Source organism: Rhipicephalus microplus, chromosome 5 (assembly GCF_043290135.1).
Source record: "Rhipicephalus microplus isolate Deutch F79 chromosome 5, USDA_Rmic, whole genome shotgun sequence".
Classification (NCBI taxonomy): domain Eukaryota; kingdom Metazoa; phylum Arthropoda; class Arachnida; order Ixodida; family Ixodidae; genus Rhipicephalus; species Rhipicephalus microplus.
Genome location: NC_134704.1, coordinates 94,954,020 through 95,026,108, shown reverse-complemented (window position 1 = coordinate 95,026,108; position 72,089 = coordinate 94,954,020). Strand labels below are relative to the sequence as shown.

Here is a 72,089-nt window from a genome sequence, read left to right as displayed (position 1 = left end):
CGAGGGCTCCGCAAGTTTCGATGCTATTGGTTCTCTAAGGTGCACGTAGTAGATTTAAGCACACATGCCTCGAGCATTTTCGCCTCCATCGAAAATTCAGCAACCGTGTCCCCTATCCGATGCCGCGACCTGCGGCTCAACAGCCGAGTGCCTTAGCCGCTAGACCACTGTGGGGGATCGTTCATAGACTGGTGCACAACTGTGGCGCCGCATCTAAGTTTCCACCTGTAGGTGGTTTGGAGGGGTACTGACACACTATTTTTTGGTGGTGTGTACACCGTCATACAACTCTCTGGTATTACTGACCGACACTTTTTTTGGAGGCGAGTTTACTATGCCATACAAATCTCCTGTATACAGAGTCGGCTCTGAGGAAGTGTGATGCTCAACTAATGCTTGTAAAATATATTATATCAAAATTGAAGTCAATTTTCCCGTGGCACACCTACCGACATCGACACCAGCTTAAAGTCGGGCTACAGTATACGAATTTTGGTGACTTTACGCAGTAGTCTGGCTAGTTGTGATGACGTCAGGCACCAGGACTTCCGAAATGGCCGCTTGTGTGTGTCACGAAGACATTCGAAATGGTAGTTTGTGCGTCACCGATGTAGCCATGGTATACCCAGCAGTCGTGGAAACATCACGATATCTTTCACAAGCAGTTGACGAGAAGCTTACTGCGTGTTGTGACATCAGGGTAGAGGAGGAGCCGGAATTAGTTTTTAAGAAGACACTCTAAGTAGTTTTTCAGGCTGCACTCACAATTAGCAGCACCATTTCTAGGCACTTGAGGGTCTGGTCTTTCATTTGCCGCAAAAATAAAATAGACACGGCATTTGAAATTTGTGTATTAGTTCCCCTTCACGGGCCCTTTTAGAGAGGCTTGTATTCTCTTTGGAGATGATCATATACTCTCGTCGGTCAGCCGTCAGACCGAAAAAGAGAGGTACCGAGGCATTTTCAACAACAGATCTGGAGCACGTATCAGACCTGAAGTCACTGAGAAAGATAGCGCAATTTCTGATAATTCGGTAGTTGGCGACCATAAAAGAACAACATGGAGGCGTCAGTTACGGGAGGTAGGAAGGGTGTATTCGCCCGACTCCTACGTATCCATAGCAGCCTTAATTAGGGGCTTCATTGTGTTGTGGAAGTACGCTACTTTAATGATGCACGCGTGACCATCTTTTACACGTGGACGTCTAAAATGACGAGTTCATTGGGTGTGGCTCGTTCGGGTGCGTATTTCAGTCCCTCCAGTGGCCGTTACCAGCTCTCCCCATAAACTCAGGCCTACTGACAGGAAAATTTCCATTTTTTTGCGTTAACTGAAAGTACAAGCCCTTAGTAGCCTACAGAAGTGTACTTGTTAGCGTTATTGCGTCATTCAGTAATGATTACATCATCATGTAAGTTTCTTTTCTGAGTGCAGGCTGACATCACAACATGTGATGGTCGTCGCTAAGGGGACGCTGGAGAGTTTCAACACCCCCCCCCCCCCCACCGAAAGTCTTATATTTTGCTTGCCTGTATACATACGCACGAACATACAATATAATTGCCACCCCCCCTCATTGCGCAATATATTGTGGCATTTTTACGGCTGCTCCGCTCCGTGGGCCACGCGTAAGCGGTCTTTTTGTGTGTTTTGGTACCTGACTGCACTGTAATAGATTTCTGGACAAGTCACCAGAATTGACACTGAGGCGTGACGTCAAGCTAGTGTCGTTGGCAGCACGTGCGAGGTCTAAAAAATTACTTTTATATCAGAACAAAATATCTGTTTGATCGACCTATACTGAGATCAGGGTCGTCCTTTGTGGTTATTTTGCGTCAAACCGGCTACTTGGCGACGAAAAATTCTGGTTGGTGCCTTGCCTACTTTCAGGCTACTTTTAATTTCTATTTTGGCACATCGAGCCATTGGAGACAAACTATGCAGGTGGTCTGTAAATAGAAACTTACGTACCGGTAGCTTGGAGACTAAGCAAGAGGATCGGGTTCATTATACTTCGTTTTTGCTTATTCAATGTCGTGTTACTGTTTAGTACTTACAAATCTATACATATTATCATTTTTTTCTATTAGGCTGCAAACTTGGTGCTGAAATGAAACCAAAAGGCTCCTTCTGTCATTTTCAGCTTGCGTGTGACTCCTTTTCAAATATATACCCAATAGCGACCTTGACGCAGATTCACACTTGCTAGGAGCCGTCTCGTATACACAGCCCAACTCACGGAACAGGCTGCAGCGTATGCTGCCCAACTCTCAGATTCAAATTGGATAGCCCGCTGCGACGCCGTAGCTCGCCAGATGAGCTCGAAGGGGACATGGGGTCTCTTTCGCAGTCTCATAGACCCCTCTCAAACGAGAGGGGAGGCGCAGAAGCAGCTCCGGCGAGCTCTGCAAGGGTACCAAGGCACTCCGGCACAGCTTGCGGATGTCTGTGCGATAGGTATCTCTGTCGTACGGAGGACCCGCCTGGGCCGGCGTACACGTACTCTGGTAAGCCTAACCACCAACTCGATGCCCGTTTTGAGTTGCATGACCTTAAAGCGGCTTTAGCTAAAATGCGCAGGGGTACGGCTCCGGGGCTGGACCGCATAACAGTAAAGCTGTTGGCAAACCTCTCTGGCACAGCCTACCTCCATTTATTGGAATACATGAACGAGATCTGGGACGGCCGTGCGCTCCCTTCCGAATGGAAAACGTCACTCGTGACTTTTATCCCCAAAGCAGGCAAGGCCGTGAATACGGAAAATCTGAGGCCATTATCACTGACTTCGTGCGCGGGCAAGCTTATGGAGACGATGGTACGGGATCGCCTCTCCCCATACCTTGAGGGCAAGGGCTTCTTTGCAGACACCATGTTTGGGTTTCGCCCACACATGTCTGCACAGGACGTCCTTCTCCAGCTCCATAGGGCCGTCATACAGCCCATAAGTATGCAACACAATGATAAAGCCATCCTCGCCCTTGATCTGAAGGGGGCTTTCGACAATGTTAAACACAGCATCATCCTGGCTAACTTGAGCTCCACCGATCGCGGGGCTAAGGCCTTTGCATATGTCAGAGATTTTCTCTCTAAACGCCAGGCACATAATCGGATCGAGGACGAGGAATATGGCCCGTACATTATCGGAACACGGGGTACCCCACAGGGAGCAGTGTTATCACCACTCCTTTTCAACATTGCTATGATGCACCTTCCAAGCGAATTGGCCAGGGTGGAAGGCACACAACACGCAGTATATGCTGACGATATTACAATCTGGACCACTGAAGGGAGCCTTGGTGAAATGCAGGAACGCCTTCAGCAGGCCGCATCCATGGTCGAGGCGTATGCCAACGATTGTGGACTCCAATGTGTTCCGAACAAATCAGAGCTTCTGCACGTTAGAGCGAAGCCAAGAGATAAGTCAGCCATACACATCTCCCTGTCTGGGGTTCCCATCAGAGAGGTGGAGGAGCTCCGGATTCTGGGCCTGTTCATTCACCACAGACTCAGACCGGACTCCACTATAGCGAAACTCAAGAGAATAGGCGAACAGGTAGGGTGCATGATCCACCGCATTTCCAACAAGCGGGGTGGTCTGCGGGGCAGGGACGCGCTTCAGCTCGCCCATGCCTTCGTGACTAGCCGAATCCTCTACGCCGTCCCATACCTTCGCACTAACAAGCAAAAAGACGAAAGAATAGATGCCATCATTCGTAAGGCTACTAAACGAGCTCTGGATCTCCCGGTGGCCACTTCCAACGCCAAACTGAGGGCGTTAGGTGTGCTCAACTCCTACCAGGCGTTGCGGGAGGCCCACCTTATGACTCAATATACGAGGCTCGTGCAGACGGCTCCTGGGCGCCGCCTGCTAAACTGTTTACATATACAGCACACTTGCACTGCAGAGTAGGCGGAGCGTATTCCGGAACTGTGGCGGCATATGCTCTCGGTCTCTCCACTCCCCAGTAACATGGATAAGCACACGCACGAAAGCAGGAGACAGGCGCGGGCTCGGACGCTTGAGAGGCAACACGGCTCCCGACCTGGTGTATTCTACGTAGATATAGCAGGGCCTTCGCCCACGGGATTTCACCGGGAAAAGCATGTCAATGGGCTCTCGTTCCGAGCACAAAATCCAGAACGCGCTGATGAAGTCGCGATAGCGCCTGCTGCTGCGGACCCCAACTCGAAAGTTATCATCACGGACTCCCGGAAAGCATGTGCTCATTACTTGGTAGGAGAGATATCCCCCCTAGCCAGCCAAATTCTAAAACGGGCTCTCGCTGATCCAGCCCCGAAACGCATCGTATGGGCTCCTGGCCATCAGGGCTTACGAGGTAATGAGGCCGCTGACGCGGCCGCCCGAGCGCTTATACACCGGGCACCTCACCTTGGCTCTTATGACTCGGAGGCCAATACACCGCTGCTGCGGTTCAAAGAAATTCTGACCTATTATCGCGACACTCACCGCCTTTACCCGGCTCCTGCAAAGGGGATGAGTAAGGCGGAAGAGCGAACTCTAAGGCGCCTGCAGACAGGTACTCTACTCTGTCCTGCAATCCTAAAACATTTCGATGCGAACACAGATGGGCGGTGCCCACACTGTGGGGAGACGTGTGATATCTTCCACATGGTATGGGCATGTCCGAAAAATCCCCACCTACCCCTTCCCCTACCGCTTCCCGAGAGGCATGGGAGACTGCCCTCCTCAACTGCTCATCACTAGAGTCTCAACGGGCTCTGGTGAGACGGGCGCGAGTAGGGGCCTCGTCATGCGGTGTCCCGGACTAAGGACGCCGACCATGTAGCGGGGTCATGCTTTGGCCCCATACCTCTCTCGTTTATAATAAATGTTTTTCATTATCATCATCTCGTATACAGGATCGAGATATGTATCACCGAGTAAGCTCAGTTTCGAAAATGATTTGTCTGTACCATTTTTGTCAGGGCCATTGCCATAGTTATGTTTTAAAGTGGGGGGGAGGAGGAGGTAAGTGTTCAAATGTACTTTATGCGCGTTCGCGCGTGCGTTTGTGCGCGTGCCTGTGTATGCGCATGTAAGACTGGAAATCGTCGGTAGAAAACATTTTTGACACCCGCCCCCCTCCACGTCACCCTGGCCGTACGCCAGTGCCTTAACAAAACTACGGTATTTACTCCTCTGGAACACAGGTAAAACGATGGCTCATATAGCACCCCGCCGAACGCGCCATGTGTGTCGTGTTGTTGCTAAGCCTTTTTCGCGCGTGTTTTTATGGCTCGACAGATTTCCTTCGTCGAACATACTTCTTTCTCTGTGGTGTTGACGCTCTCCCTTGACGAATGTGCGCAGCTTCGAGAAGTCCTCGAGGCAGAACTGGCGGCAGCAGCAGCAACACCAAGGCTCGCAGCGCGTCGACCTCCTTAACGACAGGATGTGGCTGGGGCCCGATGAGCAGCCTGATCCGATAGACGTAGAAAAGGAGATAGACCGGGTGCTGGTACGTATATATAAGGGTTAGATCGGCGTTACTTGCACGCTCTGCATCGGGTACACTCATACATCGCTATAACAAATTTACATCTCACATAAAAATAGGTTTGTTATGTCCGAAAGAATTTGTTATAAAGGTTTATTATGAGCACTAAATCTATTGCACAACTATTCTCATTCACTTCATTAAAACCGATATTTCAATTGTACAAAGACCCGTAGTCCGCTTTTTGTTAACAGGGGGGCCAGGGAACTGTTGTGCAGCGCTAGCGGTCAGTTTTTTCAATAATAATAATAATAATAATAATTATATTAATAATAATAATAATAATAATAATAATAATAATAATAATAATAATAATAATAATAATAATAATAATAATAATAATAATAATAATAATCATAATAATAATAATAATAATAATAATAATAAAACTCGCTAGCATACGCTTCCTCCGTCGATGTTACGAGGCGACAACAGGGGAACGGAGAAGAGAAACGGGGAGGGGATGGGAGTGCGCGGTGGCACGGCCAAGGGAAGGAATGCCTAGAGGAAAGGAGGGAGTGAGCATATGTTGGCAGGCGAGAAGGGGGAGAGTAGAAGTGAAAAAGCTGCGCTTGCGTAGTGGGAGGTGGACGTCGCCGCCGCGGGACATTGACCCTGGCGAGAGATGCTTCCCATCTATACTTCATTTCATACATTAAGCGCAACGCTGTGGAAGCTATGCAAATAGTTTGACCAGCAAAACGTATAACTTCGCGCGTTTCGTGGTAACACGCGTGACGTTGGAGTAGTGCCAATGCACCCTCGCGTTTCTTTGTGGTCCTCTTTGGCATGACTCGCGAACAAAAAAAAAGCGGGCTGAGCACAAAAGAACGCGGGCACTGAACGACCCTGAGGTGTCCTATCCTGCACTGACACTGAATGGCCAGGTGGCCGCCACTGTGTTATACCCAGAGTAGCGAGACTGTATGTGACGTCACATGAAAACCAAGCTATACAGCCGCATAATAACAGACGTTCAATGGCGTTTTCGTTTGTAAGGCACACAATGTCTTCAATTACTTCTCGCCGTAGTAACAATAGTAAAACTTAATTATTGGTGGTAAGAACGTGGAACTACTTTTTTTTTGAACACATCGACTGCAAGAAGTCTTGCTAGCTTCTTGCCTCATTGAACGCATTGACGGCAAGAAGTCTCGCTAGCTAACCGAACGATGCTGTGCCCTCCTCTGCACTGACATTAACTACAGGCTTGACCACAAGTACGCGTAGGAGCGTGTCAGCACGTGGCCTTTTGGCTGCCTTATTGACACGGCGCCTCGCACTCTCAGTATGGAAAGGGAGGGAGCGCAACTTCTAGTAGTTGTACCCTGTCTCTCCATAAAGAGATCGAGTGGCGCCCCTTCAAAAAGACATGCTTTGACACGCTGCAACGCGTTTGTGTGGTTTGGCCTTAAAAAAGATAAAATATCATGGTGGCCGCCATATTAGAGCCCCCAGTGCAGAAAACCTGTCTGTGACGTCTCATGAAAACTTTGTATAATTTTGTGCGTACAGAGGTTCTGTATTAAGTGGGACTTCTCATGTTACTGAAGATGGCAAAAGCAGCCGTAGGTAAAAAGAAAATTTCCTCACTATTGTTAGAAGCCACCGAGCCGTTGGTGATTCACCCTGATTACGTGACTGCCAGTCAGCGAGACATATTGAGAAGCCCTGCAACGGCTTTCCATGTTTTTTTATTTATGTACACTATACTACATACCTCCGTGGTCAAAGCTAGGATGGGCAGAAACTAAATACAAAAACAGTAATATAGTTATTTGTCAATAACATCTAAACAAAGCATTTTCACATCGTAGTTTCGAATCCAATTGCTTCACTATCGGTGTTTATTGCCTGACCAATCGATTTTCCCAATTCTTCTTTTCTTCCTCTCTTCTTTAGTCTCGATGAGCATGCCGTGACCTGTAGACATATTCCGCGTTTGCAAACAGTGGTAGGCCCCGTCGACATACTGAAGCGCTTTTAGCAATGAGGTAACACATAAGGTCCGCCCAGCTCGAATCTCACCACCGCCCTGACAACTCTGACAACTAGCACGGCAACTGCAAAGCTGCCTTTGAGTACAGTGGATCGGGGAGCTCCCCATGTGTTCAAGCGGGAGTCTTCCCGATGCGCTCTGCTGTGAGACAGGTTTGCAGCTGCTTCGCCAGTTCTCACATGATCTTTGAGGATGGCAGCGATCTTTGGGCTGGGTGAACACCACGCGTCGTGACGTCGCTACAAGTGCCTCAGTATGTCGACGGTGCGTACCGCTATTTACCAACATAAAATACATCTATACTGCTTAGCTCGATAGTATGGTAAGTTGGGTGAGTTGGGGTATTGTTACTTGAAAGACATGGTCCAAGTTTAGAATTGAGAAGAGACATAAAAAAGCCAACTCACAGCTTTCAGTTGGCATTCCTTTTTTCTCTACTTCTTTATGCTCGTGTCTAACCTTTCGCCACATCCTTGAACTTACAGTTTCGCAAACATGTTTGTAGGAGCCTTACGATTGACTGTTCAACGGAGGAGTTCCAGCGCCGCCATAGAGGGCGGTTAACCTGTCTGTTTTGCATTTTTATAACTAAACAGAAAATGTTTCGATTGACGCCTACGCATGCAAATGGTTGGGTTGGTGCATACAATATTTCATGGCATTATGTATTAGTTGACATCCCAACATGCATAAATAAGAAAGCATTGGATTAACAGCCCATAAAAACAGCATTCATATGTAGTTGGTAAGACAGTCTATAACCAGTTGGAAGCATTTTCCGACCATTTTCAAAAAGTGTTGCAAGGTTTCTGTAAGGTGAATTGGTGCATAAGGTGGACAACCTGCGTGACGCATGCAGTGCAAAAGAAGCAAACCCATTTGTTACATTTAGCTGTGCTTATTTCCTCGTAAAGCCTAGTGCCCATGAAGAGTGCGCTGCTGGACCAGATACCTGAAGAGCCACACATTTTCGACCCTTGGAGCATAATTCTCTCCATCCAGCTGCCAGAGCCGTCAGGAAGACTTTTGCAGCGAAGGTTCCTGCTAAGCCACTCGCTCAAGGTGTGTGTTGTTTTTGCAAACGTGGTGGTAGGAGCAAAATACGCATTTTTTTTTCCGCACTGCCCAAAGAAAATTGTATAGTTTTAACATAAAGAACTCGTTTTTTTACTTTGTTCGTCACTTGTGCTTTGCTAATAGCACAAACATGCCAGAAGTATGTGATTTGAATTCGACTAATGTGTGCACCAGCTCGTCTCACCTACTAATCTAACATGAATTTCATTAACTATTCTTTTTTTTCTTTCTGCAAAAGCAGTCAGAGTAAAATATACATTCATTTTCTACTCTTGCATACTGCTGGGTTCATAGAATTGCGCTGAACAAAAAATCATGCCCCAATGCTTCCCGGTCTTACATATTCCTGCCTGCAAAAGGCACCTGACGCGAACCAAGATCTCATTTTTGAGGCTATAATTGCATGTTCTTGACATTAGGTACAGTAGACTGCGTTTAACGAAACTCTCTTAAGTGAAATTGCTGCTTCAACTTCCCCTATTATATGAGTTTTCCTATTTGAACATTGTACCCCCGTTTATCTCTCAATAAACGAAACTCCTCTTGAAGGAAACAAATTTTTCTGGTACCTTGAGGTTTCGTTTAAAAGGAGTCTATGGTAGGTGTATGTTAATTTTTTTTTTGCACAGCGCGTTTAAAGGGACTTATTCCCACTTGCACTTCCTTGGTACTTTCCAGCTTTTTTTTTATGTGACGCTACGTTCAGATCACTGTTTCAGTTTCCTTGGCTCAACATAAATATTTACTGTTTAAGGCAGAAAATCTTAGATGCCTCATCAAACAAGAAAAGTGACAGTTGACGAGACGTCACTAGACCGTGAAACAAGAAAAAGAGAATTAGTACAGGCACTCTTTTTGTCCTTGTCTCTTCTTCTGTAGCTACATCATAACTACTGATAGTCTTGCACTGTGCAAATATGTTGATTCCCAATCACCAACTAGCCCAAGCATCTGTCTTATCACGGTACAATTTGACATCATTATAACATCACCGAGGATTAAAATTGGTGGCATCATTGTGACGTCACAACATGGTGTGGTATGATGACCCCATCGCATCGTCGCTTGCTTGGTTAAAGGTGGACTAGTCGCCAATTCTATCCAAAACCATGTTAGAGGGGTACTGATGGCAATTTTCGAAGGTGTTTTCACATGACCATACAAATCTCCTGTATACAGAGACAGCTCTGAGCAAGGGTGAAGCTCGGCAGACGCTGATGAGGTATTTTATTTTGCTGATAAAATCAATTTTCCCGTAGCGCACCTGTCAGCGCCGACACTAGTCTGATGCCAGGCCAGAGTGCTAATTTTGGCCACTTCACGCCTCAGTCTCGCAAGTTGTGACGACGTCAGGCACCGAAAATTCCAAAATGTCTGCTTGTGCGTCATATCGAAACAGTCAAAATGGCCCATCGTGCATCACCAACGGAGCCATGGTGTCAAGGGGCGTTGGAAACATTACTACATCTTGTATGAGCATGCAACGAGAAGTTCATAATGCGTAATGACGTCAAGAAACTAAAGCTACCTTTAAAAAACACACAATAATAACTTTTTCAGAGTGCACTCATGCTTCGCAGTTCATGATTTAAATTCTTTAGGATATAGCCTTTCATTTGACGCAAAAAAAAGAAAAAAAGGAGCTGGAAATTTTCGTGTTAGTACCCCTAAGTGCAGGAAGCTTTATTTGAGAGGAAAGGGGGAAGGGAGGGAGGTCAGAAGAAATAGATGAACATGATTTCCACCGTCGAGTCCTGTTCGGTGCCTGCTTAAAGGACCGTTAGAATTCTGTATAATATCTGTAATGATGTGATACCAAATTGCTCTCAATGATTCAGCTATGAATTTCGACCTCTAATGTAACTAATGGGAGCCTGTTCAATTTTCTAGGTACATCTGTGCTGTGTGGTACAGTACTACTAGCATTATACAAAATGTCTATTTATTTGAAAGACAGGTATAATTTTTACAGCAGCGTTACCTTCACATTGCTTTAACATTTGTTCTTTTATTTTCTTTCTCCCGGTGCTCAATCGGCGCAGTATCTACACTACTATGTTCTGATTCAACAAGACGCGCCCACCAACTTCAACATCTTCATAAAAGACACGGAGCTACGGGTGCCCTGTCAGCCCACGCGCGAGGACCCCGACCCACCGACTTTTGGGGAATTCGGCCTGTGGAACGGAGCTGAACTGGTTGTTTACGATTCGGACTACGGCGAACAATAGTGCCGCAACTGAACTTTATCTTTAGGTGATTTAGTGACCCTTAAAACTTTGCTTCTTTACCCGATGGCTTCTTCGTAACAAGACCAATGGTTGGCACAAGTGGCGTTTGGTACAGGCGAGTGTGCATGCAAAACAGTGAGGCTGCTGTATTCGACACTTTGGGAAAATTTAAGATCTTCAATATAACCTACTCTCTCCTGTCAAACATCAACACGCCATCTTTCGGACGAACGTGCCTCGTAGAATCAAACTTTCAATTGTTGTAATCATTGATATGTACGACTGGTAAAGTTGAAAAATATACAGAAGTTAAACTGCGTAAAAAAATTGTGTGAAGAAAGTTACGTGCACCCGCTTAAAAATTTCAGCTCTTCATCTTCAAGGCACGCTCCAAATTTTTCCAAACAGCTCGAGAAACATTGCAATGAGAAATCTCTGGCATAAAGTCTTGTGCCTGTAAGTCTGTGTACATATAATTGCCTTTTCCGTTTCTTCTAACATCATTGAGTGGAATTCATTCACAAATATAGCCCCGTCCTGTCACTAAGCATTGTAATACCTAAGTGCGCCACTCCCATAAATGCCGTTCTGTTGTAATACTTGCGATGGACTTCTAGAATGGGGAACCACATTACCATCATGAATTATTGCCTCCTTTTTAAATTAGCATTTTCTCCTTTTCATTTATGTAGCTGGATCCATGCGACGTTGGTGGCATGATCCAACAACAAGCCTTCTGTCTATGGTCATTGCTCGGAGGTTATGCAGGAATTTTCGTGCACGTGCGATAACAGTTTGATCTTGATACACTTTGGAGGTTTCTTCTTTTTACATCTTTCTTTTTTAAAAAGCATCACAAAGTGTTGCTGAAGCCACAGCTGCGCGGCCATTGGTTTCTTTTCAGTCGTTCTAGTCTCTTACAGTTTTTCTCCGTGAGACTTGCATTTTGAGGTTCTGCATGGAAGTAGTCGCTGTTCGAACTGAATTGCTGCTGTTCATTCTGTGTTTGGGGCGAGTACAGCAATAGAGAACACTGTCATGTGTCTATATACATTGTGTAATGTGTAATTGTACAGGGTGTTGTGTACATTGTGTAATGTGCATTGTGTAATGTTTATATATACATATGGACAAGTACTTAAAAGACTCATAGGAAAGAAGACGAGCTGTGACATCTTTGTGTGAAAGTAATGCCCCACTTGTGTGTACCCAAGCTGCTCTAGTCAGAGGCCTTGCTGATGTGCCTTATCTTAGCATGAATAAATGCATTCTGTGTTTCTGCCCCACACACGCGTGCATACATGAAAGTTTTGCCGTGGTATTCCAAGCGACACTGAAGTCAATCATGTGAGCAATGCTGTCGCTGGTGTCTTGCGGTGAACGCAAGTAAAATCACAGCCGCAGAAGTGCTACATCGAGAGACTACGTGTCCCGGTAACTGCCACCGTGAATGTGTAAGCAACAGTAGGGTTACTGTACACTGTATGTAACTCTTTTTTGTTCTTAGTTTTTTCTCGGGGCATGTGCTCATGTTTGACAAGAATATGACTAGTCACCATGAAATGTCGAGGCTACGACGAAACCAAAAACTATGTCATGCAAAAATCGCCCAGTAACGAAGTATAGCGAGGAGAGAGAAACCTTTTTAGCAGGAGCGATTCTGCCGGCGTATTAAGGTTCTGTACACTGTACAGGGGAAGCACATTGAGAACAAAAAGGCCCTAGGAAGAGGACAGCAAGAAATAACAAAAACAAAATATCATACGGTTAATTGATAGAGGGAACTTGCGAGCAGTTTTGTCAATTTAGCCATTTTGGAGCTAGATCTAGTAGTTTCGAACTCTGCTAGCTGCTGAAACGTTGATTAAGCTACGAGTAGCTATTCTAGCATTTTTGTGCAAAAATTAGCTCCTAATTTAGCTATCTTATCTAACTCTAGCTGTTGTGTATGGACATTTACTTATTTACTAGTGCTTAGCAATAAAAACTTGTAGATATACATGAAACCAACACTCATTTCATTTTAGAAAAGCATAGGCAACATTGTGTTGTGAACTTTGGGTTTCGTAGAAAATCGAAGAGAATTAAGTGGAAGAAAAATAAATGAAATACCACCGAAAAAAGACGCGATTTTTTGTCTACTTTGATCTCCTTAATTTGCGACTAAACTTCATGACGTGCACATACACACACAAAAGAAAACATTTCACGAATACAGCTTTCCAAGTGAAGTGATTCAGAAATCGTAACGATAGCGTCATATTCAGCGGCAAAGGAAGGATGACGTTCTGCTAATGGCTGATATAGGCTGATAAATGTATGTACCGCAGGAGTCATGGCCATTTACTGCCACAGCTTCACACTTCTGCCCTTTCATGATTTTCGAGGAAGAGTCCCTCGTATGCTTGTTTAGGATTATGGTACGGCAGAGTACGTTTTTTGTGTTTTTGTTGTTAAATATGTACTTTATTGTAAGCCCACTTTAAGCTTTCTCATCTTTTTCACCAGCTAAGATGTGAAAGGCAAACATTTCACGAATTAAAGAGAGGAATTTCATGCAAATGATAGAGGATTGAAGACATTGGCTTCAGTGACACAGGAGTTTAAAGCAATAAGTCCTCCCCCAGGTGATAAGCAGAGCTTACTCCCATTTTACATCTTGACCTTGGTGTCACCTGAACTGCATGAATCTTGGATGCACCTTGAGGCACTTTGACATTTCACTAATTAAAACAAAGAAAGTGATCGTTGCTTTTCCAACGTGCTCCTATACTCAGGCCTCCTCCCGAGTAATGCCCATTCAAAAAATATCCGGAAAAGAAATATTTGGTTGTTGTATTGTGCGCTGTTTGATTCCTTTTTCAAAATTTTCGAATGTTCGTACACCCGTGAAGTTTTGCTCTGAAGCCTTTCCCGCTCCTCTTCGAAAGACGCGCAAGACTTGACGCTTTGCTCAAACAACGCCTGCCCTAAGTTATTGTAATCAAAGCGGAAACACTTTTCTCTTCTGTCATGCATGTTGTACGTAGTTATGTCTGAAAATGACTGAAAAAATAATTTAGCTACTCTTTCACTTCCTTGGTCAATTTTTTTCAACCATTTCTAGCTCGGTACCTTTTTCAACCCAATGTCCTTTACCGAGATCTATCGGTGCTTGTGAAATTGTGCATATTCTGATTTGAAGACAAGTACTTTCTTTCTATTCTGAAGCACCACAATTGTCAGAGTATGGCTTACCGGTGAAACTAAGATGGCACATATATTTATTGACTGTACGCTGTGTCAAGGTGAAGTCGATTAGAGAGTCTCGAGGTGACGAGGAATGTGATACAAAAGTCTGACTCTAAGTCGGGGTCTATGAAGCGGAGAAAGAGAAAAAGGGAAGAGAATCACATACACATTACCATGCATGTGAAGTAGTACCATATTAAGTTCAGATAGAATGAAGACAGTCCTGCTGTTATAATTGTGAATAGCTGACATTTGCCTATGCGCAGAATCATTTGCACGCAGCAAGGCAGAATAATCAACAAATTATGCCTGCCTTTGGCGCATACTGTGCAGATTTCCACTGTCCCACGCTTCATGTGAACAATAACATTGTCTATAATAATCCAACCATACATCCAGCGCGATGTGAGAACAAGCCCACATGCACGCTGGCGACTGCCGCATATTGACGCTAGCAAAAGTCATGATACAACACTTTGAAGTCTACAACGCGTTTCATTTTTGTTCGTTTATATGCATGTTTGATATGTACAAAAGGTGACCTAGTTCGCAGCATTAGCTGCACCAATCGAGTGGCGTAGGTGTTCGCTTACGCTGCGCTTGGCGACAGTTGCGAAGGTCACTTTTTAACTGAAGCTTCGACAGGTTTTCTGTCTTGAGCAATTCCCATGAGTTTTTCGAGCTCCATAGCTGATGCCTTAATCTGTAAAGAAAAATGAACACGGAAAGCTGGCACGACACAGGATATATTCTAGGTCAGGTGTCACAGACATTCTTTAGTATTGGGTACAACTAAAGTACGAGACATTTTCTCCTCAGAGGCAGATGCCCACATGCCTGCACCAATGCATGTGCACCTCATAGTGATATCATGATCCGCGCTGCATATACCGCCCTAGCAGCGATGCCAGCTGCGGAACGATTTCGGGACACTGTTTTGAGGGGCTCAACTGTTTAGCAGGAGCCATAGCACGTACATGATGAACTGACTCTCCACACGTCTGTGAAGGTAAAAATGTTCGTGCGCAAGCACAGAACCAAGCATTAGCTTAACTGAGGCTCAAAAGAACGAATGATGACCACGTAATTGAAACATGGAAGGCCAAGCTCGTCCTCATGGAACAGTATCACCAGGGACAACTCGTCGCCAGGGCCAAGAGGGCAGTCGAAGGGAGAAGTTTCCTGGACTAGGGACCCCTGCCATCTTAGGGTGATACTAGATATCATTCGAAACACTGTTTTGAAATAAACATTTATTTATCTCTCTCTCTCTCTCTCTCTCTCTCTCTCTCAGACCGAAGTATTTTAGATGTACTAGAGGATGCCTCTGTTCTGTGGTATCATTGCAGTCACTGGAGTGGTATGCAGTATACTAGCAAGAGAAATGAAATGTGAGAATGAAGGAGTTTAACGTTGGCAATAGAAAGATAAATGTTAAGTGAACGGCATGAAATAGAGATTTATTAAGCGATACTGATGTGACAAGTTAAATGCAAGAGCATACATGTGTATATCAGAGCCTAACTTCCTGTACTCTAATCGTTGTCCTCAGATGATCCGCAGCAGAGTATGTCACATATCTGTAAAGTTCTGAGGGCCAGGTAAATTTGTTTTCTGGCGAGAAATACTAATAGATTTTCTTGTACACTCGTGCATTAACCGAGTGATTTTTTTTCTTTATTGATACTCCCTCGACCTTGTGGACTTGGAACAAGGGTATCAATGCAGGCTAGTTGGTAGTATTTGCTATGGGGCAGTGTTATCGGTAACCTTAAGTCGGTGAAGTCGCTCATGAGTCGATTCACTCGGACTCACTGAGACTGAGATTAAGCCATGGGTCATAGGTTGAGTGAGTTCTGGTGTTTCGTTGAGTTTGAGTCCAAGTAAGTCCAATTGAAGAAAAGTTTCTTAAGTGAGTCCAAGTGAGTTTGGCTCAGGAATATTTTAGTAAGTTTTAGTCCAAGTGAGTTCTTTCTGTCTTTATTTATTGAATACTGCTGACTTTATACAGGTATAAGCAGGCTGACGAAAAAAAAGGTAAAGCAATCGCAACTCGCAATGATCCCAATGTGATCAAAGGCGATAAAAATCATTTAAGTCTGTTATGGTGCGTGGGAAAAAAGAAAATTGGAATAAAACTGTTTTCCTAAAATATCGTGTCAAAGAATTACAATGATGGTGACAAGTATGTCTTGATGTTAAAGATGAGAGATAAGGTGAAGGGTTCATTCCTAGTTTCCCATTCCATAGCAGGTAAAGAAATTGTAAATGTGCAGCTTTATGCCTTAATGTCAAGGCATGGAATGCTGTTAGGCTGCATTAGTTCAGCGGTAGAGTCATACGGAGAAAATTTTGAATAAATGAACATGACAGCTTTTTTTTTGCACATTTTCGAGGACGGTGATGTTTGTTTTAGTAAAAATGTCAAAAACAACACATGCATATTGAAGTCTTGGCCTAATTAGGGTGTTATAAACAAGTAGTTTTACAGCTACAGGAGACTGTTTGAGCTCATGTCTTTTATATAGTACAATTCGCGGTATGCAGAAGACCAACTATCTATATTTATATTCCACGGTAAAGTATTTGTGAGAGTGACACCTAAGTGCTTGTATAGCGTTTCCTCGTGCAGTGGTAATGAGCCTAGCCTGTACGTAAAGGCAAGGGGAGCTTTTCGGTGAGAGAAACCATGATAGACTGTCTTATTTATATTAAGTTTCATATCCTATGTGTTACACCATGCCGAAATGTTAGCAAGAGCAGAGTTATAGTGGTGCTAAACATCACAAGCAGTATACTGTTTTGCCGACCTGTGTCGGTAACGAGTGGTATTTTCATGGTTTTGTATTTGAAATGGACGCAAAGTAAAGGTTAATGCACCTCTTTGTTGCCACCTTATTTCAGAACAATTTCGTTCGTGGCGCTACACCCATATACAAAAGTGTTTGGAAACTTAGACATGCTTTCCCTGACTTCGCGTGCCGGAAAAAAAAAACGGAAAAAATATGTTCCTCATTTTTTTCCGGCCTTGGATCTTGTTTCTTAGGATGCTGTTGTTATCACTCACAATCATTTATAATTTTGAAAGTGCTAAATGTTGCCTCGATCGCTTGCTGAAGACACTGATGATTCATTGTCCATATACCCTCGCACAACGGAATTCATAGCACTGGCGTAGCCAGAATTTTTTTCTTCGTTGTTTAGCCATTCTTTGCATTCATGCGTGTGTCTGTATGTGTACGCCTGCTTGCAAGCTTAAAATTTTTCAAGAGCAACCCCAAATCTAATGCGGGAAGCGAAATTCTTGGCGGCTGAATGCAGTTGAAGTTGATGGTTAGGCTTGTTAGGGATAGGGTTGATGCTGTGATCCTCGTGAAGTACTGGGTTGCAATATTTCGCGGCTCATCTGTTATTATCGCTTCCGGCCATCCCCAAAGAAAACGGGGGGACGAAGCCTACTAATGCTTTGTTGGGCATTCACCATTTTCTTTTCTCTTTTTCTCTGTTGGTGATCTGTGGGCTTTCCTGGTACTGACGAGGTGCGACCTCACTTTAAAAGGAATCTTCAATCGCTTATCGGCTGCTTATGAACGCAGGCAGAGGTGTGAAAAATTCGAGTTCTGCAGACAACCGAATTTGCGCGGCTATGGTGGCTGGCAGGATTGTCAAGTCAAAAACACTTCAATATCACCACAGAAGCCTTCACAACCAGCTCGAAACCGCTAAAATCAATATTTGTGCCCGACATGAATAAAATTCGATAAAAAGTATAATAGAACAAAGAGAGAAATGCTTTCTTGACGCGAAGCAATTACGCCTAATATAACCGATAATTTTTTTAAAAATGTGGCTCTGGCTGCCTGTTTGCGTGCAGTCCTTCCCTCTTTCATGTAATCTGCGTGTAATGCAGACTGCCCTTCTGCGACAGCTTGTGGAAAGCTTATTTCATGTATTTGATCACGTTTACTTCAGCAAGGTCATGCGGGCAAAGATGATTCTTATCCTTTGAGAAAAAATCGTCCACGGGTAAATTAACTAGCGAGGCTGCAGGTCACTAAAACAATTTTGTCTGCTAAACATATTAGGACGCAGCAAAGTTTTTGCGGGAAAACCGGTTGATTGGCAACACTGGTTAATAACGCGATGTAGCCGCGCTGTTAAGTGGCGGATGTGCACAAGCCTGCATTAATGGACGTGTATTCTAGATCTGACGTCATGAGGCTGATGTAACCGTAACTCCGCCTGCGGAAAACATTGCCAAGTGCTTGAGCGGGACTATTTCTTTCGGCGCAGAGTCGATAGGGTGTGCTCCGGTCGTCTGGGCGGCGCAAGCAGAGTGCACCTCGGGAAGGTGCCTTATCAGTCGTCCTCCATCTCTCGCACCACTACGACCTTGTGCCGTTATATGGAATAGAGTGTAACTCACAACAGCACTAGAGTGTAATTTCGAACTGCTCCTGGGTGTCTCTGCTGACCGCGAACCATTATCGCTATCACTATAATCACCTTATCTAACCTGAAATCACTAGTTATCAGAAACGTCCCTAGTTCTGGGAGGCATCTGACTGAGCGCGGCAAGTTTGTTTCAAAAATCTGATGGCGTCCAGAAGAGCGCTGGCGACGGAAGAGAAACGGACCAGTAGGTAAGTGTCGAACTTTCATTTTGATTTTATTTTAAATGTTCGTTCGATTTGCGTGAACAGCCTGAACTATTTCGCGTGGTGCTGCCGTAGCCGAATATGCTTTGCCAAGATTCCAGCGCTTCACGTTTGCCGCCTTTCAAAGTTGGGTGAACGGCGTAAATATAAACTGAACAAAAATAAGGACTGCACCATCTCGCGCACCCCCCCCCCCCCCTTTTTTTTTTGTGGCACCGCGTCCGCATCATTGAACTCGCGCTGCACGATTTCTGAACTCGTGCACCACCGTGCAATGGTTCTGATTGTCGCAGGTGAATCGAACGAAGGTTTGACGTTAGTCATGTTCTAGCTGCGTCGCACAAATTGACATTTGGCTTTGCCCATTCGGGCTATTAAAAATAAAGATGGCTAAGCACGTCGTCTTTACTTTGGCGTCGTAATATTTGATTTGTGTAGTTTGGTATCTCCGGGCTGTTTTTTTTTCTTCTAAAACTTTTGTCCGGGAATCCCGTGAAACCTTTTAAACTTTAGTGCCAGAAATACGCACTGTTTGCTTGTGGCCTCGGCCGCCGGGTCGCAGCGTATATACAACTTCAATTAAATAAAAAGACGCCGACCGCAAGAGGATAAATATGTAATAAGACGTTTCGGCACCCAGAACGGAAGTAAGGTTTACAATTCTGTGGTCGCCATCTTGATGAACCAGCTGGTTGAGTTGCCACGTGAACGCTTGCTCGAATGCGCGAAGCAAGAAACTGCGACAATAGATTAGTGCCCTCTCCTGCCCTTTGTGTTCCTCCTTGGTGTGACTGGCGAACAGAAGAGAGCGGGGAGGAAATGACCCTGGTCCTTACCTACAGTGACCGTCTCTAATGCGATTAAAAGAAAAAGTCGTGGTGGCCGCCATTTTCAGATACCTAACGCAGAAAATCTGTTTGTGACGTCTCGTAAAAAGGTATTTTATGGCTAGGTGACCAGTCGTTAGCATGACCGCCAGTAGAGATGCCTTGTCCCGTCCACACTCCACATGGCTTGACGAGAGGTCAAGGTAATTTTGGCAGTTAGGGATTAATGAATGAAGCAGCGCTCATAAGACACAATCACCCATACATAAATTGACGCTTGTGTTTGTGTCATTTTATGTGCGTGTGTGGTCGTGTTCTTATCTGCGTTGCTTGTAAAGTCTCAATTTATTTCTCCATTTCTTTGGACAACCATTGTATGAAGCCAGGACCGTAAAAAAAACGGGGGGGGGGGGGGTTGATAGGGTTGCTGATACCTCCCTTCCCCTGAAGTTTCTTTTCAAGTCTTTTTTTGGCACTAATGTATTCACATACAATGGTGGTTCAACTGCGCCATTTTGCTACAATTCTTCGACTTATCGTTGTGTATGAGTATGGTGCCGGAAGTGGTCGAGCTCTAGCGATTCAAGTTTGTGATGAGTGATGCAAGGGCGTCATTACTTTCGTATGAAGTTCCTTGCCTTTCGCCGCTTTCTATAACTATAGAAAAAATTCGCTCGTTACATTTTCATTCACTATTTTACGTTATTAGGCAGACCGTATATGTAATTACCAGTACGTAATCTGACTCCCGAATGAGGGCCACTGTCTACTTCTATATCTCAACGCCAACAAAATAGCCTTAAAGGCAGCACCTGTCTGTTTTTAGCAGTTAGAAACTTTTCTCGTTTAATTTTTATGCACTCCAACTGCCCACGACGTATGCGTTTTAGGTAACAATTACATAGAAGTAGCTGAATAGTTTGGAAAACAGGTGCGCGCAACTCATCAGTTGACAGAAAACATCGAAGTAGGAGTGCGACCATTCGAAATCCGCAAAACACGGACATTGCAGACACTTTGAAATCAACAATGTCAAATTTGAGCGAGACGGGAATAAGTTGAGAAAGAATGAACGCGGGAGAAGGCGGGTCATCCAAAGCACTAAGTCTACCTTAGCTCGCAAGGTCAGAGGTCTGAAACCGCGCTGCATGTTCTTTTTTTTTAATGGACTTTCAGGCTGTTGAGAAAAGGCATTCTATACCGTCATGGAGAGGGTGGGAAGTATCACTATTAATATTAACGAAAGATACAAGATGAAGATAGTACAGGCCTATGCGCCCACATCGAGCCACGATGATCATTTGGTTGAACACTTCTATAAAGGTGTAGAGTCAGTAAGGTCACAGTACACTATTCTGATGGCCGAGTTTAATGCCAAAGTAGGGTATTGAAAGTGGCCGGAGACCATGCAATGGGGAATATGGCATCGGCTCTAGAAATGCCAGGGGAGGGGGTTATTATTAGGGTTCGCAGAACGTAATAATTTACGGATCTTCAATACCTTCTTCAGAAAACGGGCTAAACGTAAGTAGACGTGGCGAAGACCTGGTGGCAAGACTAAAGACGAAATAGATTTCATTCTGTTGGCACACTCAGGCATTGTACAAGATATATTGTAGTAAGACGATAAGTTGGGCCAGTTGGTTAGGATCCATCGTGAACTTACTTAAAGCGCAACACGAGAAAAAAATACAGGACAGGGCAGGAGTAAAAGAGAAAGAAAAGACGGCGCCGTCTTTTCTTTTTCTTTTACTCCTTTCCTGTCCTGTATTTTTTTCTGGTGTCGCGCTGAAGAGTCTTAAGAGACGACAAACCATGAAAGCCCCAAATAAAACCGACAAACTAGAGCTAGTGGAAATTTCGAAGTTAATAGACGTAAGGTCGCTGGCGTCAGAAGGTATAACATAGAAAGAATTGAGCATGTTCTAAAAAACGGCAGACGCCTAAAAGCTGCTAAGGCAAATTTTGGCATGGGCAAAAATGGAACGTACGCATTAAGGAACAAGGAAGGCAGTGTCATAACCAATATGGATAGGACAGTCGAGGTGGTGGAGGAGTTCTACAGGGAGCTGTACAGGAGCCAAAACAACCCTGCAGGATGATATTGTGAGAAACAATAACAGTCCGGAAGAATTCGATGTTTTACCAGTAACGACGGGGGAAGTAAGGAAAGCCTTAGAAGGAATGCAAACAGGCAAAGCCGCCGGTGAGGGTAAGGTAACAACGGACCTCTTGAAAAATAGCGGAGAAATTGTGTTAGAAAAACTGGCCACCTCATTCGTGAAGCGTCTCTTGACGGGAAGGGTAGCAGAATCTTGGAAGAACACCAGCATCATCTTAATCTATAAAAAAGGAGACCCCAAGAACTTGAAAAATTACAGGCCGATCAGCTTACTGTCTGCTCTCTACAAACTATTTACAAAAATAATAGCTAATAGAATTAAGGTCATATTGGGGTTCAATCAACCAAAGGACCAAGCAGGATTTCGTAAAGGCTACTGCGCATTAGAATGTATTAACCTATTAATCAGGTAATAGAGAAATGCGCGGAATATAACTAACCCCTATTCATAGCCTTCATAGATGACGAGAAGGCGTTTGATGCAGTAGAGACATCAGCAGTGATGCAGGCACTGCGGAATCAGGGCATCAAAGAACACTACATAAACATACTGGAAGAAATCTACAGTGGACCCACCGCCACCATAGTTCTCAGTAAAGAAAGGGACAGAATCCCAATAAAGAAGGGTGTAAGGCAGGGAGATACAATCTCCCCAGTGCTATTCATCACGTCTTTACAGGAAGTTTTCTGGACCCTAGATTGGGAAGAGTTAGGGATTAGAGTTAATGAAAAGGATCGCCTTGATGAGTGACTCAGGGGACGAATTAGAGTTCATGATTACTGAATTGGACACGGAAAGCAGAAAAGTAGGCCTGAAAATTAATATGCAAAAACTAAAGCGATGTGCAACAGCCTCGGCAGAAAACCGCGCTTTGCGGTAGGTGGAGCGACGCTAGAAGTTGTAAAGGAATACGTCTACGTAGGACAGATAGTAACCGTGAAGCGGAACCATGAGGGTGAAATAACTGGAAAAACAATGAGCGGATCACATTGGCAAGCATTCTCAAATCATAAATGGTAATCTGCCACTAACCCTCAAAAGAAAGGTATATAACAGCTGCAACTCACCAGTACTCACCTACGAAGCAGAAACGTGGAGGCTTCTAAGAGGGTTCAGCTTAAAATGAGGACGGCGCGCAGTGAGGGATGGAAAGGAAAATGATAGGTTAGTCTCAAGAAGAGGGCAGCGTGGGTCAGAGAACAAACCGGGGTTAAGAATATCTTAGTCAAATAAATCAAAACGAAAAAATGAACATGGGGCGGGCACGTAGCCAGGATAACCACTGGTCATTAAGGGTAACTAGACAGTTATAGTATACCGGGCGTACCGTGATACCAGAATCGAACTGCGCCTGCGCATATACGTACGTTACCCGTAGCGTTTACCGTCCGCGCGTTATTTTTCAGATATAAGGTTAGCGTGGTAGCGTAAGTGTACGCAGTGTACGTAAACATGGCGGAGCTGTCGCACGCCAGTCTCGAAGTGATGTTGGCGTAGTTGTTGAAAGATTCACCTTGTTCGCAGCAAACGACTGTTTAAAGTGACTTCGCTTGCCTTCAGTTAGCTTCGATGAGAGAGTATTACGGATAAGTTGGCGTAATTTTTGAGATAGCTGTCCATTTCGAACGCGTCAAAGCCTAACTAAACGATCAATGTAAACAAATCGGCAACATTTGTTTCGCGTTTGCTGCGTGTTTCATATTTATTTGCTTTTAATATTTGAAAAATAAATTTGTTAATGCTTCGCGTAGTGGCATAGGCAAGTATTCTCGTTTTCTTTTTCTTTTCCCTGCTTTTACCTTATTGACTATGCGATAGGTGGCGCCACCATCCCAGCTGGGTCGCGTAAACCATGTAAACGCTGTCCCGCTAAACTATAAAACGCTGTACACAACGAACGTTTGCGGCACGGTAGCACCATTCCCTTAACCTCCGCCATCACGCTAACCGTAAACTATAACTGTGTACTGACGGGATTTCCAAAGGCAAACGCATGAAGGGGAGCAGGAAGTTAGGTGGGCCGATGAGATTAAAAAGTTCGCACGTAATATGTGTCAACGGAAAACACAAGACATGCTTGATTAGCGTTGCGTAATTCGGTTGCCTGACTTTGGTATATTTGCCCCTGCTGTTTGGGCTTTCCCGTATGGTTCTTGTGTAATCCGTTGTGTCTGTGCGGCCTGTTGACACAGTCGTTTTATTTAGCGGCCTTTGAGTGTTGTAGAAGTGTGAGCCCCCTTTTTTCGCTGTACGTCCCAATATAATAATAACATATAGGACTCGATCGTGCCTCGGAAGCAGATTGGCGAGTTCCGACTCGAAGTAGGGAACGCCCGCGCAATGACGGATTTACCGGAGGAACTCAACGGCCTCGCAAAACTCGATCCGCGCACAGCGTGGGCAGCATACATCGTTGTAGCTGAAGTGTGAATACCTCCGTTGCTGTGCCTAGCTGTGCGGGGACCTAAGCCACCCCTGCTCATCACGGACTCTCGCAAAATACTGAGAACACCGAAGCGGCACGTAAATTACTGGCAACCCAGTGACACGGGCACACCAAGTACACTTGAAAAACAGCGAGAACCGAAAAGAAAACATTACAGGGAAACTTAAACTGTACAAAAAAAAAAACAACGCCGTCATACTTAGCGGCCGCCTGGCAACACTGGCCCCACTGAAGTTTGGCATTTATTTATGCAGCTCCAAACAGAATTTGCTCGCCTTTGTCCTGCAGTGGGCGTAGCCAGGCTGATTCTACAATTCTATTTGCCTGCGCATCACTGCGCCCAACGAACTGCAATTTGTGCCAAGTGCAACAAGCGCCACCTTTACCTTGAACCGTAGTTCTTGGTCTGGCAACCAGCCCCAAGCACTCTTACTTAGAGTACAGTGCCTAGAATATTTGAAGTGTGATTACCGCCAAGCGGCGCGTATGGGAACCCTTGAGGCAGCTTGGCGATGTATCCGCTAGGTGGCGCGCTCTCCCGCTTACACGTCAGGCCGCCACGAGAAGCACATGTGTGCATGCTGGACTGCGTGCGTTGTGCGTGCCTTTCGTGTTGTTTTCTTCATTTAAATGATGCCTTGAGAAGCAGTGATGAGCCGACGACAGAGTCACTGTTTTGTACCCGGTTGTAAGAGCGGGTACAAGTCGTGCAAAGAAAAAGTCTCGTTGTTCGGCGTGCCCAAAGAAGCGGACGTATTTCAACAGTGGCAGCGCAACATTCCAAGAGCAGATAAGCCGCTTGAGTCCAACGCAGCTGTCTGCGAGCTTCATTTCGACAAACAGTTTGTATCACGACACTTTGAACATATTATTGACGGGAAAACTGTACGCCTTGAGAGAACGGGACCGGCCCTTCTGCCTGGCGCCGTACCCACGATCTTTCCCAATGTGCCTGCCTACTTATCAAAGCCCGTTCCCAGGAAAAGAAATCCCAAGGAGAGGTTGTGCCCACCGCTTGATCTGCCAGAAAAGCGGCAACGGCTCAGCGAGGTGCTACAGCCACTGCTAGGTGAGGAGCCAGATGAGTCTGCGACAGTGCCTTCTGAGCCTCAAGTTCCTTTCAACCACAAGGACGTTGCCCTGCCGTCAGACAGCTGGGGAAAGCACGTGTTCGGTGGTGTGCCATTGAAGGTCGCGTACAGTGTGTGTTCACCGGGGCCAGGCATGGGTCTCCTGTGCGCTGAGAAGCTTGTGTTGTTTACTGTGACCGACGATAGTGTGGCGCATGAAGTGTTTGTGCGCGGAGTGAAACTTGATCTGGACGAGCCTGGCGGCCCAGCTTCCGTTCTCAAGGCTGTCGATGGTATGCATGTATGTTCAGGGGCAGGATTTCTTGAAGAGTTCCCGTTCGCAAGCTCTAACTCCAACTTGACAGTATGGAATGGGAGCCTGTACAACAAAAAGTGCGCAGGTACCTCACTTGAGCGGTGTGTAGCCTGCAAATATCTTCGGCGAATCCTCACCAACCAAAGGTGTCGGAGAAAAAAAACCAAGTCAAAAACAAATGTTTCTCGAAAGATGAAAACGAAAATGCAAGCTGTGCGGCGCTTGAAGGATAAAGTGAAAGCGTTAGACGAAATCATTTTGCAAATGAAAGCAGAAAATGAGAAGATTGAGGAAGAGGTACTTTTAAAAAAGATTGACAGCCTTCCCCCTAAACAAAAAGCTGCCATTCTTCAATGTTTTGCCGCTGCAAGCCGAAAATCACCTAAAGGCATGCGCTACAGTTCTGAGTGGATTCTGGAATGTGTCATAATGCGTATTAAGAGCCCAAGACTGTACGAGCACGTACGCCGAGAAAAGATTCTCATGCTTCCCAGCCGCACTTGTCTCAAGAATTTCATGAAGAAGTATGAGAGCAGCTTTGGTTTCAACTCCTCAGTTCACTCTGGAATTGCAAAAAAAAAAAAAAAAACTGAAAGAATGGATGAGTTTCAGCGTCACGGCGGTCTGATAATAGACGAGATGAAACTTGCGGAGTAAAATATTTTTGCAGCAGAGGCTTGGGTTTGGCGCACAAAAGAAGAACAACCGAATAAACACTTCAAGCAAAAAAAAAAAAAAGCATGCAAACGAAGGTGCAGCTATAACAAGAGCACATTTTAATCACTCATTCTCGAACGCCGCGTGCTCGGCAAGCACCGTCACCTTCGATTTCGGCTCTACAATCCATGGATCTTTGGATGAACCAAAAGCTTGATAGCTTCTGCGATTAAAATTTGGACTGAAATTGTTGCCGTGTCCACAAGTTATAGAAACCGCGATTAAAAAATAAAAACGCGAGATCCAAAAGCGATCTGTTTCAACAAGTCACGGCAAAAAAAAAAAAAAAACATTGCTTCCCGACATTCTTAATTCACACTGGCCCAACAATCATAGCTGGCAAATGGAGATGCAATTACATGTGCACGTAGCAGAATGAAGACAGTGGAATTTAAACGCACGGTGCTAAATAACGGCCGATTAGCTGCGCGACAAGCAGACGACTACACGGCGAGCGGACGTGTAAGCGGGTGTCAGCGTCCCCTAGAGTTCTCTTTTCGATGCATCGCGGAGCGGCCTCAGAGCCGGCGGCGTGGTCTGCACACTTTCCCTATTCTAGACACTGTACTTAGAGTTGTGCGCCGAGGCGATTTTGACCGGCGGCGGCGTGGGGGTCGTCCAGAGTCGGCGGCGGCGGCGTTGTCGGTGCACGCCAGTTTTTTCATCGGCGGCGGCGTGCGGCCAATTTTCGTCGGCGGTGGCGGCGTCGGCGGCGCAGAAACCGAAACTGAAAATTCAAAAGGCTCTTCCGCCACAGGTTACTGAATTAGTTGAAATTCGGGAATTTTAATCCAAATAGCATAAATGACACTACACAGATGTGTCGACATCCCGATGAATGCAAAGCGTTTTGTAAAACAGTTTTTATTTCGCTTTCATGAAAAAATAACGCGTATTTCAATCTATGTCCATGTTCTACGGTAAATGTGCAGCACTTTGCTTTTTTGTAAAATTTAAGATGCATCAGTTTGTTGTTGTTGTTGTTGGCAACGTCATACTTCATGAAACCTTTTTTTCATTGAACAATGAGCAAGCAGTGGCACACGTCACTCATTTCGCTTTTTCCGGATCTGATCTTACTTTTACATTGTATGCTGCACAAAAGAAGAAGCACCTGTGCTTCGAGTTTTCTTATTACGATTGCATGAAACCACTTTTTTGAGTATCTGTCATGCTTTGAATGTAACTTTCCTTCAAACGAATCAAAATACCTACTTTTCACAATGTGAGAATCTTTTATGCAGCGGTATAGGATGCGGAAGGAGACAAAAATCTGTGCACTTATTCAACTAGTTCTCAGCGCGGTGTTCAATAAATGAAGTGTAGACAAAGGCGTGGGCGAGGCGGGTGGTGCAAAAAGGACATTTGAACCCTTCAAGCTCCACCAGCACTGGCTACCCACTCTAGCTCCACCAACACGACCTACTCCCTCAGTCGTGATGCAAGTTGAAAGAAGGCTTTGCATCCCCCCAAGACAAAAACCTGTCGATGGTCATATGTGCAGATGAGAGCAAATGCAATACTTGCTCAGATACACAGCCCATACTGGTCACGAGCTGGGCGTCCGTTGACCACGCCTGCAGAGAACGTTGACTCCCCGACCCCTTGGTGTTTGGTCAGGGGAGGGGAACACCCCTTCCAAGTGGGCCCCATTAAAATTTCTCTTTAAAAACGTCACAAATAAGAATGCTTGATAAGTATGTCTAAAACATTCAACTTTTCAATGCTTTTTTGTAGCGTGTTCACGTGCTCAATACCTATCAGATGTGTAAGAAATCGAAATAGCAACTGCCACTCTCGACTTGTTCCGGAAAAGACACAATAGAACAATGCAATTACGAGTGCTGGGAACCTTTGTTCTTTTGTATACTTGATTTCTAGGCATGATTTGAATTCTTATATAAACAAAAATAAAACCTGCAACATATTAAAAAAAGGCTGCTATTGCAAGATGTGTGTTGCAAGACGTGATTTTTCTAGACTTAAGTCTCTGCAAGGCACATCTGGTGTCACAAACTTGTAAGTGTCCCCCCCCCCCCCTTTTCCCCACGACATCTCCCGATCCCCCCCCCCCCCCCCTCTAATAAAAAGGCACCAATGTAGGCCTCCGTAGGCCTCCGTGATTGCCTACTGGCGCGCGGCGGGCCATTCCGGTGGCTAGATCCAACAGTGGCGATTTCGACTTGCTTTATTGAAGGTGCTAAAGGATCAAGAAAAGGCCGATATTTGTAAATTTCTTGAGAGTTCAGTGATAGTTTCTTCATGAATACCGTGGATTATTGGACCTCAATTTGTGTATAATGCTCCAATGAAAAAAAAATGGTTTCATCCTGTGTCACTGCAGAGTCAGAAGCCATCACATGGGCAGGCGTCATTAAGCCTCTATATGACATTGCTAAGGTTCAGCACATTTGTACAAATAATTCTCGTTAATTGAACATTGATTATAATCTTTGCTTGGGTTAGTATGTGTGAAACATAAATTTGAAATTTAAAAATTCTCATTGTGGGTTTCTGCAGCAAAGACACATTGATGAAAACTGATGATTCCGGAGCTACGGCACAGGTAACATTCGTTCTGTTTTTTTTGGTTACGGTAATGGTAATGCGTTACCTTTTTTATGTGTATATATAACGTGGAGCCGTGAAACGTTCCCTTTTTTTATTAGAGTAACGAGTAACGTATTTCGTTACTTTTTACTCTAACGGATACAACCCTAAATATATAGACTTACATGAGTGATGTCGGCCCACACCGTCAGTTGCGGTCTATAGGCTGGCTGTAAACATTACATAGATATATTCCTTTCATCCAGCACGTGATAGTGAAGGTTATCTTGACCATTGATGTTCTCGACCTTTGAGAAATACACAACAGCTTCTTAATGATATGCATATCATCCCACCGAAGCGTGCACTTCGTTTCGCTAAAGTTTACAGTCAACGTCAGTGCGGTCGTCACGCGGTATGTTTTAGGTAGAAACTTAGCCTTCTCAAAATACCCAAAGACGTCGATCCACCGTGCAACGCGTGGCCACCCGATGACGGTTCTGTATGAAAATGGCATCCACAGTGAAACATGTTGCATCTGCTGAAATTTTATCTTAACATTATTATACTGCCACGCTCGCTTGTATTTTTATGTCACAGTCTTGCGCAAAGGCACTGCCGTAGTGGTTCAGTAGCTAAGGTACTCGGCTGCTGACCCGCAGGTCGCGGGATCAAGTCCCACCTGCGGCTGCTTTATTTTCGATAGAGGCGAAAATGATGTAGGCCTATGTGCTGCGATTTGGGTGCATGTTAAAGAAACCCAGGTTGTCAAAATTTCCGGAGTCCTCCACTACGGCATCTCTCATAATCATCTGGTGGTTTTGAAACATTAAACAACACATATTAATCAGTTGCCTTGCGCAAAGGACGCTTGGCTGTCTGCGAACCCTCTAGATTATTTTAGAATTTTCTGATAAGCTTGAGACACCTACGATATGGATGCTACGTGTATAAATGGTGACGTACCTTCGCGCAGATCATATTACCAACGACCAATGCTCTGATTACCGCTATCTGTGTAAAGCACAAATTTCAAGCACTTTGCACTTTCCTATGCACATGTTCACTCAATAAAAAGTGTCGTCTTGAGCAACCCAAGTACCATATTCTTTGCCGTCGCAACCACGCGGCAATACCGTAAGTGAAATGAGAACGCTGAAATGATTGATACAAAACAGTGAGATGGGGCGTAAGTGCAAGGCCAAGTTTTGTTTAAGATGCGTATACCCCAAGCTATTGTCTTCTATTGAACCAATATGATGCGGATTTGTTAAAATACTGTGAAGTTGAATGTCAAGAAAGGAAGAACACGAACTTAGAACGAGACAGTGGAGACGAAAAGTGATAGGTATCGACGTAAAGTTTGATCTGTCGTTCCCCGCCAAACGTCCTAAACGTTTTGTCGACTATCTCAGGTGTATTCGAAAAAAAAAGTTGGGCTGATTTACTCCATTGAAATCAGTCTGTCGCGAAAATTCTTTTGAGAGAAAAATATTTTGGGTGACCTATATGTGACCGAAATTTCAGCTATAGGCTGGGCCCTATATTGAGTCCTAAGATAAAAGCCTATTTACTGAGAGAGTCTATGTATAGGCTCTATTTATTTTGCCGACCTATGGTTTCGAATATTTAAAACTTCCCACTATGGCGTGCCTTGGTGTCGTATTGACGTTCTGGCTTGTAAAGCCGAAAATTTTATTTTTCAAATTATAAACTGTTCATATCTCCCCCCCCTCCCCTCCCCGGCACTCGTTCTAGGGTTGGTCCTTTGATAAACACCAGTCACATATCTTTAAAAAAATGCTTGGATGTCAACTATTCATAACTCTCATTTAAAGATGTGGAAATGAAATGACGTCACTAAATTACCGATGAGGTGAAATATTAACTTTAAAAGCACAGTAAACGTGACTAAAAAGCTAATTCAATGCTAAAACAGTGTAACCTTAACTAATAATGTCACCACACTTCTAAAACCTCATGCAATGTATATTGCATACCTGCAAGGTGCAGTTATTCGAGCGCTTTTTGTAGTGAAATTTGGCCATGGAGTTAATCTCGTTCATGGCAGTGTTATTTCTAAATTTGACGTTTGAATATCTAACGAGGTTTACGAGTTTCTTTCGGTGAAATCCGCGTTTTTTTTTTGGCGATGTAATTGAGCATTTTGTGCATTGTGCTGGCACGAAGTTTATTGTAGATGATGCGTTTATAGAGTACACCGTTCAACGACTGTGGTGAAATAGAAACAGCAATTTATGTTCATTCATGCTACACAACTGTCGTGATATGCTCCCAGAGAACAGAACAACGCATAACGAAGTACATTACTAACGAACGGAAGAATTAAATATTTCTCCGTCTTTTCATGTTGTTTCTGTAGTCCAATCTACAAACGTTCGTATATTAAACGAGCATGACGGTACGAAGGCATGGAATTGGGTTCTGCAGCATGTTGTGACACATGTGCCACTCCAGGTCACCTTTAATACATGAAATCGGAATCCACACTGAGCTTGATCTATGATTATGTACCTAATCAACGGAGAATAAGAACTAAGCTCTGGATTCATTATTAATGTGGCTTCAAAGACGAGAAAACAGCACGATTCGCGAGCAATCGAGCGCCCGTTCTCTCTCTCTATTTCGTTGAACTGCTTGTGCCCTGAGATGCCACTTCAATTTCTTTTTGAATAAATGTGGCGATCTGGAAAGTTGTGAGCGCCAAACAAGGCGCTAACAAGAATGAAAGAGACAGGACGGGTGCTTGTGAACGTCGCGTGGAGGCATTAGTTAGCGCTCGAAATTTTATTAAAATTAGTTTTATTAAAATGTTTATTTAATAAAACTAATTTTTATTTTTATTATTATTTAATAAAACTAATAAAGTTTTATTAAAATGTAGCGATGACACAGATCATGGGTTTTGTCATGTCATTTGTCATGTCATGTCATTTTAATGACCATAGGTATCTGCGTACATGGTTGCAGCTCCACATTTCCAAGTTGTACGACTCGTACTGCCCTGCCGATGGCCCCTATTCTCTTTCTGCTCTAGCAGCCATGACCGTCACGTTCTTCCAAACCTTCTCCTCCTACCTACTTCTAAACTATTTTCTCCACTCTCCCCTTTCCCTTCAAGGGACTGAGCCGTGGTCTCGCAAAGAAAGATAGTGTCTTTTTCTTTTTCTTCAACCACACATTCATCCATTCAGGGGAAGCTCGCATGCAGTTACTGGTTTGGAAAGCAGGTAAGGTTCGCGGAAAGTCACCTCACCTACCCTGATTTGTTCCGGGTCAACGCTCTCGAGGTGCGCCAAAAGAGGCGACAACACGAAAGTCATACTTCGAATTCTTTAGGGCTGTTGGCTCCCCACATCAAAAACTCTTTGGACACGCCTGACTGACTGAGGGCCTAGAAAGAGCTGTCGGAAATCGAGGCAGCTTGATTTGTTCGACGTGCCAAGACGTGCTGAATAATTAGCCGAGAGGTTGGGATTCGTCATCAGGTATGTTTCCCACACTCTGTGGTGCTAAGTCTTTCACTCCCCAACGCCCTAGCCTGCCTAGCGCTGCAGGCCCTACTCTGCAGGTGCGATGCAACGTTATCGCACTGTGCTGTGTTGTGCGTATTATTGCATTATGACCTACGGTGTGTTTCTCTCTCGCCGTGTGACGAACTGAACATGCATCCTTTCTATTTCCTGGAAGAAAAGAAGGCAGTGTTTGACTTTCTTTCTTTTTCTCCTTCTCGTTTTTTTTTATCTTTATTCGCTGCGCCGTGCTCCCTGCTGGGCTGCAGAAATTAGGCGCCTTCTTCTAACCACTACCCCCACCATTTGGGGGACGGAGATGAAGTCGACAATTTCTTTGCACTGCCCTGATGAGCCAAGATCTCCTAGGAGACAATACAAGACAAGACTGCCCTGCACTGAATGGACATGCAGTCTGTCCATTTACAGTGATCTGCAAGGTGGCTTTCCTGTAAGGTTTATTTTCTAGCCAAAAACTATCGTTCACAGACTGCTTTCCTCCCTCATTGTGTCTTTACCTCTTCGAATTCCAGCGAATGCACGCGAGTACAACAAAATGTCACCTCTCTAAATTCCAGCAAAGGCACGCGAGCACAAGATCTCAAAAAGGTGAATGGCAAAAACAAAATGAGCGAGAAAAGCAGTCTGTGAACGAGAGTTTATGGTTGGAAAACTAACCTTACAGAAAAGCTGCCTCGCAGATTATTGCAAACTGTCTATTGTTTTCTCCTGCAGAGAATTTTAGGATAATCGCAGCCTAAAACGCGAGCACCGAGACGCTCTGAACCACCTCTCAGAAGCTCTCATCAAGCTTCCGTGATGCTACCTTTAGTGTGTAAATAGTGAACATAAACGTTGCTCTTATCAGCCCCGGCTACTCTGCTTGACTTCTACCTGAGACTTGGCTAGCTCCTTCGAACACATCGCGAGCAAGCAAAAGGGCATGGAGTTGTAAAGATGAAAATGTGCAACATCACATCGCTTTTATTACGTGACATATTCGTTCTTCGCCGCATTCGCCCGATCGTGTCCACATATAACTTTCCCGTTTTATAGCGACGACACACCGTTGATTTCGGTCACGTCATTGAATGTCATTTAAACAGCGGTTGCATTATTTATTGGCAAATTACTTCTTCATAAAGTATGGTGAAGTAATTTATTATTTGGCCACCTGAGGAGCTTTCCAGCTTGACTTATTTTTTTATCAAGACTTGAATATAATGTTAAGTTTTATTTAGTTGACTCTGAGCATTACCTTCGCAACAGAAGTACATCTGTCAGCGACAATCATTCTTAACCTCTCCCAGTGCCAGTAGGTCCGTTCAAGTTACGCGATGAAAACCAGTTTGCTGAACTATGTCATATATGACATGTCGCTCAAATGTCGGTCTCTGCATTTTTTATGAATCCAGCCGTCTTTTGTAAATTGTCTACTGGCAAGTTTTTTTTTTAAATTTTGTTTTGTTCTTTTTAAAACTGGTGGTCTCAGGCAAGCTTATTACGCCTCTTCTCACCGCTGGATAGCCGTTGTTACGCGCGGCGCCTGGGCCAACGGGGGAGGGCCGCGTTCTTTGTTCATCAAACAAGTCACCAAAGGGCTGCCAGCCTGCTGTCCGCCGTGTACTGTCCATCTTAGCGGGGAAGTGAGGTGGCATTCCGACACCATAAGATGTTCGACGAGACGACCACAATGGTTTCTTGGTGTCACAGGTGCAGTGTGGTGGCGACGCCCCAATCAAAGACCTTGACTTGAGCGAGTGTGAGCGGCACCGTCAGAAATGGTGTGTGTGTCTCGTGATTCAACAGCGCATTCTGGACCCATTCCCTGATTAAGTCAAAACGTACACTTTATAGTTAGCCACCCAGCTCATTCGCAAGAGACCTCTCGCCCTGTCTGTACAGAATGTAATAAATACTCTGTTAAGCTTGCCATCTTACTCCTGAGTGCACATGGGTTTTCTTTTCCTTCTCTCTACACGCCCTTTCTTGCCCCTATTTCTCAACCCTCAGTGCTAGGCAGCAAGACGTATGCCAAGATATGGTTAATCCCCCAGCCTTCCTTTCTCTCTCTTGCCATCTTACTGCCTTGGCATCTTCATCCCGGGTATCCAATGTCTTAGAAAGCCGGTACAAACAGACAAGTTAAATAATAAAACAGATGGTGAATATTTTCTGCAGCATGTTCAGACGCTGCATATAAGTGGTCATCCTCGAAAATTATCAACTTTAACACCGCGGTCAGGTGCTGATATACCCTGAGTAGGTTCGAGCATGTATTATGCCTCGACGCTTTTAATCTTCATTAAACTTCTCCCTTTCGATTTCATCCTTCGGGATTTTGTGTATTTCTTCATCTAACGCCTAACCTCCATGTCCTTCCTCATTTATTCCTCCTCCTCCCTTCATCTAACGCGCTGCATTCGTGCTGCACTGCTACCACTTCATTTCTTCTTTATGTACGCCCTGTTTCGGGCACAATTATAGGCTGCCATCTTGGACAGATAATGATGCCGTTTTCCATCCGTATGAATATTCGAATTGTGCTATGGCGAACTCGCACGCATCAAAACGCTGGGCCATTACATTCAACGTCGTATCACCATAATCATAGCTAGTTACGGCACAAAAAAAAACAGATAAATTGCTTCTAAGCCTAAGATGGCAGTGTCTATGTTGTACTGTAACTGTTACATTTATTTTTTGTCAATTTGTCCAATATGTCATTTCATGCAGCGGCCGCCGAACTCGTTCCGCTGTTCATAGTGGTACTCTCGGTCTCTGAAGCTGGATGAAGATAACTAAGAAGCCTGGTTTTTACTGGCTGCATAAAATGTGAAACGAAGCTATAAATCACGATGAAAAAGAAGACTGTGACTGTGAAAAGTCAGTACTGGCGCATAAATGGCGCGCCGATTGCGCCGATGAAGAACGTCGTCGGCGGCGGCGCGCCGATCAGTTCGTGTCGGCGGCGGCGGCGCGGCGAAAATAATCGGCGGGGGCGCGCCGACCAGTCGGCGCACATCTCTACTTTCATCCATAGAGTTTTTCAAAATTAACTAGAGGGCAACCTGGCGCTGCGATCGTTAGGCGACCATGGGAATGACGGGTAGTACACACATTTGCCTAGTCTTCGTACTTGCGGGCGGCGAATCGTACTTGCGGCTTCGTTTATTGTTGTGTTTCGGTTTTGTTTTGAAATAAAGATTGAATGCTTTTGAACTTCGTGAGCCAATTTGGAAAGTAAGTCTAAAAAAGTAAAATGGTGAAGCGCAACCACTGAACATTTGCTAATACTTGTTTTGCAAGAAAACAGCTCCAAGCCACATGAACACACACGTAGCCAAAGGCAGGCCAGAAGTACGCATATTAGACAAATGTGTGTACTACCCATCATTCCCATGGTCGCTGAAGCGCCGTGCGTTGCAGCTCCCATAAACACTAGCGCCAGAGTTCCCTCTAGTATGTATTGTGGGAAACTCTAAGCTCTTATCGGCTTGCTTGCTTGTCCACTGGCTTGTTGCTTGCCTGTCAGTTTCCCGCGCATTCGTCCGGGCGCGTTGAACGAGGTGAAAGCGCCTTGGTTCGTATAGAAAGCAAGTAAGTATGGTCTCTTCATTGAGCGTTCGCAAAGTGTAAACGATCCCGTGATTGTGTTGCAGGGGCCCAAATGGGTTTTCGGTGAATTGAATCATGCTTGTAAACGTGTACTGCCGCGTTGGTAGCTAAAGAGACAACAAAGCAAATCTATTTGCCATTTCGGGCTCTGCCATATAGCTGACGTGTGTGTCGTGCTGCTCTTGGCAGCCGTAGCTTCGTGTGTCCTTCACACACTCTTAAAGAAAAGTTTGTAAATACAAAGCTTGTAACCACGAGCGAAAAGCTAGTAACAGCAGCTGTTACTAACTTTCTTTGGTCAATACCAACTTTTTACCACCATTTTACTACATACGTTAGTAGATGCTTAAAGGTTGCAACAGCTACTACCTGTTGCGCAAAGTTACTAACTTTTCGTCATGCACGTGTTTAATGAACTTAAAAAAAAACTCCGAAGTTATTACGAGCGTCTAACATATTAACTTACACGGAGATACATTCAAGCTCATTTGGCAATATACGTAAACTTGGTACCCAGTCTTAGGTCTTGTATATTAGGCCTTGTTGAGATTGCATATAATGCAAAATGTACATAACGAGTTGTTTTTGCTAATATCATTGATTAAAAGTCCTACGCCACGTTACCTCGCACACCTAAAAAATTGTACGCCGCATAAATAAAGGCGCGTAAATTCAATTATTCATTCTACAGCATAGCCTCCTACCGGCCCCAGCTGCGTTCCCCAAAGGGAGGGCTATCAATATTTCTGGAATCGCTTGGACTCAGTACATGTCGCGTGGACTTGTGTTTTTTTTGCTCTCCCTCGGTAGTGGTGCTTTCCTGATTGTACATGCACCCTTTGTAGTCGTGAAGCTTGATGTTTTTGTCATGTACTTTATCCTTGGTTGGAAGTCAATAAACTTCTCCTTGCTGCTCTCCCTTAGTAGAGTACCGAGTACTCTAAATCGTTAACCACTTATTTTAAACACTTACTTTTTCACGTCATACAATAGTAATACTGTGCATAAACAGTACATACATATGTAATTGGTTAATTGCAAAAGAAAAAAAAACATTATTTATGGTGTTGAAGCCGTTTCCATTGTAAACAAGACAGTAATAATCCTAAAATATTTGCTCAACAAAGAGCCATCCAGTTATGTGCGAGCCTTGACAGAAAGGAAAGACCCTTAGGCGCGTGCGTCTGCTAGCCAATTACCGAAAAAATAAAGCTCATATGGTGCACGTAGGCACGTCTGAATAGTGAATTTATTCACAATCTTGATGCAGCTTTGTACATCTAGACAATTTCTGATTGCCGACAGCGCAAAAGAGTTTTTTTTCTATTTCTAGTCCTTTTTGTATTAGGTTTTATTATATTAAACTGTTCTGAGTAGTGTAAAAGCGTTATATTTACGTACGCAAACAAAGTCAGTTTGCAACATACCATGGTTTCCTGTGGTGTGTACTCAAGCTAAATGGCAGTGCCGTGTCAATCTTGCTTGTGTCTACTTTCTCTAAAGTACCGAACAGTTGTGCGTTAGTGAAAAGCTGCACCAAATGTAATGCGTTTCGATTTTATCCTGTTCCAACTCATCCATAACGCCAATTGTGTGCTACAAAACTACTACAAAATGCTCATGTGGATGCTCCTAAATTGTTACAAAAGAGCCATTTTCCTGCTCAGAAAATTGCCCCTATTCCCAGATTCGCTGGACCACCACTGCACATGCCTTCACATCGACCACAAGTGGCAAAAGTCAGCCGTCGCACACATCAACTCCACCCGAAAAAATTCCTGGTTACGGCCCCGATTTAGGCGTCCCCGACGTAGTAGTAATTTTATTTATTTATTGAAATGCAAGAAAAAGGATAGAGAAAGCAAAAAGCGTTTCATACACCTGACAAAGGCCTATTTGCATTTCATGAAGTAAATAAAAAATCGCTACTACTACCTAGTGATTTTCTTTGTGCTTTCCTTTGTGGGTGTAGCAGCTAATAGTACAAAAGAACGCTAGAGCCTACGTATATATACTCAAGTGGCGTGGGGTCCGCGGCACTCAAACTCCATTGGCTTTGCGTACACGCGTCTTGCTCACACCTTGTCTGCTAAATGTTGTCAGGCTAACGTGCTTAACAGTGTGTGCTTTTGTAAATACACAATAGGAACGGAATAAAATGGCTGCCGACACAGACTACGCGTTAGAGGGGTTTGAAAGTGAAGGCGGGCTTCTCCGAAAATGAATTGTAGGCTGTTCGCATTGACTCCAGCATGGCCGCCACATTAGGACCCTCAGTTGGCTGAGAAAATCCGTCTGGAAGCGCCTTTTCTAGCATTGTATCTACGAACTGTATCTGCACTGTATCTCCAACGATCATTGTTGCTGCATGCTTCCGCTTGGCTTGGCTCGGCTCACACACAGAATCAAATGGGGAGAGCACAAAAGAATGCCATGCTCCGAGAAGTCGTGGGTCCTTTAAATTTAAATGAATGAGTGTCGGTAGCCAGAGAGCCTCATTATTCAGCAAAAATTGTTTAAGACAGAGAATGCGTGCTAATGCTAATGATTATTTCGTGGCCGTAATCTTCAACCCCAAAATTGATACAAGCGGTATTGATTAGTATTCTCGAAAGTGCAATCGTTGCACTGTCGCAATGGTCTGTTTCAGTCCTAATTAATGTGTGTTGATTATTGTGTTGCCCAGGTGCAGAAAGGACAAGACTGCACCATCCCGCCGGAAGCGAAGCCGCAGTCGCAGCAGTCATTCGAGAAAACGCAGTCGGTGAGTGAAATCACGTTTGTGCCATTGGGCAATGCAAAGCTGTGCGCTACAGCGCGTTCAGGCGCATCAAGCATTGATAAAGACGGGCAAGGAAATGCACGAGCTTAAATCAGGGGAGTGGGCTCATGGAGTTTTCGACAACCCACTTGCGTTCAGGCTGGGAGGGACAGTAAGAGGGGCCAGTTGGTTGGGATTCATCGTGAACTTGGTTTACAACGCAGCACTAGAAGTGCGGACGCAAAGAAGGGGCAAAAGAAAAGACGGTCCTTGCTAGTTCTGCTGTTTAAGATCTATCTTTCAAATGTCATATGTAAGTTGCTTGACAGGTATAGAGTCCGTGAACCGTATCCGACAATTCTTTTAGCATTTCAAGTGAACGTGCGAATGTCGTCACGATGACGTGGGCACGCGAAAAAAGAAGCTTGGTGTTGGCGAGGGTTGCAAAGTGGGCTTATTGGTGACGCATTTGAAAGTTTTTGTTTTAGCGTGAGGCGAAATGCCGAAACAGGAAGGGATAGACGGAGAGGAAAGAGTGATTGCGACAAGTTTATTTTCGAACTCAGAGCGCTTTTGAAGGACCGCTGACACCGAATTTGGTAACTCGAGATGCTTGTGTTGTTTGATAGTCCGGCGTGCGGAGCCACCTCTGACCGATTTTCAGTGGCGAGCATTGCCTAGAAGATATTTTATTTTGGTTTTAAAGTAAGGGTGTGTGCTCCTGCGAGTATGCAGATACAATCTACATTTTCTGTGCTTTCACGTACATAGGGGATCCCTTTGTGACGTTGCGGACCTGACGCCGATCTCCGACGACAGCGCAGCTCTGACCTACTGGATTTGCCTATATACGTTATCTCCTGACGTCGACAAGAGTCTCGCAAGTGGCCCGTCCTCGGACTTCTGTGACCGTGTGTCCATCTTCCGTATCTCTCCTATCCCATCGATATGTCCTCGCTCGCTGGCCTAGCGCATCTCTCTTTCTTTATAGTTTTACTGCTATCCTTTCAATCCTTCCTCACCCCCATCCCCTGTGAGCTACTGTTGAGGTGTCGCCCCGTGATGGAGACAGTTACGGGCTCACTTTTCTTTTTCCTCTCTTAGAATCACTTAGAGGTCAAGCACATTTGCGGAGCGGGCACAGCACCCCGACTGGCACCCGGCGAGGACTACTGTTCGTCCCCCCTTTGGCTCTGTTGGGCTGCTCTAGAGGTGTTTTAGTCTGCTTACACCAAGGCTGCTTTTCTTTTTTTCCGAGGGGACGTGCTCAAAGCCCCCATATTGTTTCATTCTTCACCGACCGGGGGAAGTGTTAATGTTATAAGAAAGGAAAATAAAATAAAAGTGAGCCCCGTAACTGTCTGCTTCAGGGAGCGATACCTCAACAGTAGCTCACAAGGGATGGGGGTGAGGAGGGATTAAGAGGATATGAGTATAAGAATAGAGAGAGAGAAAGAGAGATGCGGTAAGCGAGAGAGCGACGACCTATCGAGGGGATAGGAGAGATAGGAAAGATGGAAACACGGTCGCAGGAGTCTGAGGACGGGGCACCACTTGCGAGAGCTCTTGTCGGTGTCAGGAGATGGCGTAGAGCAAGTCCAGTCGGTCGAAGCTACGCTGTCGTCGGAGATCGGCGTCAGGAGATGACGTACGGCGAGCCCAGTCGGCCAGAGCTACGCTGACGTCGGAGATCACGAGGGCACAACCGGTCGGCACGGAATTCAGCGAGCGAGTCCACGGGTCCACCTATTTGAAAACAGCGTGTTTCAGCGTCATCGAACCTTGAGCGCACGTAGTTTCAGGCTTTGCTCCGCTGTGGGGTGCTGGTTTCTTGTGGTATTGAAAATTGAAGGCGTGCAGACTACATATACACGAACTGATACAGGGCGTGTACGCCAGTGGAGTGTTTTCGTTTATTCACCTTTTAAGTATTTTTTTCTCTAGCTAAGGCAGATTAATCTGGCCCGCCCGATACAAAGGGATCAGCCTCAAATCACCATCATCATTATCAATTAGGCGAGCGTTTCGAACTGGCGCAAAATTGTTCTGTTAGATCATTTACGATATAATTTCGCCATTACCAGACCCAAAGCTGTAAATTAATATAAAAAAACTCGCAAACCAAACTTTCGCTGTCAGGCACCGCCGTGGTGGTCTAGTGGCTTAGGTACTCGGCTGCATTTCTGATGGAGTCGGAAATGCTGTAGGTTTGGTGCTCAGACTTGGGTGCACGTTAAAGAACCCCAGGGGGTCTAAATTTACGGAGCCCTTCACTACGGCGTCTCTCATAATCACATTGTAGTTTTGCGACGTTAAACCACACATGTTCATTCATCTTTCGCTGTCAGGGCACCTTTAAAAAAGTGGGGAAATAAATTAAGCAAAGAAACAAACCTGTTTGTCTGTTTGCAGTTAAACGCACTTGCCACTCTTAATCTTAGCTCGTATGGTTAAGAGGAGAATTCCGGGAGTACGAGAGAAGAACCAACGAATTCGTTTCGCTCATAGAGTAAAACGAAGAAGGGCAACATTTCGTTCACCTAATGCGCGTAACTGCGCTATTACGGCACCGTTTCGAAACTTTCAAACTGCTACGCGTTCATTCGTAGACTCAGGTAATGTAAGAATTGTTGGGGTAAGCGTCCTAAAAGCACCGCAACATCATGAGGGAAGCCGGAGTCGAGGGCTCCGCAAATTTCGATGCCATTGGTTCTCTAACGTGCACTTAGTAGATTTAAGCACACATGCTTCGAGCATTTTCGCCTCCATCGAAAATTCAGCAACCGTGGCCCCTATCCGATGCCGCGACCTGCGGCTCAACAGCCGAGTGCCTTAGCCGCTAGACCACTGTGGGGGATAGACTGGTGTGTTCATAGACTGGTGCACAACTGTGGCGCCGCATCTAAGTTTCCACCTTTAGGTGGTTTGGAGGGGTACTGACACACTATTTTTTGGCGGTGTGTACACCGTCATACAACTTTCTGGTATTACTGACCGACACTTTTTTGGAGGCGAGTTTACTATGCCATACAAATCTCCTGTATACAGAGTCGGCTCTGAGGAAGTGTGATGCTCAATGAATGCTTGTAAAATATATTATATCAAAATTGAAGTCAATTTTCCCGTGGCACACCTACCTACATCGACACCAGCTTGACGTCGGGCTACAGTATACGAATTTCGGTGACTTTACGCAGTAGTCTGGCTAGTTGTGATGACGTCAGGCACCAGGACTTCCGAAATGGCCGCTTGTGTGTGTCACGAAGACATTCGAAATGGTAGTTTGTGCGTCACCGATGTAGCCATGGTATACCCAGCAGTCGTGGAAACATCACGATATCTTTCACAACCAGTTGACGAGAAGCTTACTGCGTGTTGTGACATCAGGGTACAGGAGGAGCCGGAATTAGTTTTTAAGAAGACACTGTAAGTGCTTTTCAGGCTGCACTCACAATTAGCAGCACCATTTCTAGGCACTTGGGGGTCTGGTCTTTCATTTGCCACAAAAATAAAATAAACACGGCATTTGAAATTTGTGTATTAGTTCCCCTTCATGGGCCCTTTTAGAGAGGCTTGTATTCTCTTTGGAGATGATCATATGCTGTCGTTGGTCAGCCGTCAGACCGAAAAAGAGAGGTACCGAGGCATTTTCAAGAACAGTTCTGGAGCACGTATCAGATCTGAAGTCACGGAGAAAGATAGCGCAATTTCTGATAATTCGGTAGTTGGTGACCATAAAAGAACAACATGGAGGCGTCAGTTACGGGAGGTAGGAATGGTGTATTCGCCCGAGTCCTACGTATCCATAGCAGCCTTAATTAGGGGCTTCATTGTGTTGTGGAAGTACGCTACTTTAATGAAGCACGCGTGACCATCTTCTACACGTGGACGTCTAAAATGACGAGTTCATTGGGTGTGGCTCGTTCGGGTGCGTATTTCAGTCCCTCCAGCGGCCGTTACCAGCTCTCCCCATAAACTCAGGCCTACTGACTAGAAAATTTCCATTTTTTTTGCGTTAACTGAAAGTACAAGCCCTTAGTAGCCTACAGAAGTGGTTAGCGTTATTGCGTCATTCAGTAATGATTACATCATCAAGTAAGTTTTTTTTCTGAGTGCACGCTGACATCACAACATGTGATGGTCGTCGCTAAGGGGATGCTGGGGAGTTTCGACCCCCCCCCCCTACCGAAAGTCTTATATTTTGCTTGCCTGTATACATACGCACGAACATACAATATAACTGCCACCCCCCTCCTCCCGCAATATATTGTGGCATTTTTACGGCTGCTCCGCTCCGTGAGTCACGCGTAAGCGGTCTTTTTGTGTGTTTTGGTACCTGACTGCACTGTAATAGATTTCTGGACAAGTCACCAGAATTGACACTGAGGCGTGACGTCAAGCTAGTGTCGTTGGCAGCACGTGCGAGGTCTGAAAAATTACTTTAATATCAGAACAAAACATCTGTTTGATCGACCTATACTGAGATCAGGGTCGTCCTTTGTGGTTATTTTGCGTCAAACCGGCTACTTTCCACTCGTGTCTGGCGTCGAAAAATTCTGGTTGGTGCCTTGCCTACTTTCACGCTACTTTTAATTTCTATTTTGGCACACCGAGCCATTGGAGACAAACTATGCAGGTGCTCTGTAGATAGCAACTTACGTACCGGTAGCTTGGAGACTAAGCAAGAAGATCGGGTTCATTATACTTCGTTTTTGCTTATTCAATGTCGTGTTACTGTTTAGTACTTACAACTCAATACATATTATATTTTTTTCTATTAGGCTGCAAACTTGGTGCTGAAATTAAACCAAAAGGCTCCTTCTGTCACTTTCAGCTTGCGTGGGACTACTTTTCAAATTTATACCCAATTGCGACCTTGACCGAGATTCACACTTGCTGGGAGCCGTCTCGTATACACAGCCCAACTCACGGAACAGGCTGCAGCGTATGCTGCCCAATTCTCAGATTCAAATTGGATAGCCCGCTGCGACGCCGCAGCTCGTCAGATGAGCTCGAAGGGGACATGGCGTCTCTTTCGCAGTCTCATAGACCCCTCTCAAACGAGAGGGGAGGCGCAGAAGCAGCTCCGGCGAGCTCTGCAAGGGTACCAAGGCACTCCGGCACAGCTTGCAGATGCTCTGTGCGATAGGTATCTCTGTCGTACGGAGGACCCGCCTGGGCCGGCGTACACGTACTCTGGTAAGCCTAACCACCAACTCGATGCCCGTTTTGAGTTGCATGACCTTAAAGCGGCTTTAGCTAAAATGCGCAGGGGTACGGCTCCGGGGCTGGGCCGCATAACAGTAAAGCTGTTGGCAAACCTCTCTGACACAGCCTACCTCCATTTATTGGCAGGGGCGGCGCCAGGGGGGGGCAAGGGGGGGCTGGAGCCCCCCAAAATTCTCGCCTGCCCCCCCATGCCCACCCAAGTGCCCGGAAGCATATATTGAAAACCTAGTAGGAGCAGAGCTAGCTTGCCCCCCCGGAGGAACTCACTTTTCGTGGTTGCCCCCCCCCCCCCAGTACCCCAGTAAAAACATCCTGGCGCCGCCCCTGTTTATTGGAATACATGAACGAGATCTGGGACGGCCGTGCGCTCCCTTCCGAATGGAAAACGTCACTTGTGACTTTTATCCCCAAAGCAGGCAAGGCCGTGAATACGGAAAATCTGAGGCCCATATCACTGACTTCGTGCGCGGGCAAGCTTATGGAGACGATGGTACGGGATCGTCTCTCCCCATACCTTGAGGGCAAAGGCTTCTTTGCAGACACAATGTTTGGGTTTCGCCCACACATGTCTGCACAGGACGTCCTTCTCCAGCTCCATAGGGCCGTCATACAGCCCATAAGTATGCAACACAATGATAAAGCCATCCTCGCCCTTGATCTGAAGGGGGCTTTCGACAATGTTAAACACAGCAGCATCCTGGATAACTTGAGCTCCACCGATCGCGGGGCTAAGGCCTTTGCATATGTCAGAGATTTTCTCTCTAAACGCCAGGCACTTCTTCGGATCGAGGACGAGGAATATGACCCGTACATTATGGGAACACGGGGTACCCCACAGGGAGCAGTGTTAACACCAACCTTTTCAACATTGCTATGATGCGCCTTCCAAGCGAATTGGCCAAGGTGGAAGGCACACAACACGCAGTATATGCCGACGATATTACAATCTGGACCACTGAAGGGAGCCTTGGTGAAATGCAGGAACGCCTTCAGCAGGCCGCATCCATGGTCGAGGCGTATGCCAACGATTGTGGACTCCAATCTGCTCCGAACAAATCAGAGCTTCTGCACGTTAGAGCGAAGCCAAGATATAAGTCAGCCATACACATCTTCCTGTCTGGGGTTCCCATCAGAGAGGTGGAGGAGCTCCGGATTCTGGGCCTGTTCATTCACCACAGACTCAGACCGGACTCCACTATAGCGAAACTCAAGAAAACAGGCGAACAGGTAGGGCGCATGATCCACCGCGTTTCCAATAAACGGGGTGGTCTGCGGGGCAGGGACGCGCTTCGGCTCACCCATGCCTTCGTGACTAGCCGGATCCTCTACGCCGTCCCATACCTTCGCACTAACAAGCAAGCAGACGAAAGAATAGATGTCATCATTGGTAAGGCTACTAAACGAGCTCTGGATCTCCCGGTGGCCACTTCCAACGCCAAACTGAGGGTGTTAGGTGTGCTCAACTCCTACCAGGAGTTGCGGGAGGCCCACCTTATCAATCAATATACGCGGCTCGTGCAGACGGCTCCTGGGCGCCGCCTGCTAAACCGCTTACATATACAGCACACTTGCACTGCAGAGGAGGCGGAGCGTATTCCGGAACTGTGGCGGCATATGCTCTCGGTCTCTCCACTCCCAAGTAACATGGATAAGCACACGCACGAAAGCAGGAGACAGGCGCGGGCTCGGACGCTTGAGAGGCAACACGGCTCCCGACCTGGTGTATTCTACGTAGATATAGCAGGGCCTTCGCCCACGGGATTTTACACGGCCTCTGTAGTTCATCGGGAAAAGCATGTCAATGGACTCTCGTTCCGAGCACAAAATCCAGAACGTGCTCATGAAGTCGCGATAGCGCCTGCTGCTGCGGACCCCAACTCGAAAGTTATCATCACGGACTCCCGGAAAGCATGTGCTCATTACTTGGTAGGAGAGATATCCCCCCTAGCCAGCCAAATTCTAAAACGGGCTCTCGCTGATCCAGCCGCGAAACGCATCGTATGGGCTCCTGGCCATCAGGGCTTACGAGGTAATGAGGCCGCTGACGCGGCCGCCCGAGCACGTACCCACCGGGATCCTCACCTTGGCTCTTATGACTCGGAGGCCAATACACCGCTGCTGCGGTTCAAAGAAATTCTGATCTATTATCGCGACACTCACCGCCTTTACCCGGCTCCTGCAAAGGGGATGAGTAAGGCGGAAGAGCGAACTCTAAGGCGCCTGCAGACAGGTACTCTACTCTGTCCTGCAATCCTAAAACATTTCGATGCGAACACAGATGGGCGGTGCCCACACTGTGGGGAGACGTGTGATATCTTCCACATGGTATGGGCATGTCCGAAAAATCCCCACCTACCCCCTTCCCCTACCCCTTCCCGAGAAGCATGGGAGACTGCCCTACTCAACTGCTCATCACTAGAGTCTCAACGGGCTCTGGTGACACGGGCGCGAGTAGGGGCATCGTCATGCGGTGTCCCGGACTAAGGAAGCCGACCATGTAGCGGGGTCAAGCTTTGGCCCCATACCACTCTCGTTTATAATAAATGTTTTTCATCATCATTATCTCGTATACAGGATCGAGATATGTATCACCGAGTAAGCTCAGTTTCGGAAATGATTTGTCTGTACCATTTTTGTCAGGGCCATTGCCATTGTTCTTTTTTAAAGGGGGGGAGGAGGAGGTAAGTGTTCAAATATACTTTATGCGCGTTCGCGCGTGCGTTTGTGCGCGTGCCTGTGTATGCGCATGTAAGACTGGAAATCGTCGGTAGAAAAAATTTTTGACCCCCCCCCCTCCACGTCACCCTGGCCGTACGCCAGTGCCTTAACAAAACAACGGTATTTACTCCTCTGGAACACAGGTAAAACGATGGCTCATATAGCACTCCGCCAAACGCGCCATGTGTGTCGCGTTGTTGCTAAGCCTTTCTCGCGCGTGTTTTTATGGCTCGACAGATTTCCTTCGTCGAACACACTTCTTTCTCTGTGGTGTTGAGGCTCTCCCTTGACGAATGTGCGCAGCTTCGAGAAGACCTCGAGGCAGAACTGGTGGCAGCAGCAGCACCAAGGCTCGCAGCGCGTCGACCTCCTTAACGACAGGATGTGGCAGTGGCCCGATGAGCAGCCTAATCCTATGGACGTAGAAAAGGAGATAGACCGGGTGCTGGTACGTATATATAAGGGTCAGATCGGCGTTACTTGCACGCTCTGCATCGGGTACACTCATACCTCGCTATAACAAATTTACATCTCACATAAAAATAGGTTTGCTATGTCCGAAAGAATTAGTTATAAAGATTTATTATGAGCACTAAATCTATTGCACAACTGTTCTCATTCACTTCATTATAACCGATATTTCAATTGTACAAAGACCCGTACTCCGCTTTTTGTTAAAAGGGTGGCCAGGGAACTGTTGTGTAGCGCTAGCGGTCAGTTTTTTCAATAATAATAATAATAATAATAATAATAAAACTCGCTAGCATACGTTTCCTCCGTCGATGTTGCGAGGCGACAACGGGGCAACGGAGGAGAGAAAGGGGGAGGGGATGGGAGTGCGCGGCGGCAAGGCCAAGGGAAGGAATGCCTATAGGAAAGGAGGGAGTGAGCATATGTTGGCAAGCGAGAAGGGGGAGAGTAGAAGAGAAAGAGCTGCGCATGCGTAGTGGGAGGTGGACGTCGCCGCCGCGGGACATTGACCCTGGCGAGAGATGCTTCGCATCTATACTTCATTTCATACATTAAGCGCGCAACGCTGTGGAAGCTATGCAAATAGTTTGACCAGCAAAACGTATAACTTCGCGCGTTTCGTGGTAACACGCATGACGTTGGAGTAGTGCCAATGCACCCTCGCGTTTCTTTGTGCTCCTCTTTGGCATGACTCGCGAACAAAAAAAAAAGCGGGGTGAGCACAAAAGAACGCGGGCACTGAATGACCCTGTGGTGTCCTATCCTGCACTGACACTGAATGTCCAGGTGGCCGCCACTGTGTTATACTTAGAGTAGCGAGCCTGTATGTGACGTCACATGAAAACCAAGCTATAGCGCCGCATAATAACAGACGTTCAATGGAGTTTTCGTTTGTAAGGCACACAATGTCTTCAATTACTTCTCGCCGTAGTAACAATAGTAAAATTTAATTATTGGTGGTAAGAACGTGGAACTACTTTTTTTTTCGAACACATCGACTGCAAGAAGTCTTGCTAGCTTCTTGCCTCATTGAACGCATTGACGGCAAGAAGTCTCGCTAGCTAACCGAACGATGCTGTGCCCTCCTCTGCACTGACACTATCCACAGGCTTGACCACAAGTACGCGTAGGAGCGTGTCAGCACGTGGCCTTTTGGCTGCCTTATTGACACGGCGCCTCGCACTCTCAGTATGGAAAGGGAGGGAGCGCAACTTCTAGTAGTTGTACCCTGTCTCTCCATAAAGAGATCGAGTGGCGCCCCTTCAAAAAGACATGCTTTGACACGCTGCAACGCGTTTGTGTGGTTTGGCCTTAAAAAAGATAAAATATCATGGTGGCCGCCATATTAGAGCCCCCAGTGCAGAAAACCTGTCTGTGATGTCTCATGAAAACTTTGTATAATTTTGTGCGTACAGAGGCTCTGTATTAAGTGGGACTTCTCATGTTACTGAAGATGGCAAAAGCAGCCGTAGGTAAAAAGAAAATTTCCTCACTATTGTTAGAAGCCACCGAGCCGTTGGTGATTCACCCTGATTACGTGACTGCCAGTCAGCGAGACATATTGAGAAGCCCTGCAACGGCTTTCCATGTTTCTTTATTTATGTACACTATACTACATACCTCCGTGGTCAAAGCTAGGACGGGCAGAAACTAAATACAAAAACAGTAATATAGTTATTTGTCAATAACATCTAAACAAAGCATTTTCACATCGTAGTTTCGAATCCAATTGCTTCACTATCGGTGTTTATTGCCTGACCAATCGATTTTCCCAATTCTTCTTTTCTTCCTCTCTTCTTTAGTCTCGATGAGCATGCCGTGACCTGTAGACATATTCCGCGTTTGCAAACAGTGGTAGGCCCCGTCGACATACTGAAGCGCTTTTAGCAATGAGGTAACACATAAGGTCCGCCCAGCTCGAATCTCACCACCGCCCTGACAACTCTGACAACTAGCACGGCAACTGCAAAGCTGCCTTTGAGTACAGTGGATCGGGGAGCTCCCCATGTGTTCAAGCGGGAGTCTTCCCGATGCGCTCTGCTGTGAGACAGGTTTGCAGCTGCTTCGCCAGTTCTCACATGATCTTTGAGGATGGCAGCGATCTTTGGGCTGGGTGAACACCACGCGTCGTGACGTCGCTACAAGTGCCTCAGTATGTCGACGGTGCATACCGCTATTTACCAACATAAAATACATCTATACTGCTTAGCTCTATAGTATGGTAAGTTGGGTGAGTTGGGGTATTGTTACTTGAAAGACATGGTCCAAGTTTAGAATTGAGAAGAGACATAAAAAACGCCAACTCACAGCTTTCAGTTGGCATTCTTTTTTTCTCTACTTCTTTATGCTCGTGTCTAACCTTTCGCCACATCCTTGAACTTACTGTTTCGGAAACATGTTTGTGGGAGCCTTAACGATTGACTGTTCAACGGAGGAGTTTCAGCGCCGCCATAGAGGGCGGTGGACTTGCCTGTTTTGCATTTTTATAACTAAACAGAAAATGTTTCGATTGACGCCTACGCAAGCAAATGGTTGGGTTGGTGCGTACAATATTTCATGGCATTATGTATCAGTTGACATCCCAACATGCATAAATAAGAAAGCATTGGATTAACAGTTTATAATAACAGCATTCATATGTAGTTGGTAAGACAGTCTATAACCAGTCGGAAGCATTTTCCGACCATTTTCAAAAAGTGTTGCAGGGTTTCTGTAAGGTGAATTGGTGCATAAGGTGGACAACCTGCGTGACGCATGCAGTGCAAAAGAAGCAAACCCATTTGTTACATTTAGCTGTGCTTATTTCTTCGTAGAGCCTAGTGCCCATGAAGAGTGCGCTGCTGGACCAGATACCTGAAGAGCCACACATTTTCGACCCTTGGAGCATAATTCTCTCCATCCAGCTGCCAGAGCCGTCAGGAAGACTTTTGCAGCGAGGGTTCCTGCTAAGCCACTCGCTCAAGGTGTGTGTTGTTTTTGCAAACGTGGTGGTTGGAGCAGAATACGCATTTTTTGCCGCCCTGCCCAAAGAAAATTGTATAGTTTTAACATAAAGAACTCGTTTTATTGCTTGGTTCATCACTGATGCTTTGCTAATAGCACAAACATGCCAGAAATATATGATTTGAATTCGACTACTGTGTGCACCAACTCGTCTCACCTACTAATCTAACATAAATTTCATTAACTATTCTTTTTTTTCTTTTTGCAAAAGTAGTCAGAGTAAAATATACATTCATTTTCTACTCTTGTATACTGCTGGGTTCATAGAATTGGGCTGAACAAAAAATCATGCCCCAATGCTTCCCGGTCTTTCAGAGTCCTGCCTGCAAAAGGCATCTGACGCGAACCAAGATCTCATTTTTGAGGCTATAATTGCATGTTCTTGACATTAGGTACAGTAGACGAAACTCTCTTAAGTGAAATTGCTGCTTCAACTTCCCCTATTGTATGAGTTTTCCTACTTGAACATTGTACCCCCGTTTATCTCTAAATAAACGAAACTTCTCTTGAAGGAAACAAATTTTTCTGGTACCTTGAGGTTTCGTTTAAAAAGAGTCTATGGTAGGTCTATGTTAATTTTTTTTCTTTTTTTTGCACAGCGTGTTTAAAGAACTTATTCCCACTCGCACTTCCGTGGTACTTTCCAGCTTTTTTTTTTTTATGTGACGCTACGTTCACATAACTGTTTCAGTTTCCTTGGCTCAACATAAATATTTACTGTTTAAGGCAGAAAGTCTTAGATGCCTCATCAAACAAGAAAAGTGACAGTTGACGAGACGTCACTAGACCGTGATACAAGAAAACGAGAATTAGTACAGGCACTCTTTCTGTCCTTCTCTCTTCTGTAGCTACATCATAACTACTGATAGTCTTGCACTGTGCAAATATGTTGATTCCCAATCACCAACTAGACCAAGCATCTGTCTTATCACGGTACAATTTGACATCATTATAACATCACCGATGATTAAAATCGGTGGCGTCATTGTGACGTCACAGCATGGTGTGGTATGATGGCCCCATCGCATCGTCGCTTGCTTGGTTAAAGGTGGACTGGTCACCAAGGCTATCCAAAACCATGTTAGAGGGGTACTGATGGCATTTTTCGAAGGTGTTTTCACATGACCATACAAATCTCTTGTATACAGAGACAGCTCTGAGCAAGAGTGAAGCTCGGCAGACGCTGATGAGGTATTTTATTTTGCTGATAAAATCAATTTTCCCGTAGCGCTCCTGTCAGCGCCGACACTAGTGTGATGCCAGGCCACAGTGCAAATTTTGGCCACTTCACGCCTCAGTCTCGCAAGTTGTGACTACGTCAGGCACCGAAAATTCCAAAATGTCTGCTTGTGTGTCATATCAAAACAGTAAAAATGGCCCATCGTGCATCACCAACAGAGCCACGGTGTCAAGGGGCGTTGGAAACATTACTACATCTTGTATGAGCATGCAACGAGAAGTTCATAATGCGTAATGACGTCAAGGAACTAAAACTACCTTTAAAAACACACAATAATAACTTTTTCAGAGTGCACTCATGCTTCACAGTTCATGATTTAAATTCTTTAGGATATAGCCTTTCATTTGACGCAAAAAAAAGAAAAAAAAAGGAGCTGGAAATTTTTGTGTTAGTACGCCTAAGTGCAGGAAGCTTTATTTGAGAGGAAAGGGGGAAGGGAGGGAGGTCAGAAGAAATAGATGAACATGGTTTCCACCGTCGAGTCCTGTTCGGTGCCTGCTTAAAGGACCGTTAGAATTCTGTATAATATCTGTAATGCTGTGATACCAAATTGCTGTCAGTGATTCAGCTATCAATTTCGACCTCTAATGTAACTAATGCGAGCCTGTTCAATATTCTAGGTACATCTGTGCTGCGTGGTACAGTACTACTAGCATTAAACAAAATGTCTATTTATTTGAAAGACAGCTATAATTTTTACAGCAGCGTTACCTTCACGTTGCCTTAACATTTGTTCTTTTATTTTCTTTCTCCCGGTGCTCAATCGATGCAGTATCTACACTACTATGTTCTGATTCAACAAGACGCGCCCACCAACTTCGACGTCTTCATAAAAGACACGGAGCTACGGGTGCCCTGTCAGCCCACGCGCGAGGACCCCGACCCACCGACTTTTGGTGAATTCGGCCTGTGGAACGGAGCTGAACTGGTTGTTTACGATTCGGACTACGGCGGACAATAGTGCCACAACTGAACTTTATATTTAGGTGGTTTAGTGACCCTTAAAACTTTACTTCTTTACCCGATGGCTTCTTCGTAACAAGACCAATGGTTCACACAAGTGGCGTTTGGTACAGGCGAGTGTGCATACAAAACAGTGAGGCTGCTGTATTCACCACTTTGGAAAAATCTAAGATCTTCAAAATAACCTACTCTGCTCCTGTCAAACATCAACACGGCGTCTTTCGGAGGAACGTGCCTCGTAGAATGAAACTTTCAATTGTTGTACTCATTAATATGTAGGACAGGTAAAGTTAAAAAATATACAGAAGTTAAACTGCGTAAAAAAATTGTGTGAAGAAAATTACGCGCACCCCCTTAAAAATTTCAGCTCTCCATCTTCAAGGCACGCTCCAAATTTATCCAAACAGCTCGAGAAACATTGCAATGAGAAATCTCTGGCATACAGTCTTGTGCCTGTAAGTCTGTGTATACATAATTGCCTTTTATTTATTTATTTATTTATTTATAGAATACTGCAGACAAAAAGTCCAAGCAGGGTGGGCATACATGAAACACACTAAATAACAGAGTGAAACAATGTTGCAAAGCGTTCTTACACAAGTCCTTTGCTATAAGACAGAGGGGTTATGGTTTAAAAAAAAAAGTAACAGTTGAACAACAAGGTGCTAATACCATTCAAGAAAGTCATGGAAGAAGAGTATATACGAAATGGTCAAGGGCGTTGAGGAAATGCTTCGGTTAGTTTATTCCAATCATCTATTGTTTGTGGGAAGAAGGAGTACCGGAAAGTATTAGTCCTTGTGAAGATTGGCGTTAGGGAATGAGGATAGTGGTGTCGAGTGGGTCTGCTTAACAAGGGGGATACGTATACTGCGGTGTCTAAGGGTAGCCTGTGGTTCACTATGTCTGAAAGAAATTGTAGCCGACTTTTTGTTCTTCGAATTTGTAATAGTTCTATACCATTTGCTGTTAGTAATGCAGTGGGGGAGTCGGTTGACATAAATTTACTATATATGAATCGTACTGCTTTTCTTTGAATTCTTTCTAGGTTTTGGACGTTAATTTTTGTGTGGGGATCCCAAACTATGGAGGCGTACTCAAGTTTAGGCCTAATTAGGGAAAAGTAGGAGAGGAGTTTAACACTAGGCGGAGCAGTCTTGAGCTTGTGATGGAGAAGGCATAATTTACGGAAAGCGGCAGAGCAGATGTTATTTATGTGCAAATTCCAGGATAAGGTACTTGTTAACGTTAAGCCTAAGTATTTATAGGAGGCTACTTTAAGTAAAGGTGATTCAGCTAAATTGTATGTGTAGTTTAATGGGACTTTTTTGCGCGTTATGGGGAGATACACACATTTGTTTGCATTAAGAAGCATTCCCCATTGCTCACACCATTTTGATACATTGCATAAGTTAGTATTCAGATCACATTGGTCACTAATACAGGTCACATCTCTAAACAAAACACAATCATCAGCAAATAAACGAATTTGTACCGGGGTGCTAATTACATTGACAATGTCATTAATGTAGACCAAAAACAGAAGGGGGCCTAGTACACTCCCCTGCGGAACGCCAGAAGTCACAGGAAGGCAGCCTGATTGTTTTTCTCCTACCTGAACATATTGGTTGCGATTGAGTAGATAAGCTGAGATCCAGGAGATAAATAATTCTGGTATACCAACTAACCGAAGCTTTATAATTAGTTTATCGTGTGGAACTGTGTCGAATGCTTTACTGTAGTCTAAGAATATTACATCAATTTGGCCGTTAGCATCAAGACAAGCTGCAAAGGTATGAACGATAGTAACCAATTGTGTTGTAGTGGAAAATCCTTTTCGAAACCCATGTTGATGATTTGTTAAAACTGAGCGTTCTTCTAAGAATTCATTTAATTTATGAGCTATTATGTGTTCGATAAGCTTACAGCATGATGATGTTAAGGAGATTGGTCGATAATTTTGCAGTAATAGGCGGTCACCTTTCTTGAACATAGGAACTATTCGTGCCGACTTCCAGTCATCTGGCAATTCCGCTGACAACAGAGAGACTCGAAAAATGACGAGTAAGTATTTTGCAACAGACTCTGCAAAGCGACGCAGAAATATGTTGGGGATATTGTCGGGACCGCAAGAAGTCTTAGTCTTTAGGTTCAACAACATAGCAACGACACCAGAATAAGAAATAAAGTTTACGTTCGCAGCATTGTCGGCATTTATGACAGATGGGGAAGCACTAGGAGTAGAAAATACACTATGAAAATACTCATTGAGGTGTTGAGCAATGGCAGCTTGATCAGATACCATTGAACCATTGACAAAAACCTGTGATATGGGTTTCTTTTTTTTCGCTAATATAGTTCCAGAACTTCTTTGGATCATTCTTTATGAAGTTTGCGAGTGACGTAGTGAAGTAGTATTCCTTCGAGGTGTGTACGGCATGTGCAAGCTTATCTAGAGCGTCAGCTATAATTTTGGGGTCAGCATGCTTTTTCTTTAATCTTTTAACTTTACGCTTGAGATGAATGATGCTTCTCGTCATCCAGGGCGTATGTTTATGCACCTTTTTACGTTTAGACGGTATAAATTTATCAATACAGTAGAAGCATATGCGTTTAAATTGGTCCCACAATCTACAAACATCGGTAGCTACAAAATCTATCAAACAGGTTTCTAGGTGCTCGATAATGCAAGCATCATTGGCGTGTGTATAGTCTTTCACACAATGAAAGGACGAGTTGGCAGTTGCCGAAAGCGGTTCAAGAGGGATAGAAACTGACACAAGGTAGTGATCAGACAGCCCTTGCTCAATTACTACGGTATGTGTACTGAAGTCACGGGGAATAAATACCAGATCTAAGATAGAACTAGCAGTACCCTGATAATGCGTTGGTTCATGAACCAGTTGTACCAAATTATGTGCGAGCATAATGTCAAACACTGCATTTGCATTGCTGATATTGGCTGTAAAGGTTTCAAAACGCTCCCAATCTATTCCGGGGAGATTGAAATCGCCAATCAAAAGAACTTTGTTGCCATGGTATTTAGACATGTGTTCCTTTAGTTTTAATAGGTATTCAAGAGTTGAGTCCGGCGGTCTATATAATGCACATACGATGAATGAGTGGCCCCACAAAGTTACTTTAATACAGATACATTCAAGCTCCGGTACATCATCCAACAAGACAGCATGAAATTTTTGTTGGATCAGGACGGCCACACCACCTCCCCTTGCTTGCCTGTCCTTACGAAAAGCCGTATAGGAAGGTGGAAAAATGTCGCCATCATTCACCTGTTCATGTAACCACGTCTCAGTTATAACAGTAATGTGAGGATCGTACTGCAGTAATAGGATTTCGAGGGGTTCGGTTTTATTCATAACACTGCGGGCATTCAAATTAAGTAGACGAAGTTGCTTGTGCGCATGCACATTACGTCAGGTTTTAGACTCTTGGGGTGCGGTGTTCTTGTAGCCGGTCATTTTTACTCGCTTATTTTGCACCTCATCCCAAAAATACATATCCTTATCGATCTTTAGTTTATCGTGTATCAGGTTGATTTTTTTCCCTTGTTCTATCTCGGCCTTTGCACTGTGCCAGAGCAGACTGCGTTTTTTAGCGTTGATTTTGAGTAATCATTCTTAACAAAGATATCTGAGCCCTTCAGTTTGCTTGCGTTTTTCATTATCTCTTTCTTTTCTGTAAAGTCTTGCAGATACACTATTACAGGCCGCTTTCCTACGTGCTTACCCAGTCGATGAATACGCCCTACAGATTCAGATTTAACTTGAAGTTTTTCTTGAAAGAGACCCTTCACGACCTTGTGCTTTAGTTCCTCTTCTGATTCTGCTGAGGTCTCAGGTATTCCATGAATAATTACATTTGAACGTCTGCTGTGGTCTTCAAGGTCTGTTAGCTTTTTAGTTTGAAAAGACATTGCGTGTTCAAATGATTTCAATGTGACATGCAATTGATGGGTGTTTTCATGCTGTGCTGAGCGCTCGGTCGCTATATTTTCGACAGTACGCCTAAGGTCAAGCATCTGTTCTTTCAGCTCAGAAAATAGTGTTTTAATTTCAAGTAGTTCCTTACGCATTTCTGTCTGACCGTCAAGTAGTTGCTCGTACAGTTCCTTCTGGGTGGGCCCAGGGTTTTCCTCGACATCACCGCAAATTAGTAGTTTGCAAACGACAAAACAGTCATACGCAATCACAAAACAACGCCGTGGGCACGGCAGAACCACTAAGCTTCGACAATCACTACGTATTGAACAAGAACGGGGACTAACCTGCACCAAGCAGAGAAGCGTTCCGTTTAGCGACATGGCAGCTTTGGGTCCACCGTGCCCACAGAGGACGAAATCGTGCCGGTGCTCTTTTATAGCGGCGCCAAATGATGACGTCACGCTGTGATGCTTGAATGGAAAGGCCAGTAGAACTGCGTCGTCGGGTGACGACAGCGTTGAAAACTGGGAGCCTTTGCTGATGAGCTGGCTCGTGTCGTCGCAAGACTGATAAAGTGGCTGCGCGCATTCAAAAGCACCGAAGCCAAGAAAAACCTGCACCAAGCAGAGAAGCGTTCCGTTTAGCGACATGGCAGCTTTGGGTCCACCGTGCCCACAGAGGACGAAATCGTGCCGGTGCTCTTTTATAGCGGCGCCAAATGATGACGTCACGCTGTGATGCTTTTTCCTTTTCTTCTAACATGATTGAGTTGAATTCATTCACAAATCTAGCCCCGTCCTGTCACAAAGCATTGTAATACCTAAGTGTGCCACTCCCATAAATGCCGTTCTGTTGTAATACTTGCGATGGACTTCTAGAATGGGGTACCACATTACCATCATAAATTATTCCCTCCTTTTTAAATTAGCATTTTCTTCTTTTCATTTATGTAGCTGGATGCATGCGACGTTGGTGGCATGATCCAACAACAAGCCTTCTGTCTATGGTCATTGTTCGGAGGTTATGCAAGAATTTTCGTGCACGTGCAATAACAGTTTGATCTTGATACACTTTGGAGGTTTCTTCTTTTTACATCTTTCTTTTTTAAAAAGCATCACAAAGTGTTGCTGAAGCCACAGCTGCGCGGCCATTTGTCTCTTTTCACTCGTTCTAGTCTCTTGCAGTTTTTCTCCGTGAGACTTGCATTTTGAGGTTCTGCATAGAAGTAGTCGCTGTTCGGACTGAATTGCTGCTGTTCAATCTGTGTTTGGGGCGAGTACAGCGATAGAGAACAGTGTCATGTGTCTGTATACATTGTGTAATGTGTAATTGTACAGTGTGTTGTGTACATTGTGTAATGTTTATATATACATATGGACAAGTACTTACAAAACTCATAGAAGAGAAGACGAGCTGTGACATCTTTGTGTGAAAGTAATGCCCACTTGTGTGTACCCAAGCTGCTCTAGTCAGAGGCCTTGCTGATGTGCCTTATCTTAGCATGAATAAATGCATTCTGTGTTTCTGCCCCACACACGCGTGCATACATAAAAGTTTTGCCGTGGTATCCCAAGCGACACTGAAGTCAATCATGTGAGCAATGCTGTCGCTGGTGTCTTGCGGTGATGCCAAGTTAAATGACAGCCGCAGAAGTGCTACACCGAGAGACTACGTGTCCCGGTAACTGCCACTGTGAATGTGTAAGCAACAATTTGGTTACTGTACACTGTATGTAACTCTTTTTTGTTCTTAGTTTTTTCTCGGGGCATGTGCTCATGTTTGACAAGAATATGACTAGTCACCATGAAATGTCGAGGCTACGACGAAACCAAAAACTATGTCATGCAAAAATCGCCCAGTAACGAAGTATAGCGAATAGAGAGAAACCTTTTTAGGAAGAGCGATTCTGCTGGGGTATAAATGTTCTGTACACTCTACAGGGAAAGCACATTGAGAACAAAAAGGCCCTAGGAAGAGGACAGAAAGAAATAACAAAAACAAAATATCATACGGTTAATTGATAGAGGGAACTTGCGAGCAGTTTTGTCAATTTAGCCATTTCAGAGCTAGATCTAGTTATTTTGAACTCTGCTAGCTGGTGAAACGTTGATTAAGCTACGAGTAGCTATTCTAGCATTTTTATACAAAACTTAGCTCCTAATTTAGCTATCTTATCTAACACTAGCTGTTGTGTATTGACATTTACTTCATTATTAGTGCTGAGCAATAAAAACTTGTAGATATACATGAAACCAACACTCATTTCATCCTAGAAAGCATAGGCAACATTGTAATTGAACTGTGGATTTCGTAGAATATGGAAGGGAATTAAGTGGAAGAAAAATAAATGAAATACCACCGAAAAAAGGCGTGAATTTTTGTCTACTTTGATTCCCCTTAATTGGCGACTAAACGTCATGACGTGCACATACACACACAAAAGAAAACACTCCACGAATACAGCTTTCCAAGTGAAGCGATTCAGAAATCGTAACGATAGCGTCATATTCAGCGGCAAAGGAAGGATGACGTTCTGCTAATGGCTGATATAGGCTGATAAATGTATGTACCGCAGGAGTCATGGCCATTTACTGCCACAGCTTCACACTTCTGCCCTTTCATGATTTTCGAGGAAGAGTCCCTCGTATGCTTGTTTAGGATTATGGTAAGGCAGATTACGTTTTTTTGTTTTTGTTGTTAAATGAGTACTTTATTGTAAGCCCACTTTAAGCTTTCTCATCTTTTTCACCAGCTAAGATGTGAAAAGCAAACATTTCACGAATTAAAGAGAGGAATTTCTTGCAAATGATAGAGGATTGAAGACATTGGCTTCAGTGACACAGGAGTTTAAAGCAATAAGTCCTCCCCCAGGTGATAAGCAGAGCTTACTCCCATTTTACATCTTGACCTTGGTGTCACCTGAACTGCATGAATCTTGGATGCACCTTGAGGCACTTTGACATTTCACTAATTAAAACAAAGAAAGTGATCGTTGCTTTTCCAACGTGCTCCTATACTCAGGCCTCCTCCCGAGTAATGCCCATTCAAAAAATATCCGGAAAAGAAATATTTGGTTGTTGTATTGTGCGCTGTTTGATTCCCTTTTCAAAATTTTCGAATGTTCGCACACCTGTGAAGTTTTGCTCCGAAGCCTTTCCCGCTCCTCTTCGAAAGACGCGCAAGACTTGACGCTTTGCTCAAACAACGCCTGCCCTAAGTTATTGTAATCAAAGCGGAAACACTTTTCTCTTCTGTCATGCATGTTGTACGTAGTTATGTCTGAAAATGACTGAAAAAATAATTTAGCTACTCTTTCACTTCCTTGGTCAATTTTTTTCAACCATTTCTAGCTCGGTACCTTTTTCAACCCAATGTCCTTTACCGAGTTCTATCGGTGCTTGTGAAATTGTGCATATTCTGATTTGGAGACGAGTACTTTCTTTCCATTCTGAAGCACCACAATTGTCAGAGTATGGCTTACCGGTGAAACTAAGATGGCACATATATTTATTGACTGTACGCTGTGTCAAGGTGAAGTCGATTAGAGAGTCTCGAGGTGACGAGGAATGTGATACAAAAGTCTGACTCTAAGTCGGGGTCTATGAAGCGGAGAAAGAGAAAAAGGGAAGAGAATCACATACACATTACCATGCATGTGAAGTACCATGTTAAGTTAAGGTAGAATGAAGACAGTCCTGCTGTTATAACAGTGAATAGCTGACATTTCCCTATGCTAAGAATCATTTGCACGCAGCAAGGCACAACAACCGAGAAATTATGCCTGCCTTTGGCGCATACTGTGCAGGTTTCCGCCGTCTTATGCTTCATGTGAACAATAACATTGTCTATAATAATCCAACCATACATCCAGTGGCGATGTGAGAACAAGCCCGCATGTACGCTGGAGACTGCCGCATATTGACGATTGCAAAATTCACGATACACCACTATGAAGTCTTCAACGCGTTTCATTTTCGTTCGTTTATATGCATGTTTGATATGTATAAAAGGTGACCTAGTTCGCAGCATTAGCTGCACCAAAACGAGTGGCGTAGGCGTCCGCTTAGGCTGCGCTTGGCGACAGTTGCGAAGGTCACTTTGTAACTGAAGCTTCGACGGGTTTTCTGTCTTGAGCTATTCCCATGAGTTTTTCGAGCTCCATAGCTGATGCCTTATCCTGTAAAGAAAAATGAACACGGAAAGCTGACACGACACAGGATATATTCTAGGTCAGGTGTCACAGACATTCTTTAGTATTGGGTACAACTAAAGTCCGAGACATTTTCTCCTCAAAGGCAGACGCACACAGGCCTGCACAAATGAATGTGCACCTCATAGTGATATCATGATCCGGGCTGCATATTCCGCTCTAGTAGCGATGCCAGCTGCGTAACAATTTCGGGACACTGTTTTGAGGGGCTCAACCGTTTAGCAGGAGCCATAGCATGTTTATTGATGGACTGACTCTCCACATGTTTGTGAAGGTAAAAATGTTCGCGCGCAAGCATAGAACCAAGCATTAGCTAAACTGAGGCTCAAAAGAACAAATGGTGACCACGTAATCGAATTGTGGGAGGCCATGCTCGTCCTCATGAAACAGAATCACCAGGGACAACTCGTCGCCAGGGCCAAGAGGGCAGTCGAAGGGAGAAGTTTCCTGGACTAGGGAACCCTCCCATCTTAGGGTGATACTAGATATCGCTCGAAACACTGTTTTGAAATAAAGATTTATTTATCTCTCTCTCTCTCAGATAGAAGTATTTGAGATGTACTAGAGGATGCCTCCGTTCTGTGGTATCATTGCAGTCACTGGAGTGGTATGCAGTATAATATCAAGAGAAAACACAGCTTGTGTGAAATGTGCAAATTTATCTACTGAATGCACTCGTCATTGGGTTTTTGCTGCCTTCAACAACTAAGTTCTCATCCACTATGGCGATTAGACATGTATTAGGTTGTTGTTACAATGGAGGAGTTTAACGTTGGCAATAGAAAGATAAATGTTAAGAGAACGGCATGAAATAGAGATATATTAAGCGATCCTGATGTGACAAAACAAATGCAAGAGCATACATGTGTATATCAGAGCCTAACCTCCTGTACTCTAATCGTTCTCCTCAGTTGATCCGCAGCAGAGTATGTCACATATCTGTAAAGTTCTGAGAGCCAGGTAAATTTGTTTTCTGGCGAGAAATCCTAATAGATTTTCTAGTACACTCGTGCATTAACCAATGATTTTTTTTTTCTTTTTTGATACTCCTCGACCTTGTGGACTTGAAACAAGGGTATCAATGCAGGCTAGTTGGTAGTATTTGCTATGGGCGAGTGTTATTGGTAACCTTAAGTCGGTGAAGTCGCTCATGAGTCAACTCACTCGGACTCACTGAGACTGAAATTAAGCCATTGGTCATAGTTCGAGTGAGTTCTGGTGTTTCGTTGAGTTTGGGTCCAAGTAAGTCCAATTGAAGAAAATTTTAATTAGTGAGTCCAAGTGAGTTTGGCTCAGGAATATTTTAGTAAGTTTTAGTCCAAGTGAGCTCTTTCTATCTTTATTTATTAAATACTGCTGACTTTATACAGGTATAAGCAGGGTGACAAAAAAAAAGGTAAAGCAATCGCAACTCGCAATGATCCCAATGTGATCAAAGGCGACAAAAAATCATTTAGGTCTGTTATGGTGCGTGGGAAAAAAGAAAATTTGAATAAAACTGTTTTCCTAAAATATGGTGTCAAAGAATTACAATGATGGTGACAAGTATTTCTTGATGTTGAAGATGAGAGATAAGATGAAGGGTTCATTCCTAGTTTCCCATTCCATAGCAAATAAAGAAATTGTAAACGTGCAGCTTTCTGCCTTAGTGTCAAGGCATGGAATGCTGTTAGGCTGCGTTAGTTCAGTGGGAGAGTCATACGGAGAAATTTTTAAAAAAATGAACATGACAGCTTTTTTTTGCAATTTTCGAGGGCGGTAATGTTTGTTTTAGTAAAAATTTCGAAAACAGCACATGCATCATGAAGTTTTGGCCCAAATGGGGTGTTATAAACAAGTAGTTTTACAGCTACAGGAGTCTGTTTGAGCTCAAGTTTAAAGAGTACAATTCGCGGTATGCAGAAGACCAAATATCTATATTTATATTCCACGGTAAAATATTTGTGAGAGTGACACCTAAGTACTTGTATAGCGTTTCCTCATGCAGTGGTAATGAGCCTAGCCTGTACGTAAAGACAAGGGGAGCTTTTCGGTGAGAGAAACCATGATAGACTGTCTTATTTTTGTTAAGTGTCATATCCCATGTGTTACATCATTCCGCAATGTTAGCAAGACCAGAGTTATAGTGGTGCTAATCATCACAAGCAGTATACTGTTTTGCCGACCTGTGTCGGTAACGTGTGGTATTTTCATGGCTTTATATTTGAAATGGACGCAAAGTAAAGGTTAATGCACCTCTTTGTTGCCGTCTTCTTTCTGAACAATTTCGTTCGTGACGCTACACCCATATACAAAAGTGTTTGGAAACTTAGACAAGCTTTCCCTGACTTCGTGTGGCTGCAAAAAAAATTTTTTTTTTCCTCATTTTTTTCCGGCCCTTGGATCTTGTTTCTCAGCATGCTGTTGTTTAGCACTCACAATCATTTATAATTTTGAAAGCGCTAAATGTTTCCTCGATCGCTTGCTGAGGAAACTGATGATTCATTGTCCATCTACCCTCGCACAACGGAATTAATAGCACTGGCGTAGCCAGAATTTTTTTTGGTTGTTTATCCATTCTTTGCATTCATGCGTGTGTCTGTATGTGTACGCCTGCATGCAAGATTGAAATTTTTCAAGAGCAACCCCAATTCTAAAGCGGGAAGCGAAATTCTTGGCGGCTGAATGCAGTTGAAGCTGAGGGTTAGGCTTGTTAGGGTTAGGGTTAATGCTTCGCATGCCTCGCACTGAGGTTTCTGGTTCCGCCCCCCCCCCCTTCCCATCCCATTTCTTCAGAATATTTTTCTTTTCATCCGCAATATGTTGTGATCCTCGTGAAGGACTGGGTTGTAATCTCTTTCGGCTCATCTGTGATTATCTCTCCCGGCCATCCACAAAGCAAGCGGGAGGACGAAGCCTACTAGTTCTTTGTGGGGCAATCGCCATTTTTTTTCTCATTTTCTCGGCTGGTGACTTGTGGGCTTTCTTCGTACTGACGAGGTGCGAACTCACTTTAAAAGGAATCTTCAGTCGCTTATCGGCTGCTTATGACCGCAGTCAGAGGTGTGAAGAAATTTGAGTTGTGCAGACGGCCGAATTTGTGCGGTTATGGTGGCTGGCAGTGTTGTCAAGTCAAAAACAATTCTATATCACCACAGAAGCCTTCACAACCGGCTCTAAACCGCTAAATTCAATATTTGTGCCCGACATGGATAAAATTCGAAAAAAAAGCATTAGTAGAACAAAGAGAGAAATGCTTTCTTGACGCGAAGCTATGAGCCCTAATATAACCGATAAATTTTTGAAACTTTTGGCTCTGACTGCCTCTTTGTGTGTAATACTTCCCTCCTTCATGTAATCTGCATGTAATGCGGACTGCCCTTCTGCGAAAGCTTGGGGAAAGCTTATTTCATGTATTTGATCACGTTTACTTCAGTGAGGTCATGCGAGCACAGGCGATTCTCATCCTTTCAGAAAAAATCGTGCTCCGGTAAAATAACTAGCGAGGCTGCAGGCCACCAAAATAAGTTTGCCTGCTAAACATAAAAGGTACAGGAAAGTTTTTTGCGTGATAACCGCTTGATTGGCAACACTGGTGAATAACGCGATGTAGCAGCGTTGTTAAGTGGTGGATGTACACAAGCCTGCATTAATGGGCGTGTATTGTAGATCTGACATCATGAGGCTGATGTAACCGTAACTCCGCCGGCGGAAAACATCGCCAAGTGCTTGGGACTATTTCCTTCGCCGCAGAGTCGATAGGGCGTGCTTCGGTCGTCTGGGCGGAGCAAGCAGAGTGCACCTCGGGAAGGTGCGTTATCAGTCGTCCTCCATCTCTCGCCCCACTACGACCTTGTGCCGTTATATGGAACTAGAGTGTAACTGACAACGGCACTAGAGTGTAACTTCGAACTGCTCCTCGGTGTCTCCGCTGACCGTGAACCATTATCGCTATCACTATAATCATCTTATCTAACCTCAAATCACTAATTATCAGAGACATCGCTAGTTCTGGTAGGCTTCTGACAGAGCGGGGCAAGTTTGTTTCAAATTGCTGATGGCGTCCACAAGAGCGCTGATGACGGGAGACAAACCGACCAGCCGGTAAGTGTCAAACTTTCATTTTGATTTTATTTTAAAGGTTCGTTCGATTTGCTTGAACGACCTCAACTATTTCGCGTGGTGCTGCCGTAGCCACATATGCTTGGCCAAGATTCTAGCGCTTCACGCGTGCCGCCTGTCAAAGTTGGGTGGACGGCGTAAATATAAACTGAACAAAAATAAGGACTGCACCATCTCGCGCACCTTTTTTTTTTTTACACTGCGTCCGAACCATTGAACTCGCGCTGCACGATTTCTCAACTCGTGCACCGCCGTGCAACGGTTCTGATTGTCGCAGGTGAATCGAACGAAGGTTTGACGTTAGTCAAGTTCTAGCTGCGCCGCACAAATTGAGATTCGGCTTTGCCGATTCGGGCCATTAAAATGAAAGATGGCAACGCACGTTGTCTTTACTTTGGCGTCGTAATATGTGATTTGTGTAGTTTGGTATCTCCGGGCTGGTTTTTATTTTTTTCTGAAGTTTTTGTCCGGGAATCCTGTGAAAACCCTTTAAACTTTAGTGCCAGAAATACGCACTGTTTGCTTCGGCCGCCGAGTCGCAGCGTATATATAACTTCAATTAAATAAAAATACGCCGACCGCTAGAGGATAAAAATGTAATAAGACCTTTCGGCATCCAGAACAGGAGTCATGTTTACAATTCTGTGGTCGCCATATTGACGTACCAGCTGGTTGAGTTGCCACGTGAACGCTTGCTCGAATGCGTGAAGCAAGAAACTGCGACAATAGAATAGTGCCCTCTCCTGCCCTTTGTGTTCCTCCTTGGCGTGACTGGCGAACAGAAGAGAGTGGGGAGGAAACGACCCTGGTCCTTATTTACAGTGACCGTCTCTAATGCGATTAAAAAAAGTCGTGGTGGCCGCCATTTACAGATACCTAACGCAGAGAACCTGTTTGTGACTTCTCGCGAAAGGTATTCTATGGCTAGGTGACCAGTCGTTAGCATGACCCCCAGTACAGATGCCTTGTCCCGTCCACACTCCACATGACTGGACGGGAGGTCAAGTAATTTTGGCAGTTAAGGATTGATGATTGAAGCGGTGCTCAAAAAAAAACACAATCACCCATACATATAATGACGCTTGTGTTTGAGCCATTGTATGTGCGTGTGTGGTCGTGTTCTTATCGCGTCTCTTGTAAAGTCTTAATTTATTTCTCCGTTTCTTTCGACAACGATTGTATGGAGCCAGGGCCGTAATGGGGGGGGGGAGGGGGTTGAGAGGGTTGCTGACACCTCTCCCCCCGAAATTTCTTTTTTAATTCTTTTCTTGGCACTAATGTATTCACATACAATAGTGGTCTGTCTACTTCTATATCTAATTACGAGAGTTTTAGTTACTTCTCCAAATGCCAACAAAATAGCCTTAAAGGCAGCACTTGTCTATTTTTTAGCAGTTAAAAACATTTCTCGTTCAATTTTTAGTCACTCCAACTACCCACGACGTATGTACTTTAATTAACAATTACATAGAAGTAGCTGATTAGTTTGGAAAACAGGGGCGCGCAGCTCGTCAGTTGATAGGAAACATCGAAGTAGGAGTGTGACCATTCGAAATCAGCAAAGCTCCGACAATGCAGACACTTTGAAACCAACAATATCAAATTTGAGCGAGACGGGAAGAAGTTGAGAAAGAATAAACGCAGGAGAAGGCGGGCCATCCAAAGCACTTTTAACTTGAGCTCGCAAGGTCAGAGGTACGAAACCGTGCCGCATGTTTTTTTTTTAATGGACTTTCAGGCTGTTGAGGAAAGGCTTTCTATAGCGTCGTGGAGAAGTTGGGAAGTATCATAATTAATATTAACGAAACATGCAAGATGAAGGTGGTACAGGCCTATGCGCCTACATCGAGCCGTGATGATCATTTGGTTGAATGCTTCTATAAAGGTGTAGAGTAAGTAAAGTCACAGTACACTATTCTGATGGCCGACTTTAATGCCAAAGTAGGCAAGAAACTGGCTGGAGACCATGCAATGGGGAATATGGCATCGGCTCTAGAAATGCCAGGGGAGGTTATTATTAGGGTTCGGAGAACGTAATAATTTACGGATCTTGAACACCTTTTTTAGAAAACGGGCTTACCGTAAGTACACGTGGCGAAGACCTGGTGGCGAGACTAAAAATGAAATAGACTTCATTCTGTGGGCACACCCAGGCATTGTACAAAATGTAGAAGTCAATGGCAAGATCCGGTACAGTGATCATAGAATGGTAACAGCTCGTGTTCCCCTAGATTTAGAAAAGCAAAGTCAGAAAAATGATACGCAAGAAGACATATATTGATTAAGTGGTGAGAGGGGAAGTGGATGAACTCAGAGTTTCGCGTCAGAATACATTCGAGACACTAAGAGGTAACGGGTGTTAGAGTTGACACAATGAACGATAATCTTACTAGTATCGTCAGAGATTGTGCACTGGAAGTGGGAGGTATAGTCACTCGACAGGAAACTGGCAGACTATCTCAGGAAGCGAAAAATCTTAAGAGAAGACAAACCATGAAATCCTGAAATGCAACCGACAAACAGAGCTAGTGGAGATTTCGAAGTTAATAGGCGTAAGGTCGCTGACGTCAGAAGGTATAACATAGAAAGAATTGAGCATGTTTTAAAAAGCGTCAGAAACCTAAAAGCTGCAAAGGCAAACTTGGGGATGGGTAAAAATGGAATGCACGCATTAAGGAACAAGGAAGGCAGTGTCATAACCAATATGGATAGGATAGTTGAGGTGGTGGAGGAGTTCCACAGGGAGCTGTGCAGGAGCCAAAACAACCCTGCAGGATGATATTGTGACAAACAATAACAGTCCGGAGGAATGCGATATCTTACCTGTAACGACGGGGGAAGTAAGGAAAGCCCTATAAGGAATGCAAACAGGCAAAGCCGCCGGTGAGAATAAGGTAAGAACGGACCTCCTGAAAGATGGCGGAGAAATTGTGTTAGAAAAACTGGCCACCTCATTCGTGAAGCGTCTCTTGACGGGAAGGGTACCAGAATCTTGGAAAAACACCAGCATCATCTTAATCTATAAAGAAGGAGACCCAGAGGGCTTGAAAAATTACAGGCTGATCAGCTTACTGTCTGTTCTCTACAAATTATTTACAAATATATTAGCTAATAGAATTAAGGTGATATTAGGGTTCAATCAACCGAAGGACGAAGCAGGATTTTGTAAAGGCTACTCCACAATAGACTGTATTTATACTATTAATCAGGTAATAAAGAAATGCGCGGAGCATCACCAACCCCTATTCATAGTTATGAAATGGAAGCGCACAACGTTGAAGCAGACGGAAAGACAGGGACAAGCGCTATCCCTTACAAGCGCTATCCTTAGACAGGGTAGCGCTTGTCCCTGTCTTTCCGTCTGCTTCAACGTTGTGCGCTTCCATTTCATAATTAGTCATGTATCACCAACTCGCCCAATCAACCATTTTGGCCTATTCATAGCCTTCATAGATTGCGAGAAGGCGTTTGATTCAGTCGAGACATCAGCAGTGATGCAGGCACTGCGGAATCAGGGCACCAAAGAACCATACATAAACATACTGGAAGAATTCTACAGTGGGCTCACAGCCACCATAGTTCTAAGTAAAGAAAATGACAGAATGCCAATAATGAAGTGTGTAAGGCAGGGAGACACGATCTCTCGAGTGCTATTCCCCACGTCTTTACAGGAGGTTTTCAGGATCCTAGATTGCGAAGAGTTAGGGATTAGAGTTAATGGAAAGAATCGCCTTGATTCACATACAATAGTGGTCTGTCTACTTCTATTTCTAATTACGAGAGTTTTAGTTACTTCTCCAAATGCCAACAAAATAGCCTTAAAGGCAGCACTTGTCTATTTTTTAGCAGTTAAAAACATTTCTCGTTTAATTTCCCCCTCAGGAGACGAATTACAGCTCATGATTACTGAACTGGACATGGAAAGCAGAAAAGTAGGTTTGAAAAAAATATGCAAAAACTAAAGTGATGTGCAGTCTCGGCAGAAAACAGCACTTTGCGGTAGGTGGAGAGACGCTGGAAGTTGTAAAGGAATAAGTCTACGTAGGACAGATAGTAACCGTGAAGCGGAACCATGAGGGTGAAATAACTGGAAAAACAATGAGCGGATCACATTGGCAAGCATTCTCAAATCATAAATGGTAATCTGCCACTAACCCTCAAAAGGAAAGTATATAACAGCTGCAACTCACCAGTACTCACCAATGAAGCAGAAACGTGGAGGCTTCTAAAGAGGGTTCGGCTTAAAATGAGGACTGGGCGCGGTGAGTGATGGAAAGGAAAATGATAGGTGTAACCTCAAGAAGAGAGCAGAGTGGGTCAGAGAACAAACCGGGGTTAAGAATATCTTAGTCAAATAAATCAAGACGAAGAAATGGACATGGGGCGGGCATGTAGCCAGGATAACCACTGGTCATTAAGGGTAACTAAACAGTTATAGTATACCGGGCTTACCAAGATACCGGGCGCACCGTGATACCAGAATCGAAGTACGAATGCGCATATACGCACGTTGCCTACACCGTGTACCGCACGTGCGTTATTTTTCAGATATAAGATTAGCGTGGTAGCGTAAGTGTACGCAGTGTACGTAAACTTGGCGGCGCTCTCGGACGCCCGTCTCGAAGTGATGTTGGCGTAGTTGTTGAAAGATTCACCGTGTTCGCAGCAAACGACTGTTTAAAGTGGCTTCACTTGCCTTCAGTTAGCTTCGATGACCGAGTATTACGGATAAGTTGGCGTAATTTGTGAGATAGCTGCCCATTTCGAACGCGTTTAGGCCTAACTAAAAGATCAATGTAAACAAATCGGCAACATTTTTTTTTTCGCGTTTGCTGCGTGTTTCATATGTATTTGCTTTTATTTTTTGAAAAATAAACTTGTAACAATGCTTCACGTAGTGGCATAGGCAAGCAATCCCGTTTTCTTTTTCTTTTTCCTTCTTTTAACTTTATGACTTCGCGATAGGTGGCGCCACCATCCCAGCTGGGGCGCGTAAACCATGTAAACGCTGTCCCGCTAAACTATAAGACGCTGTACACAACGAACGTTTGCGGCACGGTATTACCATTCCTTAACCTCCGCTATCACGCTAACCGTAAACTATAACTGTCTATTGACTGGATTTCCAAAGAAGGCAAACGCACGAAGGGGAGACAGGAAGTTAGGTGGGCCGATGAGATTAAAAAGTTCGCACGTATAATGTGGCAACGGAAAACACAAGACAGGGTTGATTGGCGTTGCGTAAGTCGGTGTCCAGGCTTTGGTATATTTGCCCCTGCAGTTTGGGCTTTCCCTTATGATTCTTGGGTAATCCGTTGTGTCTGTGCGGCCTGTTGACACAGTCGTTTTATTTAGCGGCCTTTGAGTGTTGTAGAAGTGTGAGCCCCCTTTTTTCGCTGTACGTCCCAATATAATAATAACATATAGGACTCGATCGTGCCTCGGAAGCAGATTGGCGAGTTCCGACTCGAAGTAGGGAACGCACGCGCAACGACGGATTTACCGGGGGAACTCAACGGCCACGCAAAACTCCGCACACAGCGTGGGCAGCATACATCGTTGTCGCCGAAGCGTGGATGCTGTGCCTAGCTGTGCGGGGACCAAAGCCACTCCTGCTCATCACAGACTCTCGCAAAATACTGAGAACTCCGAAGCGGCACGTAAATTACTGACAACCCAGTCACACGGGCACACCACGTACACTTGAAAAACAGCGAGAACCGATGGGAAAACATTACAGGGAAGCTTAAACTGTACAAAATAACACCGCCGTCATATTTAGCGGCTAGCAGGCAACACTGCCCCCCCAAAGTATGGCATTTACTTATGCAGCTCCAAACAGAACTTTGCTGGCCTTTGTCAGGCAACACTAGCCCCACCAAAGTCTGGCAACCACTTCATCATCATCATCATCAGCCTGACTACGTCCACTGCAGGACAAAGGCCTCTCCCATGTTCCGCCAGTTAACCCGGTCCTGTGCTTGCTGCTGCCAATTTATGCCCGCAAACTTCTTAATCTCATCTGCCCACCTAACCTTCTGTCTCCCCCTAACCCGCTTCCCTTCTCTGGTGCGGTGATGGCGTAGTGGTTAGAGCATCCGCCTCACATGCAAGAGGTCCGTGGCTCAAATCCCGGTGCCGCGCAGTTCCCAACCGGATTAAAAAAAAATCCGCGCGTTGATGGAACTGCATTAAGAGGCCTGGGATGCGGCCTCACCGGTAACCACTGCCGGGAACGCACTCCCTCACCAGAGAAGGATTGGTCACCCTGGTGCAGCATCTGGCCACTACCTTCCACATGCATACGTCAAATAACTCACGGCCCTCAGTCCCCAGCAGCTGCGAAGCAACTGACCACGGCGGCGGTCAGATCTGCAACGCAGCAGATGGTGCTAAGAATCTCTGGATCCGGACAAGCCGCCATTGGAACCTGAGCTTGGCAACATTTAACGCTAGAACCTTATCTCGTTAGGAAAGTCTAGCTGTACTATTCGAGGAGCTAGAGGGTGTTGAATGGGATATAATAGGGCTCAGTGAGGTTAGGAGGACAGATGAGGCCTATCCTGTGCAACAGAATGGGCACGTCCTTTGCTATCGGGGCTTGGCAGACAGAAGAGAACTGGGAGTGGGGCTCCTAATTCACAGAAACATAGCTGGCCACATAGAGGCAACCACTTATGCAGCCCCAAACAGAACTTTGCTGGCCTTTGTTCTGCAGTGGGCGTAGCGAGGCTGAATCTAATATTTTATTTGCCTGCGTTTCGCTGCGCCCAACGAACTGCAATTTGCACCAAGTGCTCCAAGCGCCGCCTTTACCTTGAACCGTAGTTCTTGGTCTGGCAACCAGCCCCAGGCACTCTTATCGGCTTGCTTGCTTGTCCACAGGTTTGTCGCTTGCCTGTTAGTTCCCCGCGCATTCGTTCAGGCGCGTTGAACGAGGTGAAAGCGCCTTGGTTCGGATAAACGGTAAGTAAGTATGGTCTCTTTGTTGAGTATTCGCAAAGTTTAAACGATCCCGTGATTGTGTTGCAGGGGCCCAAACAAGTTTTCGGTGAATCGCATCGTGCATGCAAACGTGTACTACCGCGTTGGTAGCTAAAGAGACAACGAAGCAGATCTATTTGCCATTTCGGGCTCTGCCGTCTAGCCGACGTCTGTGTCGTGCTGCTCTTGGCAGCCGTAGCTTCGTGTGTCCTTCGTACATTCTTAAAGAAAAGTTTGTAAATACAAAGCTTGAAACCACGAGCGAAAAAGCTAGTAACAGCAGCTGTTACTAACTTTCTTTGGTCAATACCAACTTTTTACCACCATTTTACTATATACGTTAGTAAATGCATAAAGGTTTCAACGGCTACTACCTGTTGCGCACAGTTACTAACCTTTCGTCATGCACGTGTTTAATGAACTTAAAAAAAAAACTCCGAGGTTATTACGAGCGTCTAACATACTTACTTACACGGAGATACATTCAAGCTCATTGAGGCATTATACGTAAGCTTGGTACCCAGTGTTAGGTCTCGTATAATAGGACTTGTT

The 72,089-nt window shown here is 44.8% G+C and overlaps 2 protein-coding genes across 3 annotated transcripts; both read left to right on the top strand.

Moving 5' to 3' along the window:
- The first annotated feature begins 8,443 nt into the window (after positions 1-8,443).
- Positions 8,444-10,827, top strand: LOC142817519 (FAS-associated factor 2-like). The gene is made up of 2 exons (XM_075894543.1): positions 8,444-8,581; positions 10,639-10,827. Exons 1-2 carry the CDS (start codon positions 8,444-8,446, stop codon positions 10,825-10,827), a joined length of 327 nt encoding a protein of 108 aa, XP_075750658.1.
- A 24,928-nt stretch (positions 10,828-35,755) lies between these two features.
- On the top strand, positions 35,756-59,754 carry LOC142817869 (FAS-associated factor 2-like). Of its 2 annotated transcripts, XM_075895777.1 has the most exons (5): positions 35,759-35,898; positions 38,603-38,680; positions 46,928-47,072; positions 49,909-50,058; positions 52,111-59,754. In XM_075895777.1, the coding sequence occupies exons 3-5, from the start codon at positions 47,007-47,009 to the stop codon at positions 52,297-52,299; spliced, it is 405 nt and encodes a 134-aa protein (XP_075751892.1). In that variant the 5' UTR covers positions 35,759-35,898; positions 38,603-38,680; positions 46,928-47,006; the 3' UTR covers positions 52,300-59,754. The 2 variants fall into 2 exon arrangements, with proteins under 2 accessions (XP_075751893.1, XP_075751892.1); XM_075895778.1 differs by lacking the exon at positions 46,928-47,072 and having other exon boundaries at positions 35,756-35,898.
- The last annotated feature ends 12,335 nt before the right edge of the window (positions 59,755-72,089 follow it).

What these genes read in the sequence shown, in the direction of transcription:
- LOC142817869 (XM_075895777.1), top strand. Translation starts at nt 47,007, where the DNA reads ATGTGGCAGTGGCCCGATGAGCAGCCTAATCCTATGGACGTAGAAAAG. An exon ending in AGGAGATAGACCGGGTGCTG is followed by an intron (nt 47,073 to 49,908) that starts GTACGTATATAT and finishes ATTTCTTCGTAG; the next exon opens with AGCCTAGTGCCCATGAAGAG. An exon ending in TGCTAAGCCACTCGCTCAAG is followed by an intron (nt 50,059 to 52,110) that starts GTGTGTGTTGTT and finishes CAATCGATGCAG; the next exon opens with TATCTACACTACTATGTTCT.
- LOC142817519 (XM_075894543.1), top strand. Translation starts at nt 8,444, where the DNA reads ATGAAGAGTGCGCTGCTGGACCAGATACCTGAAGAGCCACACATTTTC. An exon ending in TGCTAAGCCACTCGCTCAAG is followed by an intron (nt 8,582 to 10,638) that starts GTGTGTGTTGTT and finishes CAATCGGCGCAG; the next exon opens with TATCTACACTACTATGTTCT.